This window comes from Haemaphysalis longicornis, unplaced genomic scaffold, assembly GCF_048455015.1.
Source record: "Haemaphysalis longicornis isolate Haplotype H1 unplaced genomic scaffold, Haemaphysalis longicornis Haplotype H1 scaffold_1, whole genome shotgun sequence".
Classification (NCBI taxonomy): Eukaryota; Metazoa; Arthropoda; class Arachnida; order Ixodida; family Ixodidae; genus Haemaphysalis; species Haemaphysalis longicornis.
Window position 1 is genome coordinate 82,004,541 of NW_027526203.1, and position 72,089 is coordinate 82,076,629.

The 72,089-nt window shown below is 48.7% G+C and overlaps 1 protein-coding gene across 1 annotated transcript; it reads left to right on the top strand.

Annotated features, from left to right (window-relative positions):
* Positions 1-31,634: 31,634 nt before the first annotated feature.
* LOC144138352 (tetratricopeptide repeat protein 12-like) lies at positions 31,635-32,453 on the top strand. The gene has a single exon (XM_077670631.1). The coding sequence runs from the start codon at positions 31,635-31,637 to the stop codon at positions 32,451-32,453; it is 819 nt and encodes a 272-aa protein (XP_077526757.1).
* Positions 32,454-72,089: the final 39,636 nt, after the last annotated feature.

Consider the following 72,089-nt stretch of genomic DNA (forward strand, 5'->3'; position numbering starts at 1 on the left):
GGAAGCACAGACGCCGCTCAAATCTTATTCGACGGATACAAGGTTCCGTTTTGTATTCGGTACGGCTACATTACGTACCTCTGCACGCCATTCCGGCACAAGACAGAAGCCTGCAAGCTGTGCTGGCAGCGAGGACACAGACCTGACGTCTGCCCGAACCCAACGACAAGGTGCCCCAAGTGCGGCATCACCAACCCCAGTGAGGGACACCCGTGCAAGCCTAAGTGCATTGTGTGCGGAGGAGCCCACCTCACGGGGTCCGCAGAGTGCCCGCAGCGCTTCAATCCACGTCCAAACACACGGCAACATCTCCATCGGCCGACCGCTCCAAACCCAACTCTAAGAGGTGGGCCAACCATCCGTCGACACCAAAGAAGACGGCCGAAAACGAAAAGTCGGTAAGCTTCGATGGCCGGGCCTCCCACCCCAGCCCCTCTTCCCAGCCCCCTCTAAACTTCCATAAACCGCTAATAGATGAGATAGCCAACATAAGAGCAGAAATGGCAGCTCTTAGGAAAGAAGATAATGACCTGAAACAGGAACTCCTCAAGGACCGCCGCCAAAACGCAGCAATCTCGCAACCAAATTCCACAGATCAAGAAACTGCCTCCCCCGCACCCACAAAACGAGCGATTGCGGCAGCCTCCGTACAAATCCCCAACCCGGTTGAAGAGTCCCCGCAGCAACAGGAACTCGACCGTAAAATAATCGCTCTTGGGAGAAGTAACGCTGAACTGCACGAGCACATTACCACCATGCAGAATAGTATAGAATTATTCCCATCCGAAGTGAACTTGTACAGATCGGAAATACACAGCTTCATGCAAGATATAATGAACAGGCTCGGTATACCTCCCAATCTCATGCCTCAATCCGAAGCACACAATGGATCGCCGTAACAATAAAAACGACAACCCCATTAAAGGAGTACTGACACGAAATTTTCGTGTTACGTTTTTTTCGCTGCTATGCGTCCCTAGCAGCCCACTAATCATAGAATGACAGATTAGACGGTCGAGCGCAGCGTAAACATTCATTTACGGCGTCGTTTATTCGTGCCAGTTTCGGTTTCGACTGAAAAACGCCGAGCGGCCGCCATAACAGGATGTATCACATGACGTCACCATTCTTGCCGCATCGCTGCCTCTCTGGAAGCGCGCGCGAGCGAGCGCACGCGCGAGCGAGCGCACGCGCGCGCCCAGACCGGCCGAGGTCTTCGCCGTCCCCACAGGCCCGGGCAGCATGACGTCAGTCCCAAAACCATGACGTGTACACACGCCCGAGCAGCGCGCGCCAACCACAGCCAGCGCGTCGGCTTTGTCACGGGAGCCCCGACGTCGGATGTTTGGGGCAAGTAGCACATGATGTCATGTCGGCCCGCTCTGGGCTTTCTCGTGCGGGCGAAGATTAAAATGGATTTTAAATATGTTTCGCTGAACTGTTGCTGTTGAAACTTGCTGGGAGATATCTCCTGATAAAAAGGAAGCGTTTTACGTAGTTATCACAGCTTTGAAATTTCGTGTCAGTACTCCTTTAAGGTCTGGCAGTGGAATTGCCGAGGGTACAAGAGCAAAAAGCATAATTTACACATGTTCCTGCAAAGCCTAGACTCCCCCCAGAAATTATAGCCCTACAGGAGACAAACGCCGCTGTCAAATTGCCCGGTTACAGGGCATTTCGAAGTGCGACGGGCCTAAAAACGGCGGTCCTCGTATAGGGGAATATACCAGCCTACAGGAGTCAATTCGACAGCGTTGCCATACCCCACGACTTAATTGCTATCCTCCCAAGCAAAAGAGGAGCGGAAAGACTTTATATTCTAAACGTTTATAGCGCCCATAAATCTAAGACAGACCGCTTCAACCACCTATTCTCGCTCACGAGGAAGGAGGTGGGCCCACACGCACTGCTCATAGTGGGAGATTTTAATGCTCCTCACACAGCCTGGGGATATCCAACCTGTGAGCCAAAGGGACGAGACCTCTGGGAACAAATACAGACACATCATTTTACGTTAAAGAATGGCATTCACACCCTTACACGAATCGGAAACAGCGCACAACATGACACCACCCCGGATCTCACTCTCTCACTGCACACAAACAGGGTAACATGGTGAGTCACCGAAGAAACACTAGGCAGCGACCACCTCATAATCGAGATAGCGATTATAACCAAACATAAAATCACTCAAACGCTCAGACAAAAAACTATGACTGACTGGGATGAGTTCAGAACGATCCGACAATGCAACGGCACCCATGCAGATGAGTGCGCAAGCCCGGAATACATTGGGGACATAAACGAATGGACACAACAGTACTTGCAGACATTAAAGCAGTCACCAAGGACCTCGATCCCCACATCCCTTCCAATATCGTAGACTCCTGTCTCAATCACCTTTGGGAGGCGTACCGAGTAATCCAAAAACGATGGCGCAGAAATAAAAGCAATCGCAAATTGCGGCTAAAACTGTCCCGTCTGCAGACGGAGATTGAAGCGCGCGCGGTCACTCTCTCGCACTCCCAATGGGACCAGATCTGTGACCAGATGCAAGGAAACTTTGGAATGAAGAAGACGTGGCAGATAATTAGACACCTCCTCGACCCTGATCAGAACAATACAGAACAGAGAAACCGCGTAACGAAAATCATCCACACATACTCAGGCTCTGACGACGAACTCATAGCAGAAATCAGGGACATGTACCTCCCGATAGGACCCAAGATCGAACTACCCTCGTACATGGGTCACCCCAACAGCGAGATGGACAGGGACATAACTGAAGCTGAGGTACGATTGGCGATTCGCAAACTTAGGTCCAATTCGGCCCCAGGTCCTGACCACATTTCGAACCGGGCGCTACGAAACTTGGACGATTTCTCAATCACCGCAATCACTGCTTTTCTCAACACATGATAGAGAACGGGGCGATTTCCGGAATCGTGGAAGTATACCAAGGTTATTCTAATCCCCAAGCCAAAAAAACACTGAAAATCGAACACCTCCGCCCCATTTCCCTCAAGTCGTGCTTAGCAAAACTCATGGAACACGTAATCCTAGCCCGGCTCACAACACTCATGAACGACACGGAACAGTTCCCCCACACAATGATTGGCTTCAGACCTGGTCTCTCAACTCAAGATATACTCATACAGCTATCAGAACAAATTATCAAACCATCCACCGGCCTAGACACATCGGTGATACTGGCCCTGGACCTGAAAAAAGCATTTGAGAACGTCTCGCACGATGCCATTAAGTCGGGTTTGGGATCGGTCAATCCGGGTGAGAGAACCTAATATTACATCAGGGACTTTTTGTCAAACCAGACAGCCGCCATACATCTAGACAGCCTTGTCTCAAATGCATTCCCGCTAGGCAGTCATGGCACTCCGCAAGGAGCCGTACTGTCACCATTACTCTTTCACCTTGCAATCATAGTCATACCGAAGAAATTAGCACGGATCCCCCACCTCTACCACAGCCTCTACGCAGACGATATCACCCTCTGGATGAAGCGGGGGAGTGATGGGCACATTGAAGAAACACTGCAAAGAGGCATTGAAGTAGTAGTGGAGGAGGCCAGGAGAGCGGGTTTGGCCTGCTCTCCGGCAAAGTCTGAGCTACTTGTTATTCCCCCGAACCAGACAAACCGGCTTCACTCCAGCATCAAACTCCATATGGAAGGTAGAGAGATCCCGGAGGTCCCGGCCGTCAAAGTCCTAGGGCTGCACATACAATCCACTAGGCTAAATTACAAATTTATCCAAACAATAGAACGGCATATAAACCAGACCATTGGTTTGCTCAAAAGGGTCACCAATAGGAACTCAGGTTTGACCGAGCAGAACAGGGTTCGCCTAATTTTAGCCTTCGTCGTGAGCAGAATACTTCACTCGATTCCATAACTTAAACTAACAGCTGCCGAAACCAACAAAATTGATGTCCTCATTAGACGCGCCTACAAGGCAACACTACGTCTTCCCCCCGGCACGTCCACTGCCAAACTGGAAGGGTTAGGCCTTCACAGCAAGGCCAGCGAACTAGTTGAAGCCCACCTAATGGGACAGTACGAACGCCTCGCTCGCACACCCACAGGGAGACACATACTCAGCAACTAGGAGTAGGATATCACACACTATATCAGGACGCGAAAACAGTTCCCCCTAGTCACTCTCATATTGTAGCCAAACCGCTTCCCCGCAACATGCACCCCACGTACCACTCCGAGCGCAGGAAACAACGAGACCGCGCCCTGCACAAGAAGTAAAAAAATGTCCGCAAGTCGTGTACGTCGATGCAGCAGAGTTCAGACACAAGGAGGCGTTCACCACAATCGCCGCACAAAATTACCCCAACACCAGCATTCTCGATTCTATAACAGTCCGGACGCCCATCCCAGAACCGGCGGAAGAGGCAGCAATAGCACTCGCCCTTTCACTCACCCCCACACCCGCAACAATCATTACAGATTCTAAAACTGCTCTCCAAAATTTTGCCGCTGGTCGCATATCCCCAACAGCGCTTAAAAGTTTGCTCAGGAACCCCCCGCAATCCCCAGTACAAGTGATCTGGACCCCCGCGCATTCTGGGCTCGAGGGAAACGAGGCGGCCCATGACCTAGCCCGAGGATTTACTATCCGGGCAGGGCCGAACCCGTATCCTGACCACGGAGCCCGTTCCGCGCGGGGCCGTCTGATCGGGTTTCACGATATGGCCACCTACTACCTCCTCTCCCGCCGGATCTATCTTCGGGCGGGCAAATCCCTGACATAAGAGCAAAGCCACGTCTGGCGCCAACTCCAGATGGGAGTCTTTCCCAATCCGGCCACCATGACCCATGTCCACCCCAGCCTCTATCCAACCTCGGCGTGCCCCTCATGTGGCGCCCATGCCAACCTGGCCCACATTATGTGGCATGCCCCCAGGACCCTTTCCCCGAAATTCCCTCTGAGGAGAGGTGGGAGGCCTCGCTTTGCAGTCGCGACCCGGACCTACAGGTCCGCCTGGTCAAGAGGGCGGAAGAGGTCACCGGAAGGCACCAGCCAACGGCCACCACGAGACCGCCAACCTAAGCCAAGGAGAAGACGGCCAGGACGGGGCGGGCCTTCAGCCCGTTACCTACCACCACCATTAGGAATTCGATTACCCGCGAGACACTTCCTCGAAATCGATTACCCGCGAGACACTTCCTCAAAATAAAGTTTATCTCTCGAAGAGGAGCGCGTGCTGCCGCTGCAGTTGTCTTAGACACGCGTCCGGCCCTATATCTTGCCTGTGGCGGCGGTATAGTTCCAGGGTGGAGCTTGGGTGCATTGCGGTCCGCCAGTGAGTGTTTTCCTCCCCTTTTCCTCTGGCGCGCTCCTTCTTCTCTCTGATTTTGTGTGGCGGGCCCACCTAAATCGGGAAGCTGAATTTTTGACGGAGGTGTTAGATACCGTTGCTGCGCGTACACCCTTGACTTCCATGTAGCGGAACAGTCGCCGCGCCCAATGTTCGCCGGCCCTATATCTTGCCTGTGGCGGCGGTATAGTTCCAGGGTGGAGCTTGGGTGCATTGCGGTCCGCCAGTGAGTGTTTTCCTCCCCTTTTCCTCTGGCGCGCTCCTTCTTCTCTCTGATTTTGTGTGGCGGGCCCACCTAAATCGGGAAGCTGAATTTTTGACGGAGGTGTTAGATACCGTTGCTGCGCGTACACCCTTGACTTCCATGTAGCGGAACAGTCGCCGCGCCCAATGTTCGCCGGCCCTATATCTTGCCTGTGGCGGCGGTATAGTTCCAGGGTGGAGCTTGGGTGCATTGCGGTCCGCCAGTGAGTGTTTTCCTCCCCTTTTCCTCTGGCGCGCTCCTTCTTCTCTCTGATTTTGTGTGGCGGGCCCACCTAAATCGGGAAGCTGAATTTTTGACTGAGGTGTTAGATACCGTTGCTGCGCGTACACCCTTGACTTCCATGTAGCGGAACAGTCGCCGCGCCCAATGTTCGCCGGCCCTATATCTTGCCTGTGGCGGCGGTATAGTTCCAGGGTGGAGCTTGGGTGCATTGCGGTCCGCCAGTGAGTGTTTTCCTCCCCTTTTCCTCTGGCGCGCTCCTTCTTCTCTCTGATTTTGTGTGGCGGGCCCACCTAAATCGGGAAGCTGAATTTTTGACGGAGGTGTTAGATACCGTTGCTGCGCGTACACCCTTGACTTCCATGTAGCGGAACAGTCGCCGCGCCCAATGTTCGCCGGCCCTATATCTTGCCTGTGGCGGCGGTATAGTTCCAGGGTGGAGCTTGGGTGCATTGCGGTCCGCCAGTGAGTGTTTTCCTCCCCTTTTCCTCTGGCGCGCTCCTTCTTCTCTCTGATTTTGTGTGGCGGGCCCACCTAAATCGGGAAGCTGAATTTTTGACGGAGGTGTTAGATACCGTTGCTGCGCGTACACCCTTGACTTCCATGTAGCGGAACAGTCGCCGCGCCCAATGTTCGCCGGCCCTATATCTTGCCTGTGGCGGCGGTATAGTTCCAGGGTGGAGCTTGGGTGCATTGCGGTCCGCCAGTGAGTGTTTTCCTCCCCTTTTCCTCTGGCGCGCTCCTTCTTCTCTCTGATTTTGTGTGGCGGGCCCACCTAAATCGGGAAGCTGAATTTTTGACTGAGGTGTTAGATACCGTTGCTGGGCGTACACCCTTGAGTTCCATGTAGCGGAACAGTCGCCACGCCCAATGTTCGTCGTTCATGACTCGGAGTCGCTCCTCGAACAGAATCTTGCTGGTGGCCTCGCGAGCCTCAAACATTGACCATCCGAGGTCGCCTTGTATGCCCTCCACAGCCACTCGGCCATGGCAGCCCAAGGCAAGGAGGCCCACCACTCGCTGACCACGCTCGAGCCAGCCCTCTGTTGGCGCCCGCCAACACACGCCGGCGTTCGCAAAAGTGAGACATGGGACGTACCAACGACTTCCACAGGTCACGGACCAACAGGTATCGGTTACACCCCGTTAGAACTCTTTCGTTACCGCGGGAAATTGACCAATTTTGAAGGGTCTAACAAAACATTTTTTTGTGCTATACATATTGGTTAGGCACACATTGCAGTGACATACAATGCAGATTATTCCACGCGCATTCCAACGACACCAGTTTTATTAATGTTTTCCTAAATAATGATTCCGAAAAAAATTATCGAATTCGAAATTTTTGTCCGCGCTTCGAAGAAAAAAGAAAAAAGTAAGTGTGTATAATAAACCACGTGTAGTACAAAAAATTTAGAATATAAATTTTGTAGGTAGACATTTCAAAAATCCGTTCTAGAAAAAAAATGGAGTTGCGCAGTACAATTTGTCAGATATAAAAGAAAATGTTAGCCCACGTGGTGCCCATGCCATGTGGTGAAGCCCAACCTCTATTTCAAGTTTTGCTATTTTGGATAGTTCTCTAGAAGAAATCTGGTGGTTTGACATTATTAAAGGCCCAAATTAGCCTCCACGTGATAAAAACACCTTGTCAATGATTATGACCGGCACAATATTGAAGGCAAGCAAGCGATGTGAAAAAATCCGCTTGGAGTTGAGAACCAAACTCTTTGGTGGATGCTTGTTGACGTTCTGATGATCGCTCATCAGTCAGAACTTTCATTTACGTTTTATTATCATGTTCTGACTCACTATGGTAGCCCTGCTTGCAAGAATAAGGTACGATGCGCTAGAATCATGCCCAGCAACCTTTCACCAAGCCGCCGTCGGGCTGTGAAGCGAGTTCAGCACTACGAGCCTACTACATTGCAGCGCCACCTAACAATTTCGAAAAGAATCAAATACAAGACTGTTGGAGACTTTGTCAGAATAAACAGTACTACTAAGAAGCGACACTAGACTTCCGGAAATACCCTTGTATGAAACCGAAACTGGCCGGTGAACAGCTGGCGGTGTTCAAGGCCAAGTGGAAGCGTTCTCCTCGTCTGAAGTGATACCCGACGACTTGGTGTTATCATTTGACTTTCAGCGGAAGCTCTTTTCGCAGAAGCAAGGCGTAGATAAAGTGGAAGCGTAAGCGGCATCGGGCAACGGAGGCGCCATGGCAAATGAGGTTGTAGTTGGGTAACTGCGTAGTAGCGCCAAATATAAATTTCGCAATGCGAAAACGCAACCGAAACTGCTGGAAACTGGTTGAAAATGTCAGGCGCACTTGCTAGACATGCGGGGGACCATCAGAAATAAGCTTTGGGAAAATAAAGCTGCCCTTTGTCCGAACCAAAGATCATTAGTGAATAGCTGGGGCCATTTTCAAGTAATTATCACTTCTCAACGCTGTCGGATTACAAAGCTGACCCCATTATTTGGTATTTGACTTTCCAGGAGCCTTTTGACAAAAAAATATTATGGTAATGCAGCCTAACCACGACCTGCATCCTTTTTTCTCAAGTGCAGCAGCCACGCCCCCTTCGTCAAAAACACGCGCACCTCAGCTCGCAAAAAACGCCGCCAAAAATCTTAATATCGCCGGAGCGGGAAAATTTAAACTGATTCTAAAAGGGTAATGCCTAGACTAATCACTGGCTACATTACGTGTACGAGAAACGACTACAACATGTCGAAATAGGCAATATAAATCATCGATCACTGGTGATCGATTTCAATAGGCGTGGTAACGAAAGAGTTAATAAGCACCGTCTGCGCAGGATACAGCTGGCGCGTCTCGACTTTTCTTTCAGCAGTGCCTCGTGTGGGGCATATTACTTGTCACAAGTGGCGCTAAAAATGATGCCCAGGTTGCCACTGGTGGCGACTTTTCACCCAATTGGCGACTTTGAGAGACCCGTGGCGGCCAAAAATCATGAATGGCGACATGGCGAATTTCTGACAATTTTTGGCTGAGAACTCTCCCCCTCACCCGCTTCTCTTTCTCCGTCCTTCCCGACGGCAGTGCGAAGCTTTGCTGTCGGAATGGACGGAAAAAGTGGCGTTCGAGGGGCTGTTTGTCTCATTTCGCACGAGGCGTGCGCATGTCTAGGCGGGTGCGCGGGCGTAGGTATCGGGGGGCGAAAAGCGGGACGCAGCTGGCACGACTCATGTGAAAATCGTTCGCCGCCGCGGTAGGGGCTCCGCGCGGCTAGCTTATTTTTCAGCGCGATTTTGGGTTCTTCTCCGTGCAAGTGCAACCACCGCTTTTTTTTGTGTGTGCGTTTGCAAGATAATGAACGAAAATATCCAACGTCGGTGGTAGGGAGAACAGTTTGCTGGTTTGCATCCTAGCAGGCACTCCACTTACCCGTAAGAGCGGTTAGAGCGAGGGCAGAGTGCACACAACTGAAAACGTTCTGCCTAAGGGCAAAAGGTCTGTTGTGTCTCCGTAGTCAATGGCGAGCAGACGAGGAGGAATACCTTAAAAGGCGGTTTATTGCGTTAAAAAAAACGAGCACTGCTTTTGTTGGGGTGCGTTGGCGAGGGAAAGCGTGTGCTCTAGTAGGAAAGACTAATTGGTACGGGCCCTCGCAAGTGGCGTTCCCGCACAGCATAGACACAACATACCCCCCCCCCCCCCCTGCCTTAAAATATGGCCTTACAGGGGTCGTCAGGAGCTGGTCGTCGCTGCCGTGTGGACCTCCGTTGGTCGGGTGCCTTAATGCCAAAGGGGGCGAGACCAGGCTATCTGCGCATGCAGCTGGAGGCGTCGCTGTCCCCGTCCGTGCTGGGATGATCCCTATTGTGAGATATGAGGCTCTGTTGAAAGGTGGTGACAACACTTTCTTAGGGGTGGCCTTTTGCTCAAAGACGGCTGGGACGGTTGAAGTGCAGGCGTTGTTGTCGTCCCGGCTATTTGGACAAGCCATGACCGCAGGCTAATTAGTTTTTTCAATGTCGCTAAGACCCATTCTGGCTTTTGCTGAAACTGGAGGTCGAGAAATGGGTTTCCTTTTTGTACGGTGGCGTCGGACAGCCGTGTATATCGTATTCTGCCTTTGAAGTTTGCTCTGGAAGAACAACTGTCAGCGGTGTTCTCATCTTACGCAGAAACGTTAGCGTACGTCGCAGGGGTTTGGTCCATGGTGTTTTGCAGTGTTGCGTGCTGCTTGAAATTTGAAATGGCAGCGGGACAAGCGTCACTGTACTGATGTGCTCTCGTCCTTGTAGAGTTATCAGCCACATAGCGTCCTGATGGGCCATTTGTTGCTGGGTGGTACAGGGAGAATGTGACAGCTGTGATGCATTTGCCCAAAGATACATTATTGGCATAACGCGAAAAAAAAAACAGCGAGGGACCTCCTGCGTCCCTGTACTGTATTTTTCGCGTAATGTAGCCAATTAGCCCAAACTCAGAATCATTGGCATAGTTGACGCATGACGCATGTAATCGTTATAAAGGCGTACATTGAGTTAATTGGTAGAAGAGATTATTGTAAAGGAAATAGAGAAAATATAAAACAAAAACAGGAAAACGAGCTTACAAAATAAAATATGCCTAAGAACTGCAAAACGGTAGTTTTTAATAGTGTTTTGTAGTTTTTTTTGTGATGGACGAAGCTCGAAGCAAAAACAAGCAAAATACCCATTGTATTTGGCTATTCATAGCGAAACGTCGTTATAAAAACACACAATGTAGACAAATGACGTAAAAAAGCTTACGCAGTAGTAGGCCGTTGTCTGAATTTTTACAGAAAAAAATTTTGGGGGGGGGGGAGAGGGTGGGAAGGTAGCACACAGATCTGTAAAAGGATGGTGTGCTGGGCGGGTGTCGGAAGAATGGTCCCAGACCACAGGTTCCGGAACAAATGGCTCCGTAACATAAGGTCCCGGAACTTATGTTCCTGCAACAGATGGTCTCGGACATGTCTGAGGCTTATATAATACATCTGCAAACGTTGTTTGGTTTATATCACACTACCCTATACCGCTACTCCGCGTGTGCTCTCTCTAAATTCTATGTAGCTTTACTGCAGTGCAGTAGTGCAAGCTATTTTAAAAATCGCCCGTAAATGATCTATAACTTTTAGTGACATTTTACGCATACTTCTATAGGGTACAAGTAAATCAATCAATAAATAAATAAAGGTAAAAATTATGTCCATGACAATATCCCGTTTTTTATTCCGAGGAAAAATTACGCCCACCTCCCCTCGCGGGAACCCTGGTGTGATGCGACGCTGAGGGGGGTTCTAGCGCAGCGGAGAGCAACCGTCGACCCAAAGGCAGCCGGAGAGCGGCACACCGGTTATATGCGCAGAGTGCCCGAAGGAGAGGAGACCGCGGAAAGAGAGAGTGCTGCACATGCGCAGCACCGCGCGCAGCACCGCCCACCGGCGGAGTGAGAGCGCGCTGGGCCGCATACCCGCAGATGTTGAGAGAGAGTGTTCGCTCTCACCTGTGCACGCGCCGGCGCCAGTGCGTCTGCCGCGGCTATGACGCAACACAATCCAACACAATCCACTTTAATCCAATCCAAATCCAATCCAATCCAAGCCAAGCCAAGCCAAGCCAAGCCAAGCCAATCCAATCGAATCCAATCCAATGCCCCTCGTGAGAGAGTGTTCGCTATCGGAGAGGAGAGGGCGTGAGCGGAGGAGAGTGCGGACGCCGACGACGACGACGGACGCACGCAGGAAGGACAGGGCCGCCGACAAGACATGCTCTCAGCGTAGCATCTAAAAAACACCAATTCGCCCCTCTTGGGCGACAGCAGCTTTTCATCCCGTTTGTTAGGGATGGCACAAGAAGGGATGAAAGATCGGAATTCTACTCATGAGTTTGAAGATGCAGACGGCTATGTAGGCGCGGGCCATGAATCCTATAGCTTACATTGTAATGCCTCCAACACTGAAAGATATTTCTGCTTGCAAAGATTTTCTACTCAGCTATCCGCCAATGCTTCTCTTTATCCACCTTGTTTTCTGCCTAAAAGGACGCATTGGCAGGCACCTCGATACTACTAGACGTTACTCATGGGGGCGTGCGTACGTGAGCTGTTCCCGTCCCCGTTTGAGGCACTGCACTGCAACTAAACCCAGGGAAAGTGAAGCAGGTGAATCTGTTGTTCCAGAGCCAGACAGCGGACTTTTTGAAGCTTTTTCGAGAATTGGAAAATTTGCACATGTCCTTAAGTGGATCTTGAAATCGGCCGTGTAACGGCACAGCTGCCGCAATGACCTGCTCTCCGTGGATTTGAAAAATATGGACATCATTGAAGTTTAAAGATTGAAGATTATTCACTTTCCAACAGTGGAAAGTGAAGCAAGAGCTAAAGGCTACAGCCTGACAGAGGCTCTTGCTTCACAGGGCAATCCAGCAGTACAGAATCAGTACAATAATATTCAATTTCACACACACAAAAATATACTCTAAACGTGAGTAGGGTGAGGAGAGTGGGGATCAATACATATATTCACAGGCTCTCTCGTTCAGCTGTAGAATACTTAAATACAAAAACGTTAGTCTGTAGCTTGCAAACACACAAATTATTGTTTAAACTACATCTTGTATACATACAGTAAACATATAATAAATGAAATAATACATTTACAGACACCAAAAAATAGCACTAACAGGCATATTAAGTATACATACAGTATACTACAGTAAACATAAAGTATACTACAGTAAATTATACATACAGTAAACATGTAATAAATGAAATAATACATTTACAGACACCAAAAAATAGTACTAACAGGCATATTAAGGGTATTCAATACAAAGTTCTAGAAGCATTTTTTTAATGAATTTGTTAGACAACAGTCTGCTACAATCATAGTTTTCCTCAATTTTATTTAAGAGCCATGGTATCTGGAAATCAGTATGTTGTTTGCCATAATTCGTACGAATCTGTGGTGTTTTTCTAAGTCTACCACGCAGGCAGTACCGACTCGCTGGCTAAGGTGTATAGTGGTTATAAAGATTATTATTTCTGGTGTACTGTAGCAATTTGTAATAATACACTTGACTAGCTTTAAGCGAACCGTGTTTGGAAAATAAATCATGGGTTCTTAAATCCTGGATTCTTCCATGATAATTTTCAAAAATTCCGAGTACCTTTTTTTGCAATATAATAGGTTTATTATAATTATGAGCGGTCGTGGTGCCCCATACCAAAGAACAGTATGACAGCTTACAGTAAAATAGGGTATAGTGCAGCAATTTTTTCAACCAAAGGGGGATAAGAGATGCGATTTTTAAGAGGCAACCAACAGTTTTACTTAGCTCAGAACACAGTTTTTCTACGTGTGTATTCCAGGATAGGTCATTTCTAAACCAAATACCTAAGAATTTCTGGGTTTCTACTTGGTCTATTTTACAGTTTCGGGACAGCATCGTTAAAGTAGTATTTGTTGGTTTATTAACTGGCGCAAATATTATATATTTAGTTTTACTGACATTTAATTGAAGTTTATTCTTGTGCAGCCAATTTGACAGAATATCCATGTATTTGTTAACTTTTATTTCAGGTCAGGAAGTGATTTTGAGGAGAAGAACATATTAGTATCATCGGCATACATGACTAACCGTGGGGAGTTAGGTATTGCCGACAAATCATTAACGTATAAGTTAAAAAGCAATGGGCCAAGTATTTAACCTTGGGGAACGCCGCTTTCTATATTACGTTTAGTGGGTGCTGCGGTATGTATTGACATATACTGGTATCTATTACTTAGATAGTTTCTTAAAAGTTCAAATGCAATTCCGCGTATTCCGTAGTCGTGTAGTTTTTGTAGCAGGACTTCATGATTTACTGATTCGAATGCTTTTCGCAGGTCTAAAAAGATACCAAGTGTGTATAGTTTTTGCTCTATATTGTTAAGAATTTCGTGTTTTGTCATCAATAGTGCCTGTTCGGTGGATTTGTTTTTTTGGAAACCGTACTGCGTATCACTTAAAACATTGTATTTGTCCACAAACTCAGCCAGTCTAACACTTATAACACGTTCAAACAGTTTAGACACTACTGGCAACACGGAGATTGGTCTGAAATTATTTATAGTCTTGTCCCTTCCACCTTTATGAACCGGGTACACTCTTCCAATTTTGAGGTCGTCTGGAAATACACAAGTTTCCAACATAGTATTGATAATGTGAGCCAAAGGCTGGGAAATTATATCTGCAACGTATTTAATTGGAAACGGCTTTAATAAATCACATCCAGCAGCTGCAGTGTTATTTAAACTGTTTATTATTTGCTCTACCTCTTTCGTACTAGTGAGGAACCATACTAAGGAATTCGCTACATTAGGTTTTGGCAAGATTACTTCTTCAAATTGGTAACCAGTAACCGGGATGTATTTTCCACTAGATAAAAAATGTGTGTTCAAAACTATTGCTGCCTGTTCGTCAGTCAAATTTCCTTCCGTCGAGGATATTTGAACTGTACTAGTCGCAGAATTCCTGTTAGAAAGACTGTTAACTTCCTGCCAGATTTTTTTCGGGTCATTAGAAATTCGGGAAAACAACTTTTCGTAGTGCTGCTCCTTGGCTTTCTTTATTTCTGTAGTAAGCTTGTTTCTAAATTTTTTAAACTCGGCGAATTTGGAAGGGTCACTGGATTTTATAAACGAATGATACAGTTTGTTTCTATGTGCAATCTTATTAAAAAGCTCAGCCGTTATCCACGGCTTCGTTATTTTTTTCTGCCGTTTATTTGCAACAGGCGTCAGAGGGAAAGCTTGTTCATAGCAATGTTTTAACTTATCTAAGAATAGCTTGTACGATTGTTGGGGGTCTTTTATTTCTTGAAAGAAATCCCAATGTGTGGCGATCACGAGCAAGCGAAACACGTCTAGCGATTGCGGGTTAATGTCTCGGTAAAAGGCAGTGCAATGCCCTTTAGAACTTACAGATTTACACATCGGGACTAAACAAAATATAGGCAAATGGTCACTGATGTCTGCCGAAAAAAGACCGTTCGATATATTCGGGGCATGCGCATTGGTAATACACAAATCAAGAAGTGTTGCGCTTCCCTCTGCTATACTCGTCGCAGTCTTGATAAGATTCGAACACCCGTATGACGCGACTATGTTATCTAGTTCGCTAGCATTTCCATCAGTGCCTAGCATATTTATATTCATGTCGCCCATTATGACGAACATTGAGCCTGAATGGGTTAGGAAGTCTAATATTTTATCCAGAAAAATTAAAAATTGCGACTTATTGCCAGATGGGGGTCTATATATTAGCACAACTGTGAGTGATTTAAGGCTAATAGAAAGGCATTCAACGTTTTCACTGATAAAAGAAAATTCATGTAGTAAATCATAAGTCAGATTGTCTTTGATGTACATTGCCACACCACCACCCCGACTAGCGGCTCTAGTAAGGCCACAATAACTGTAATTGTAAAATGTGGGCGGTGTATCAAGCTCTAAAAACCATGTCTCAGAAAAAAAGCAATAAATCAAATTTCAGACTGATGTTCGCAAAAAAGTTGTCTAGTGTGTCTTGTTTATTTCTAATACTGCGCACATTTAGGTGAAAAAGAGATAGGAACTTATTAGAATTTAAACCAGCATATGCGCTATTAAAAGAACTATGGTCGTAATAGTCTGTTAGCATGGTCAAATGACGGCTACAGGGAAGAAGGTTCCATTCATTTGGGAGTGTCCTGAATGCTAGTCATCTTTTCGAGGTCATCAATGCTGAAGATACGCAAGGCAGGCGATCCTTCGTTTCTTCTGGCATATATTTTGCCAGCAGCTGTCCACACGTACCTCCAGCCAGCTTCTTTCTTCTTTTTAATGGCAGCACCCAACAGTTGCTTACCATACCTGGTCAAGTGCTCATTTACGAACACAGGGCTGGAGACCTCGAAACCTAGAATTTTTGTTTCCAATTGTACTTTTTTTGCCTTAGCAAGAAAAGCATTCCTTTTGTTTCGTCGAACGAAACGGACGATGATGTTAAATTCATCATGCCTTGCGGTCGGAACTCTGTGGCAAATGTCAATGTCATCTTCCTCAATATTTTCCTTCACAAGCTGCCCTAACTTCTTGATCACATCCGCAGGCTCACTGTCAAGCGGGACACCCTTAACTTCAACATTGTTAGAACGCTGGTACTGTTCCAGCTCCTCAACTTTCCGCACGAGACCTTCGTTCTTGCTCTTCATCTCACGGTTTTCACGAAGAACCTCTCGAAGCTCCTCTCGTACTGATTTAAAGTCGTTAAAGTCGTCTTTCAGTTTCTTGAGCTCATTCAGAGCATCCTTAATCTCCTGCAGCTCATCCTTCAGCTCATTACGGAAGTCTTCAAGTGCATCTTTGCTGCGCGTAGCCTTTGTCATTGTAACAGGAGTAAATTTGACACGCCAAAGTAAAGACACATGCAATCAAGGCAGGTTCGTCCGGCAACAGCGCACACCACAATACGCAGCAAAATATACACGGTTTACATTTCTCACCTGCGAGAGCAGAAAAATTAGCGTAGTGCTCGTCGTGCGCTGCCGCCGAACTGCAACCGTGAATCTACCTTGAACCCGGACAAGCAGACCTCGGAGCAGCATTTGCCGTACGGCTCGCGGCAAGCGGATTACTTGCAGAAGCCGACCTGCATTATAGGGAGTGGGGCTTTAACTTTTGGCAGAAAATGGCCATAAAGCTGCAAACGCGCTTTCAAACTGCAACATCTACTGTCAGTAGGTGATTAGTCCGAAGCTGTATTGGGGCAATGCTTGCCGGGAAATCTTCAGCTTGCCGTCATACCTCTGTGGCTTACCTAAAAAAACCAGATGGAGGCGGTGGTACGACTGCTTCGCTCGGCATTCGCCACAACAGAAACAATTTCCGCCATAAGCTTCTGGTTTGAAGCGCTGGCATTCAGGGACGCTGCTGTTTGCAGCGCTCGCCGCTGAGGCATCCGAATTATGACACTTCCGGTCTCAAATGCCGAAGCGGAGAATGTTTTCTGTTGCAACATTGACGAAAACTGAACTTTCTAATAAGATGGCGCTGGACCCCTTTGGAATCCATCATTTAAGAATCACGTTTGGTCTTCGCCTGCAAAAAAAGGCATCACCCAACTACGTCGTTCCGGAGGAAGCGCTTCGGAAAATGACGGCGAACTATATATACCCTAGGGTTTGCAGTTGCAGTACGTATGAATAGTGTCCCTTCCATGCAACTGAAAGTCCTTCGTGCACGTGGGAATATTAATGGGCAAGAGGCTGACAGGCAGTGCGTGTGTGTGGGTGTGCACATTAATTGATTAAGGCATTTTCTATTGTTCATGGTGCGTGTGTGCTGTAAAACAATTGCTGAGACATTTCACATTGTTTATCCCTGAGAAAGTCCTTCGTGGTGACGTGGGTACTTACAGCAGAGAGGTTGACATGTGGTGCTTGTTTACAATATCTTTAAGGTGTCTTCCACTGTTTATGGTGCGTGTGTGCAATAAAACGTATTGTTTAAGACATTTTTATTTCCTCACGTGTTTATTTATTACATACCTCCGACGCTGAGACGCGTGCAGATTATTTGTTCACAGTGAGGAGGTATGACTCTCTCGCTCGGCTCCTGTAAGACTGCTGCCGTGCTACCTTCAATGAACTCTCTAATAGCGCCTTAATGACAAGAATAAGAGCGCAAAAGGAATTTCAATAGGGAAGCAACAGGCAAGGCTTTCAGCGGCAGCTTTGAAGGTAACGGCGGTGCCTCAGAGCAGTTGTTATTCTAATGTTTAATATTATTATTTATAAACCCTTTCCTGTCTCTGTTGCTACGTCCACCCCCCCCCCCAACACCGTGGTACTAGCCTCCCCGGTCATAAAGGGGAAAAAAAGCTTGGGAGAGGCCCACGCTAAAAGGCGATGAAGGGACATTAGTTGATGGGGATAATCCGGCTAGCCTTGCGGCGCCATCTAACGGCTAGTCGAAGAACCAGGTGTCGCGAAGAGGAGGTCTCTTGATGTTTTCTAGTTGTTTTGAGTTCTGTTCCCGCCGCCGGGGCGCTTCCTCTCAAGTGTTTTGTGTGGAAACGCTTCGGACGCGGCTGGGCCCTGGCCCCCTGTTTTCTGAGAAACTGCTCCGGCGCGTGTGTTTGCCCGTCGGTCGACCAGGAGTACGCGACTGTTGAAGGGAGCGAGCCGCATCGGCCCGTCTCAGGTTACCGCGCGCAGTGGCGTCTCCGACCCCCCGTTGCGTCTACGCGGGCCGCTGTGTGCTCCGAACCGTCGGTCTGGTTCAAACAACCGCCTGTCTTATCCCCTTTCGAGTTTGTATGCACTACTTTATTCTCACCAGTAATTCTTTTGCCGGAAACGGGCGCCTTCGAGTTTGAACTTGGTGTCTTCTGTGTTTCGATTTGTTTCCTTTTCACTTTGGCGGGAACATGGCTGATTGGAGCTAAGAAGCATCTCCCCGATTGGCTGCAGAAAGCCTTGTTCCATTGCGTCCGCACGCCCCAGGGATGCACTTTTTCCCCCAATACGTCCCCCACCGGACCGCTTGAAGGGAATATAACGCGGCTCCGCTGGCTATTGAGGGCGGCGGGCGACCTGCACCAGGACTCACTTCAGAAACTCTGCCGCCCGTCGTCGTGCCCTCCCGCAGGGAGATCGAGACCTAGTCAGCCATGTCCCGCTAAGTACTCCTAATCTTTTAACTGTCTTTCTCATCTATGTAATAAGTGTAATTGTTTCAAGTTTGTATGTGCTAAATGTAATCAATGTTCCCGTAAATTAAATCAGTTAACTTTAAAACCTCTTCAACGCCTCGACTTTTTCACTGCGAAAGCATGCTACCCTAGCGGCAGGTGCTGGACCAAATTACGCCGTTACACAGGCATTGTGAAGCGGACGATGCAACTGCCGGTGAAAAACGTCAGTATATTGTAAGTGTTTTAAACAGTGCTGATTTTTATGGGATCATACAAAATTAAAAGTTTTTTTTATATGCCACTCCACGAAGACACGAAGACGTAGAAGCCAGTGAATGGATCCGGCAGATCACTTGTATTTGGAAGCGGCAGCATCATATCATCAAGAGAATTGGAGCCGCTTCGGCGGGGCAACAACGCAGGTACTGCGCACACTTACAAAGGCCGTCCTGACTTCCAAGGCGTGCTACGGTGCTCCATGTTTTGCCCTTACGAAGACACAATATGACCGACTGGAGACATTACACCGCGAAAGCCTGAGAGTAATTACTAGTTTACCTCGGCAGACCCGCGCGGAAGAACTCTACCGCTATTCCCAACTGCCCCCACTCCACACTATCATAACGGAGAGGGTCGAAGGCCACAACAGGAGACGCGCAGCCACCCGCGCGGGGCAGTTTGTCCAAAAATTGGCTTCCGGTCAGAGCGACTCGCTTTTCCTTGGGGGATATGTGAGGGGTTCCTCGGGGGCCTTGCCAGCTCTCTGGGGTAGGCCCACACGCTAGCTCCCGGCGTGTCAACCACGCGGGCTCCCATGTCTACGGCAGCCCAGCGAGGATCGCCGATATGAGAACACAGTAGACAGTAGTGCCGAAGCACAGCCGTTTATTTGGGGAATCCCAAAGCATGCGAGCACAAGGCTCGACGGCGTTCACGAATCACGCCGTCCAGGTCGTGACCCCGAAAGGGAGGCAGGCACTCACGGCTCGCGACAAACAAAGCTCGCTGCGGAGCACATCGAGGAAACTTACGGCGCCGGTGAGAACCACCAGTTTACAATATTTACGGACAGCCACCAAGCTCTCGATCGACTTGGCCAAACCCCATACGTCGGGACCACCTGCGACTTTATCAAGACCATTTGTCAGACTGCGGGACACACGCAATTTAGTCTTTCGAGTGGACTGGGTCCCGGGACACGCATCCGGAATCGGCAGCGAGACCGCTTAGGGGTGCGCGAGCGAGCACTTTGAACTCCGCTCCGACACGGCGTTGCCTGTCCCGTTCGCACTATACGACCCCGACCCCTCAGAAGCAAAGGCGGCAGCAAGGCACGTGTCCAAGCAGTCATTGCGGAATTTGGTTCCACCAGAACCCGCCCCCTGCCCATTAAATTGCCCCGTGGCGCACCAGTGCACAAGGCACGGGCTGGTGCCGCGATAACCGATGTGCTGGCCAAGTGGCGTGCGTATGTGCCAAAACGCCACCAGCATGCTGTCCAGGATGCGCAATCTGTGGCTGCAGTTTCCTGCATTTTCTGCTCCACAGGAGCCACGGCCACTGTACACCGCTAGTTGTGGGAGTGTCGTGGCCTTCAAACGCTCCGTTCAGTGTCTTCCACCCGGCGTCCAGCGGCTTGTGGAGTGGACAACCCAGCTGCAACAGGCCACTGCTCGACAGACGCTGCTTTCTCTCAAGCAGTTCGCGCGCTCCTCAGGCGTCGACCGCCGAATGTAACCTTTAAAATCTCCCCCCCCCAACCTTCCTTTCTTCCCATGCTGACCGACGCGTCCAATTTCTGTAATAAAGTTTTGTTATTTTATGTTATGTTATTTTTAGGTGTTACCATAGATTTCTAGTGTGGCGACATTTTTGGCGAAATCTTAAGAAATAATGGCTACGTTTGGTGACCTCTTTCTCGACGTCTGGTGAATTTGACTCCAAGCTCAGTGGCAACCCTGCAGGTAACAGAAGCTGGCCATCGATGGGACCTCTTCAACGCCAGGCAGCAGCACAGCGCGAGCTTTGTCCTCTGGGTCGGGGAAGCACAGGACTGCGGGCTTGCGGGGGTTGAAGGCCAGTCCCAATGATGATAGATGCGCAGCAGAGGCAATTACAAATCCACAGAGGAAAGGACAAGTCACTGTACCTCCCTCACCCGATGATGATGATGAAGATGATCAATTCCAGCACCGCGGCCTCCTTAAAAGGCTGGTGAAGAGCTTTTCAACAAAAATTTGTTGGAGCATTACATTATGGTTTTCCTGACGCTAAATGCAAAAAATATGTTTATTTTATGTGTAAATACACCCAAACCATCTTTTTTCGTCAAAACAAACGACCCCTGCCCGCGGGAGCAGGAAGTGGTGAGAGCCCTGGCTGCCTTTCGCGGTTGGCTGGCGGCAGATGACGTCATATTCGGAAGTGGCGGCGCTGCGGGGACCGCTCGGCCTGACGATCTCATTCTGTTCCCGTTCAGATACGGGCTAGAAGGTCCTCTGGTGAATGGAGGGCTCACACAATCATTCCTAAGGATAGGAGATTTTGAGGGAAGTATAAACGCAACAGATTCGCTAGCGGCGAGCTTTAGCAAGGGGTTCTCCCCCGACGACTCATGGCCGACTTGTTTCTCGGGTGCAGGGGAGTTGTGCAGATATTGGTTCGCTGCTTTCAATACCAGCGCTAGTCACAATTCTTAGCACAATTTTTCAACCCACCATCATCCCCATCCTCGAATGTGGAACTTTGTTTTTACATTTGGACAGGCGGCAACAAGCTCTCTGCAGCTGCCTGCGATGCGCACAGGCAGCGCGGCCGCCGCCAGTCACCGCGTCGCGCAGAGGTGCTGGTGCCGGGTCACTGCTCGGCCGGTCAGCGGAACGTGGCATTGCTGCACATACGCATGTTTTAGAATAGGGGAGCCGAACGTTGGTCGCCCCCAAAAGGTAGAGGAGCCCAAGCGCAGCACGCTGGTCCCCGACGAGCTTTAGAACGCCTTCCCCAACAGCTCCAGCCGACTCAGCTTGCACGGATCGCCGCTGATGTTGGGAAGTTTAGGCTCAGCACCAAGGGAAATATTTGGTCACCGCTATCTCTACAATTGCGAATGAGCAAGGCTTGGGAGTGGGCTAGTTGGTATTTTCACATCTTCAAGTGCAGAAGTGCGCTGCCTGACACGAAACGTAGAACAGGGTGAATAACACAAGAACACACAAGGTGAGGCGCAATTATCCTTACCATAGACTATCCTTGCCACAGTTTTAAAGCAAAGCTTTTTACCTCTACCCCCCAAGGATTCGTTCGCGACCGTTGGTGCAACGCCGCCTGTATAAACAGTGCCTAACGCGTGAGCGAAAAATGGCCAAACAGCCACTCTCCTGTTGCTCTCTCCTACCCTTCCCCGCTCCATAGCCTTCCAGCGTGCTTTCGTGTCCGCCAGCCAGCGCCGCTTCTCGGAAACTACGCAAAATAGTGGAAAGTTTGTTTAGCGTTCCCGAGGCGGCGCTCCTACGCCTTGTTGTTTTTCACCATGCCTGTCTGTCTTGGTCTGTCACTGATAAAACTTCCTTTGTCACGAAGCAAAATCCCTTGCGCTGCCGCAGGCTGATGCCGGCTTTGCGCGCTTATCTACTCGGATCACAGGCCCTGATATTTTCTGAGTGGGGCATCCCCCCTCTATTCCCTCCGCATTTAGGTATTGTTTTGACCCCCCTGTTCGCACTCGGCATCGGTACGCACTTCTAAAATTGAGGACTATACTGTAGAAGCGCCCGGACAGCGTGGCGGGATCGCAGCTGCTTATCCTTTTGTTTCCTATAATTTTCTGAAGTTTACAAGCACGTGATATTATTGGAAAGTAATCGTAGAAGTAAGCACCTGAACAAAAAACGTGCACGCAATTTTTTCTTCTCTAAATACTCCAGAAAGAAAACTATCAGTAAAATAATGGCTGTCCCATCCGAAAATATCGTTTTTCTGTTAGCTATATGTCTACCCGACAATCAGTATGTTCTTACACTATTTCAGTCCGCCTCAGTCTTTATCTTTGGAAAAATGCAGCAAGTATGAAGCGAGCGACACGTTTAACGAGATCCCCAGTGCGCCACAGAACTAGCGCCCCGTCACGGCTAAGATGTAAGCGAAACGGCCCTTGAAGCCCAACAGGCAAGCTGACAGACACACGTCGTAGAAGTGGGTGCAGCGTTCGCGACTCGCGAGCAGTGACGTAAGGCGAAATGTCCGCTGGCACGCGCCACATAGCGGATCAGTGCCTGAACTAAGCGTACCTACCCTTCCCATTGAAAAGCGCGCGACGCGTCAGGCAATGTTAATACAGGCGGCGTTGGTTGGTGTCACAAGGAAACTCCAGCGAACAAATAAAAGAATTTACTGGCACCACCGGGAATCGAACCTGGAACTAATAGACTAACGAAGCGAGAGCCCGTTGCCTTACCGATTTAGCTACGAGCCCACGCGAACACGGGGAAAATAGGTGGTGTACTCACCAAGCACATCTACGGGTTTACCCCCTGCGTTCTCGCTGAATGCCACGTGAAAGCGTCACGGGACCACTCACCCCCGTATAGCGGCCCTGTGCGCACCTTGCTCATGTGCTAAGAGTTACAAAAATTAAAGGAAGCTAATACCAATGCATGGCATCTCACTTCTAGTACGCCAATGTGCTAAAGCCTGTGGCCTCCAGTGTTCACGTAAAAAATCACAGCTACTTGTCGTCCGCCCTCACGACAAATCATGGAATACATTCAAATACTCCTTGATGGCAGGCTATCACTCCAAGCACCAGCATCAAGATCCTGGGCGTACATCTCGAGGCTAACACCAAGAGTGACGTCTCCTTGCACCGCCTCAAAAATAGCATTAATCAAATCATACACATGATCAGGCGAGTTGCCCCCAAGAAGCGAGGCCTAAAGGAATCCGGTACCTTTCAATTAATTGAAGCTTTTGTCCTCTCGAGACTCAATTACGTCAACCCCTATCTTCTTCTCAACAAGGAAATCATAGAGATGCTTTATATAATGATTATAAGGGCGGTCGAGCAGGCCATTGGTCTTTTCATGAGTGCGTCCACACATAGGCTGCTTAGCACGGGGCTCCACAACACGGTGGAAGAGCTGATAGAAGGCCATCTTTCTTACCAGAAGGTCCGACTCAGAACTGCGGTGGGTAACCGCATGCTTCACCAGATTGGCTGGGCAGCCCAGAATGTCACTCCGCTTGACGTACTCCCAGAATCTTGGCGGCTAAAACTAAAGATGCTCCCTTTGCTTAGAAATATGAACCCCTCACATGACTAGGATCACCGAAAAGCACGGGCTCAAGCGCTAAACACCACCCTCGGTGGCGATCATGGAGTTATCTACACAGACGCCTCCAAACATCGAGGGCAGCAATACGCCATCATCGTGGCTACCTCCAGAACCAACCTCCTTGCGTGCACCTCGCTTAGAACCCAAGAAATGACGGCAGCAGAAGAGACATCCATCACCCTGGCTCTCACTCAACCAGGGGTTTAGAGGGTAGTCAGCGATTCCCAGCAAGCCTACTGGAATTACCAGTCGGGTTGGGTGTCCTGACCTTCACGGCGCGTGCGAATAAACCACTCCCCAAACGGTTCCATTCAGCTCATCTGGACACCCCCTCACGCTTAAATGAAGAGCAACGAGTACGCCCACGCAACAAGCCTGCGCTTTTACCTCCCGTGCTATGGAGCTGCACGCGGACAGTCACACTCTTGTCACGTTCAGGCAGATAACCCAACATTATGGCCTTCTGAGACCGACCGTACCTTCACCTTACCCTGATTTTTCTAGAGAACAAAAAACTACCCTACGACTCATACAATCCGCGCTCCTTCCCACAGGCTACGCGTCTTCACTTAATGCATCCGAATCGCTACGACGCTGAGTGTAAGTTTTGCTCAGAAGTACCGTATTTACCTGATTCTAACGCGCACTTTTTTTCCGAAAAAATAGGCCGAAAAATCGCATGCGCGTTAGAATCGGATACAAAACCGAATCTGCCGAAACAGCGGAAATTTCATCCCACCCATCGCCATCGCCATCTCAAGATGGCGCCAAAGCTTTTAGCAACGATTTTTCGGACGCAGCAAGCCTAGGCGCCTAGGCTTTTCTATCGGCGTTCACACAAATCGTCAAATCGTTTCACTTGCACACTTGATAACAGCAATGGCAGCAGCGGCTCCCACGCGTTCAAAACGAGCGGTCGGCCGAAGCGTGCACCTCTGGAGAAGCTCTCGGGATGGGCGTGCGAGGCGTGGGCCACGATCCAATAGACCATGGCTGAACGTTCGTTCAGAAGTGTGGCATCGCGAACGCGCTTGAAGGCACCGAGGCCGAGATGTTGTGGTCAGCGGAGAGCGACGAGGAGTGAGATGAGTGGGATTACTTCGGGAAATAAATCGCCCGTTTCTCTCGCATTCGTTTGTCTGGGTCACAGTCCCGTGCGCGTTACAATCGGAGGTGCAATTTTTTTCGTTTTTTTTTTTTTTTGCCAGGAAAATCGGGTGCGCGTTAGAATCGGGGGCGCGTTAGAATCGGGTAAATACGGTAGGAACACTCCGCCCCGTAATCTGGGTGTGCGACTTTAGCCCTGAGCACCCTCCTCTCTTTCCGTCAACTACCCGACAAGAGCAATGGCAGATGCTGCTGTCCAGGCCCTCTCTACCTACCCAGCTTTAGAGGGTGGAGAGAACACAGGCCGCGCGGACTGCATATGGGCCCCACAGCAGAAGGAATCACTCGCCTGGGCTGCACTCTGGGCCGTTCAGAAATCTGAACAGAAGTATTTCTTCTTCCTCCTTCTCCTCCTTCTCCGCCTCTTCCGCCTCTGCCGCAAATCTCGTCGCCTCCGTCCGCGGCGCAGAGACAGAGAAGTCAGATCGTCTAACACCGGGCTGGAGCTTACTTTAATTTTATAAAAAAAAAAGTTTCCACTCTTTTGTTACACTAATACAACTCAACCAAACACTTTCATGCATCATGCATTGATTTAACCTTACCTAGTATATCTTTTCGAAGTAATAAATGGTGTGGTTAAGTGCACTTCACTTTTCTCTGGTTTTACTGTTTGTAGAGCGATGTGAGTGAATTTAAGTGACGGCGCATGGGTAATCATTATGGGTACTGTTACAGCTTTGCTTTCCAACCACATTCACGGGGTGGATTGGCGCGATTTTTTCACCACACTATCATCCCCTTTCTCGCATGTGGAAGCTTATTCTTACGTTGATAGTCATTCTACCGACCTCCATCCCGAGCGCAGGACCGCCCGCAGCCAAGCCCACGAACGCTTATATGGCAATCGCTCTGACGTGTCCTACACCGATGCGGCGAGCTACGCTGACAACCAAACCATGGTTGCAGTGACAACAACCAGAAGCCATTTAACTTCATGCGCATCCATCCGTACGACATCCCCACGAGACGCCGAAGAACTCGCCATTGCCTTAGCCCTCATCCAATGCTCCAGCAGAGTCATCATCACTGACTCTCAAGCAGCCTGCCGCAGTTTCCTTTCAGGGAGGGTTGCACCAACGACCCTGCGGTTACTTCAGCGATACCGTCCATCTCACCGAGTGGCGATCGTTTGGACACCTGCCCATGCCTCTGTAACGGGCAACAACTTCGCCCAATAACAGGCTCGCGAACTGGCCCACCGAGCCCCAGAGGTCACCGCAGCTCCGACGCCACTTCTCACCTATCAGGAAATTACTCAATTTTACCGGACCACCAGACAAAAATTCCCGTGCCATCACCCATCCCTCAGCAAAACTCAGGAAATAACACTCCGACAATTACAAGCAGGCACGTACGTTCACCCGGTTCGAATGAATTTATTGTTTCCCACACAGTACACCGCGCTATGCAAGTTTTGTCCACAGCTAGGTACCCTCCAGCATATAATTGTGGAATGCGCTCACAACCCAGCCCTACCACCCCTCTCCACCTGTTCCTTTCCCGAGCTGTGGGAGACACTGTTGACCAGCTGTCAACCGGAGGACCAGACTCTCCTGGTGACACGGGCCAAGACGGCGAGGGCAACGCATGGATTCCCGGACTAGGGTTCCACTCTCACATTTGAGCTCAATAAATGTTTTCTCTCTCTCTCTCTAGCGATCGGTGCTGTGCTCATTCTTGCGCGCAGGTAACGCCATCCATCGGCCTCTCGCCGCATCTCGTGCTTGGGCAGGTTCGTTTGCTGCCCTCGACGAGCCTCCGCGACCGGTCAGCGCTCCGCATCGCGATACAAATTCGATCCCTTCTTTCGAAATCACCTTGAATGACAATCCCTAGCACAATTTTTCACCACACTATCATCCTCTCTTGCACGTTTAACTTTCTTTTCGAGACGGCCTTGATTCTGGACGGCAGCGAAGAGCAGTCGCTGCCGCGGCATGTGTGGTGCGAGCCGTTTCGTGCGCCGTACGGGCATGCACGACCGGCGAGTGTGCGGAGCGCTTCCGCGCGCAGAAAACGCTTCATGCTTTCAGCTTGCTTGATTTCTTCTTAAAATCTAGCTATTCAGCTAAGCTGTCATCACAGCCAACAACGTTGATCGGGGAAACGAGTAAGAAGTTCGGGAAGCCTAGAGCTCTGAGGTCCCACAAATGTTCTAACCGCTTATAAGAACGGATGATGAACTTGGGGTACTTCCGTATTTACTTGAGCCCGTCGCTTCGCGTATGATGCACAGCGCACCCGACGACACGGCCGGTCCCGCGACTATTCGTGAAGGCAATGTAGTAGGCACGGGCGCTCGGGTAGGAAATCTCTGGTATCCAGGAGTCGCTTTAGGGAATCACGCTATAGCATTACGGTTAAAAATCGACGCAGAAGCAACTCTAGACAATGATGATTAATAAAGTTCAGATTACACGCCTGCTTAATTTGGAACTTCGACCCGCCGCGGTGGCTCAGTGGCTAAGGCGTTGTGCTGCTGAGCACGAGGTCGCGGGTTCGATTCCCGGCCGCGGCGGCCGCTTTTCTGATGGAGGCGAAAAGCAAAAACGCCCGTGTGTACGAGATTTCGGCGCACGTTAAAGATCCCCAGGTGGGCTAAATTAATCCGGAGCCCTCCACTACGGCGCGCCTCATCGCCTGCGTTGCGTCGGCGCGTTAAACCGTACAATCAATCAAATCAAAATCAATTTGGAACTTCGCCCAGAAAACTGGGACACAGCGAAGCGGTGGCGCACGTCGCTGGCCGTCTTCCGAATATGACGCTACTTCCAGTCGCTGCCGCTGAGTTTCCCGCTCTTCCGGCGATGCGGCAGGGAGCAGTGGGCCGGGCGTGGGTCAACTTTAACGACGAATACCGCTGTCCCCAAGCTAAAAATGACCGAAAAAAACTTTACAGGCATAAACTCACCAATGTAATAATTGTAAAAAGTGGAGTTTTGTCCGGTTTTAAAAGCGCTTTAGTACCCCTTTAAAGGCCAACTGCACTCAAATTTCACCTCGACCAAATTTATTTTTAATGTGTAGTAAGTACTACCAAATCAGCTGGGGCATGAGTGGTTGCCACGTGAAATGCCTCGTTAATCCCTCAGAAGAGATTAAAAACGTCCGCCATAGGTTTCTTCGATGTCAGCGCCGACGTACATGGTGGAGACGCCCTTTGAAAGGTTCCGTGCCTCCGCTGTTGGGTTAAGTCATAAAGTTACTTACAATGTACACTAGACAGGAATCTGGCGCTAGCGTCTATGCGGCTCATACAAGGTAAATGTAACTGGTACCGAAGCTTCCAAAGAAGCCCATGCGTTCAGAAAATGGTGTCTGTTAAGCGGCTCATGGTGCTTAGCGCTATCTGTGTGGAGAAGGAACACTCGAAGAGGAACAAAAAATTAACCGGATTTGACGCAAGATCTGGTGAAAAAGTGACGTCATCTTGGTGGCACTAGCGCGAAAATTTGACTTCAAAATAGCTTTAGCAGGCCACTGATCGCTGAGGACTCATGTAATTGTCATCCCATGCAAGTTGGCGAGCCCTGGGCGAGTGTGCTTCAAGTCAACGCCAGATTAACTACTACAGAGTTGTGACTAGAGAAGCGTACTTAAAGGAGCACTGACACCAATTTTCGGCGTTAATATTTTTGCACAGTTCGCTTCCTTCACTCAACAGAATACCCTGGCTGAAATATGAGCGGCCTGCGACGCGAAGAACATAGTTCAATTGGATCTCATTTATCGCGCCGACGGAGCAGCGCGCGGAGCGGCACTCAGCAAATGGACATCAGCGTGACATCACTCCAAGAGAGGAAAAAGCAGTGACGTGACAGCGCTCGTCAAAAACTCGTGACGTCACTTTACGCGCGCAGCCCCACGAGCGGCGAGCGGGCGCAACACCTTCTCAAGCGGGCGCCGGTGACGTCCGCAGAAAGCGGTGAGGTCAGGCAGGGTGTCTGTCATATGCGACGTTCGGGATGAAAGCGCGGGAATTTGAAACAAACGATTTTCAGGCCGTTCAATGTAATTAACTATCGCGCGCTGAAGTATTTGAAGTGTTGTTTCAGGTTGGCCAGACCATTAAGCATCGATAAAAGCAATAAAAGTGTAACATAAAATTTTCGTGTCAGTGCTCCTTTAAGCATACTGTGGTATGGTTCGCCTCGGTGTTGCTGAGAGCATCTCACATTTTCTCTGAGGCTTTATTCTGTCTTCATGTCTTCCACTGCTGTATAAAAGCAAGCAGTGGCTCACCTTGATTGCAGCTGGTGGCAAACCGGGAACCGGGCACCTCCCCTCGCCCCCCCCCCCCCCCCCCCGAAATCTTTTTCTGCCATGGAATACAGAGCACAAAATTACACTCGACCACACTTGCCGGCTTCCCGCCCCCCCCCCCCTTCCCCGATACAAATTTGTGCATATGCCACACCTTGGTTGTTTAATTGCGTCGCGCATACGCAGGCTGCGGGCGTGCCCTAATTATAGATCAAGGTTATATAATACTTGCGCAGTTTGTGTGCTTCAATTCTAAGAGAAGAAAGAGAAGCATAATTATGCCATAATCATGACATCTCAATTTTATTCCAGGATAGAGATACGACTTCATTACGCTATATAAAATCAGCACCTATGGAAATAAGTACAAAATGTTCCTGGGCACAACTTCCATTATGATATCTTTACGCTCCGGAAAAACTGATAACAGGAGATATGATAGGCACTGCATGAAGAAAACGGGGCCTCAGGAATACCGACTAATGAAAGAGCACCGAGCACAACACTGTGAACAGAAGCTGTCCCGGCGTCTTATCAAGTCGACATGGGTTTCTACAGAACTTCACCCAGGATTCACGCCTGCAATTTCGCGGTTGCATTCTTATACGCAAGTGTCGCAACAGGTAAGTAAAAAGAGACAAAAATGGACCAATGCAAAAAAAGCGACCGGAGCAAGGAGAACCACATAGCATGAAAGATGTGGCAGCCGCACAGCAAAGAGCAGCACAACACAGTACTGCGATGGACAGATTGCTTGCGCATACAAGCGCGGGAAGCAACAATCACTACAAGCATTGTAATGCAAAAGAGAAGGCACTGAGACCGACAATGTGAATCGTTTGAATTCGAGCGGCGCACGATACTTGAGCTATTAGAATACGCTGAGACGTCCTACAGTATTTGACACCACTTTCTCAGAGCCAAACGTGCCGTGAAATCAAGCGACATCTGTGACACATAAGAAAGGTTCAGACCCATTTTATTTTCAAAGCACCACGATGTCCCCTTACACAACCCCCGTGCACGCATTAACAGTACTATAGTTTTGCCTTACCTTGTGGAAATGAGAGGAAAATGGTGAAGTGACACGCCAGGCGTACGGGAGCTGCTGTCGCAACCTTGTACAGCACATCGTCTGCTTGGGTACCAAGGAGAGCACTCCGCGCCAACCGCTGGAGCATCGCCCCGTAGGACACCGTGCCCGTCGAGCAGGGTACCAAACGTGTTCACCCGCTATACAAGGCAACTCGCAATTACACGCACAGCAAAAATTAAGTTCATACCAAATTAATAAGGAGAAAACGAATGCAAATTCGCAACACCAAAACACGTGGGGGGCATTTCGTAGCAGACGAACTTCATGCGCGCCTTTCCGAATACTATAAGGACTGCATCACAGAGCAATGGCATATGCCAGTCTTGAAAGGGCGCTACAAAACATTTTTGAGAATGAATAACCATCCTTTGCACACTGTGCCTAAATAAACGTGATTCAGAAATAAATCTCGTTTGTTAAATATAAACTTTCTTGTTGAATAAAACATGTTTTTTGTTATTACTGTTTGTCTCATCCACACCTAGTCGCGCTTCAATCGCCACTCCCATCACTCCCCGTGTTGATGTCGCTGGCAATAGTTTCTGAATCGCTTTTCGTCCGAAGCTTCGCTACCAGTTACATTTACCTTGTTCCATCTCCGTTAGAGAGAGAATGCATTTATGGTAAAAGCGAGGTAGGCCGAGCCATAGCGCTTAGCATGCTACGTCATATCAATGATCGAAAACATGAGGGTCTGTTAACTAAAATAAATAAATAAATAAATAAATAGATAAATAAATAAATAAATAAATTTAGACGCGTGGCAGAGCTAACGCTGCAGTGCCAGCCCCGCTGATGATGATTGTGAAAGGCTGTAGATGACGATGACAGTGGCACCACTAAAGCTTCACACCCAGACAGAGGATTGCAAGTGGTTGAGAATGGGCATTTAGTTAAGAGTGCTTCTGCTTCCTAAGAACTCCAAGAACATTACACATTTTTATAAGTTGCGTTTTTAAAGTTTTCTGAAGTGAAAAGCAGCCCCGCTTGTCGACAGCTGCTGAATTTCTTTGCTCTGAACAAGGAGCCGCCGCAGTGCTATGGTCATTATCATCATCACCCCGCGCCAAAAAAAAGAAGCTCAGTACGAGACCTTCCCTACCGCTCATCCCAGTAGGGAAGGGGAGGTCTCGTATCCCAGTCAAAATATTTGAGGACATCATCATCATCATCATCATCATCATCCCAGTCCGCCTTTCGAGGTCGTTGCGCAGCTGATCGAAGCATGGCCGAAGGGAATGGAAAGCCGTCTACCAGCCAGGGTGCCATCCAGAAGACTACGTCCTTTACGCCAGAGTGCCTCAACGCTGCCCAGATGAGCGAAAGCATTGCCCGTCGTGGTTATGAGATGTGCACCGCCGGCCGCCACCGGGACGCCATCGCGTTCTTCTCAGGAGCCATCTTCGTGAACCCGCACGACCACCGGTACTTCGCGAACCGCTCCTACGCCTACAGCGTTCTGGGCGAGTACGAAAACGCCCTAGGAGACGCCAACATCGCCATTCACTTGGAACCGCGGCACCCCAAGTGCCACTATTGCCGTGGCATAGCGCTTCTGGGCCTACAACGCTACGTCGACGCCCAGCAAGCGTTGGAAAAAGTGATCGAGCTGGACCCGGACGACGAGAAGGCGCGACGGCACCTGAGGGAAGTTCGCGTACGCCAAATCTCGGACATGGGATTCGCCCGGGACCAAGCCACATGGGCATTGGACAATAGAGGCGGCGACGTTGAACTCGCTGTGGAGGCTCTCTGCGAGGAATTGCCCAGCAAGCTGGACATCAAGACGGACCCTCGCAACCCTAGTGGTTTCCGCTCTATTTGGTTGGGGGGAATTCAGCCCGAAGTAACTAATAGGCAGCTGATGCGTTTATTCGGACAGTTCGGAGACATCCACAGCATCCGAATCCTCCACGACCGGTACTGCGCATTCATTAACTTCAGAGATGAATCTTCGGCTGCCAGGGCTATGCAGGAGATGCAGGGACACTATCTGTGTGGGGCCTACCTTGTGATCCGCTTCCAGAACAGAAAGATGTTTTGAGCCCCTGAGCGTGTAGCACGGAGACGATTGTCTTTCGACAATAAATGTCTACTGCGGAATGAACCGTTCTGTGTCGTCGTTTTCATCGCCAGAATAACTGCATGGCCATACACTCGAGTCTGAGACACCATAGTTTCAAGTTTAACTTCTGTAGTAGCGAGCTCTACCGTTAGTGGGGCTGACCACTTCAGATTTCATTAAATGTTCTCTCTCTCCCTCTCCCTCTCTCTCTAAAGTTTAACTGATGTTCTTTCATTGCACAACTGAAGTTAGGTTGCTGAATCTGCCAGGACACGTTTTTATTAAGGGAAGCCGCGTCTTTTGGGTAGAAACCGGAAACTCGATTTTTTTGTGTGTATGTGTTTCTGAGTAGGCCACTCTAGTAGTCCACACTAGACCACTTTACATTCCAGCCTGAAGGTACTGTGCGTTTTCGCGAAGGACGAGACTTCGTGGGTACCATAACAATATCAACACCTTTATTTTTCTATTTTTCTCCCTTTTTATTTAACTTTTACCTTTAGCTACAAGAGAAGTTTCATTCACACACACACACACACACCGCAGCGGATCACGCAGCGTCACGTTGCATCTACCAAACTTTTACTCCTGCGGCTCAAGGTCATTGCGACGCAATGAAGGACCTTGCGAAGGACCTTGCGCGAAGGACCTTGCGCTCTAATAATTTGCGGGAACCCACGCTGCCTATGTATGCTGGGACACGTGCTTTTGTTTACGTGCCAATAGAAAAAGAGTGTAATCGTCGTACCTTCATGATCGAGTACGCCACGAATGTGTTGCGTGATTACCCGTACGCAGAACTGTGCGCTGTGGCCCGGATAATGGTTTATATCGGGTGCGTTCGTCTGCCCGGGGGGCTTGTTTTCCCTGAGACTGCTGTTGGCGACTGCACCGGACCACACTCCCGCGGAGCAAGAGATACAGACAGGACTATGCCATGCTTGGGCCCTCTGCAAGGACCCAGGGTCTTGGAGGTCGCCTGTCGCCCGGTCTACCGCCACACATGTTGAGCCGTGGCAGCCGCTGTGAACGGTACCTGTATTCACACATGGTTTCTGACGAGAGCACCAACGACCACAGGTGAGGGCAGCCAGCGCCGGCCGTGAACGCGCCACCGCCGATACTTCCGGAAGGACCACCGCGTTTCGAAGGTCGTCCCTTGCGCCGCTCTTCAACCGTCAGGCCTGAATTGTCATGAGCACTGCTCACGAGACCTGTTGTTGGACAGTAAGCACCTTGCCGGTACCAGCAAGACTTAACTGCTTCAAAAGACGTTTAAAGATGTTGCTTTTATTTAAAGTGCACCGCGCCGGTAGCGCGAGAAGATGCAGCTTCCTATTGCTCAGTATGCACTCTTAGGGTTGCCGCGCCTCAATGAACTCGCTGTCCTTAACAGTTGCGGGACGCAACGCAACCCGCCATCTGTAGGCCGCTTCATTATTTGATGTAAGGTGGTTGGCGTTAAATTAACGTCTGAACTCTTCCTTTACTGCACCATAGGCTATCGGACATGGAGTTCGATGATTTCAAACGTCCACGAAATATAAAAATGGCCAGAAGATGGTGCTTAGCGGCTTCCCCTTTGTAAGACTCCCGCTAGGGCACGAAGCGATGCACGCACGGCTGCAAACGGCTCCGTGTTTGTTCTTTCGGTTTACCGGCTGAACCCATTTACGCTGACGAGAGAAGCTCCGCGGCATCCTCGAGGCCCCAAGGAACCTCGCGATACCACGTTCTTTGTTTTTGGTGCAGCACAACGTCAGCTACGACCCGTTGAACATTTTGCCACGCCGCACACCTGCCTAAGCTTACATACACAGTAAAAACAATCCGTAATTTTACGAACAAATTACGGACGAGTTGGCCATAATAAAACAGAGCCGTGTTCTGTTTGATGCAGAACAAAGCAAACACCCGTAATTTAACGGAAGTGTGCTCCGTCCCTCAGTATACGGATGCTCTTTCCGTTACACGTCAAACGGAATCTTTTTCTGCTTTGCAAAATACGGGCGTTTTCTCTGTATGATGCGGAACAGAAACAGGTCAGTTTATTAATAACTGCAAGAAATATATTGTCGTGTCGATCGTCGGGAATCCATCGACAAACGAAAACTGCGCCCGACAACATTCGTGGCATAATGAATGCGGCTCTGTTTCGTTAGTGTCTAAAGTGTAGTACACTTAGTGAGGACCATGAGGCCCATACCGCTCAACACGAGCGCTGTATCTTGTCTTTACGACGCTCCGGCGACGTCGCTGCCCCGGACCTGCAAACTGCACATGCGTGCAGTTGTAGATAATATAACTATAAAACTGCACTTGTAGAAAATATAAGGTCATTTGCGTGCAGACGCAGAGTTGCGGAAGCTAATTTAGTTCTTAAGGAATCAATATCGGCCGATGTATTTAGCCTAAAGCTTAAAACCAAAGCACAGAAAGCACTATTCATGCAGTGCGAAATCGCAGTCGCAGCCAGTCACACACATTTTTTGCGAGCGCTTTCTCGAAACAGCGGAGTTGATGGCCATCAACTATTGTGGGGGCTTCGCGGAACCTTACTGCGCAAGCGGTATTTAAGAAATCGCACTTTATCAGCAAGGCAATCTGTAAGCCAGCTAGTAAACACTGATGTATGGCCCACGCAGGATGGGCATCCATGTAGTATACAGGTTGTCCGGCACAAGTAATCTCGAGCGTCGTGTCCATTCGATCAACGTCGCGGGTTCGATTCCTCGTCGAAGTATTTTTTTTTTTTTCTGAAGGTTCTATCAATTACGGAAAGACGTGCTTTTTGAAACGTATTGTTTGTTTTGTTACGGCCTTTCCGCACTGCGGAATGTGCATTATTAAAATTCTTTCGTTGTCTAAATTACGAAAATGTGTCCGGCAACATTTTACCAGCGGCTTTCTCCGTAAAATTGGCCGTTTTTTTTACAGTGTAGCCTTGCCACGCCGGCTTCCCTCGCCGGGGCCAGTAACCCACGAGCCCCGTGCGACGCTGGCGGGGCTGAACGCGACCGCGCCAGCTTTAGATCACGGCGCCGGCTAATACCTTGTCACGGAGTCCGTCGTGCTCCGAGAAGATATCTCTCCCGAAGAAATGAAAGAACCCGGATGGGCCACCATTCGGCGACGACAAGCCTCTCTTAAAGCCACCCCGGTAGTCCCGCCCAACACGACGCCAACTGCACATGACACCTCCAAGCAACGTATGATAGGTGAGCGCTCTTTGCACCGGCAACCGCCTGAGCCTCTACCGCCCGGTGGCATAAAAATTGTTCTCCGACCACGCGGCGGTATCGCGCTTGCCTCGCAGCCTCTGGTTCTACTCGCCGACCACACTCAACACTAAGCGGGTGTTCCATCGAACAGCGAGGACCAAGTGCGCGTTCAAGCCAAGACAAACTTTGTTTCGTAAGCAACCCGTTCGAAGCACGAGCAAGAAAGCACGCAAACATCTCGACACTCATAATCATCAGCAAAGGATATAACGTGGCGGCGCATGTATCGGCACCAGCGAACACGTTAACAGGAATCATCTTCAACGTCGTCCCGGAATCAGACACAGCAGAGCAGATCTCGCAAAGCATCTTCAACTTCAACCCCCAACTGAAACTTCTCGACGTTCGCAGACTAAATACATCCAGGATGGTGCAGATACTTTTCGATGAACCCCATCGCTATTATACAAATCACCGATATCACTTCCACCACCCTGACTCTCCCTCCAAAAGGCACGCCACAAGACGCCGTCCTTTCCCTTTTACTGTTTAATCTCGCCATCTAAACCGTCCCCCAACACATGCAACAAATCCCTAATCCTAATTTTGGTTTGTACCCCGACGACATTACACTTTAGATAACCAGAGGCAGCGACGCTGAAATTGAGAGCAATCTACAAGGAGGAGTAGAAATAGTGATAGAAGACGCTGCTAGAGCGGGTCTCACCTGTTCGCCAACCAAATCCCAGCTGCTCATACTCCCACCAAAAACTCAAAATTCATCCCCCCCCCCCCCCCCCGAATATCCACATACACATGGGAGGCGACCCCATCCCGAAGATTGAAATACTCAAAATCTTGGGCTTAATCATCCAACTTAACAGATCAAATACTCACTTCTTACGCCAGCTCGACCAACACACCACACAGACGACAGGTTTAACTCGACGAGTTACCGATAGACACACAGGGCTCAGGGAAGCTTAACGCCTCCGTCTCCTTCAAGCCTTTGTCCTTCGCAGGCTGACCTACTCCCTTCTATATCCAAACCCATCTAAAACAGAGCCTAATAGAGTCAACCTCATACGCAGAAAAGCCTATAAAGAAGCGCTACAACTGCTGTTCAGCACATCCACTGTCAAATTCTAAGCTCTAGGTGTGCATAACACCGCGGAAGAACTCATTGAGGCTCATCTCGTCAATCAAATCACTGAACTCTCAAAAACCACCACTGGCGCTCATATTCTCCAGAAGTTACGAATCTCCCCTCTAGACCCCGCAGAAGAGAAAACCACACTCCCTCACGACATTCATTCTAACTAATTATCAAGCCTATACCCAACCATGCACCCACAATTCAACACCAAAAGGCATTCGCAGCGTGCACAAGCAGTACACAAAAAATACCGCGACAAACATGACGTCCATTACGTCGCCGCAGCCGAATATCGGCGGCGTGGTGCCTTCTCAGTCGTCTCCCATTGCCCTTCCAATCAGGTACAGCGCAACTTCCTGACCATTCCAACCACCAACCCATCCACAGCGGAAGAGGCGGTTGTAGCATTAGCGCTAACGCAAAATCCGACGCCCTCCACCGAGGGGGTCGGCAGCGATGGCTCACCGCAACGATGGCTCAGAGATACAGCACTCGCCTCGCATGCGGAAGGCACTGCGTTCGAATCCTGGTACCGCCGGGCACCCACCGGTTTTTTTTTTTAAGGGGTACAGGCGTCCCAAGTCGAGTGCGGACCCTTGAAAGGGGATTTCACGCCTGGAAAGCTGCCTTTACCCTTGCGAGGGGCCCCTGACCCTTGTCCATCAGGCGGGGCCCCCGGCCATCCTGCCGCGCTGCGCCATTGCCGGGGGTGAAAGAGTCTGGCGGCATGTCCTGCCACAGGCGGTGGCGAGTTGAGCGTCCACCGTGGCTGTGGAAGGCACCATGTGCATTCGTGTACCTTGGTTGCGCCGGGCACCTACCGGTAAAATAGGTACAGTCGCGTGCGATTTGAACGTAATCGAGCGAGCATTGCCCGACCGCGACGATAACTCCCCCGCGCGGCTTGTTTCACGGCGCCTGGTTCCTAGTTTACGCATTCTTCTCTGCCTCGGTCGCTGTTTATTCAAGCAGCCATTACTCCCTCGGAAAAACCAGTAACCCCTTATTTTTTTATCGCGCACGCAGGGTCAACGTCCCACTTGTCGTATCTTACAGCAGTTCTGGAAAAGGTGCGCACAAACACATTGTCAGGAAATACCGGGCATTGATAACTATGAGTGCCATCACTGCTCACGATAACCAAGAAGAAAGCGCACACATGATTACAACCACACAAAATCACCACAAAGCGGAAAAGGTGGTTAACTAGCCGCGGGTGTGATGACTACGGGAAGGAACAGTGACTGAGAGAGAAGAGAATGCATAAACTATGTCCCAGGCGCACCGAAAAATGCCGTGCGGGGGCGTCATCGTCTTTATCGGCCGAAGCTCGCGCGATTACCTCGAAATCGCACGCGACTGTACAAGCGACTCCCCGTCCCGGCGCTCGGCCCTTGTGTGGGAATACAACGCTTGGGAAGTTCACCCGGCTTGCACGGGAAATCGCCCCTAGGGAATAAGGTGGCTGCAAAAATGCAGGAATGTTTTTTTTAGAATTTTTAAAATCATCACCGATTCTAAAACGGCAGTTCAAAATTGAGCCCCCGGCTTTATTTCGCCTCTGGCACTCAAACGTCCCCAACAAGCACCCCCAACGTCCCCCGTAGAAATCATCTGGGCTCAGGGGCATGCTGGCCTGGAGGGGAATGAAGTTGCCCACACTATGGCTCGAGAACTCACCATTCGAGCCGGGCCCAGCACGTTCCCCTACCATGGCGCCAGATGTGCTAGAGACCGGATTATCATGTACAACAAAATTATCACCCATTACCGCCTCTCTCACCGTGTATACCCCCCGGAACACACACAACTCACCACCCAGCAAGAACACACATGGCGCTTTTACAGACGAACACATTTCCCAATCCCTCTAAATTACACCTAATTCAGCGAGCCCTATACCTTTCACATGACTGTACTCCCTGCCAGTCCCTCGGCACCCTTCAGCACCTTATGTGGGAATGCCCGAGAGATCCCTACCCGAAAAAAACCATATGTGAGCAGTGGGAGGAGGCGTTGCGCTGCCTAGACCAGGAGACTCAAGCTCCACTGGTCACCCGGGCGGCCACTATCGTCAACTAACTCTGCGCCAAAATAAATGTGTTTCTTCTTCTTCTTTTTCCTCCCCTTTGTAACGGAATGGTTTTGTACAGCGACCTTAGTTTTTTTTCTTTTGCGAGAGTTTGCCTTATAGCATAACAGTTATATGTACAACATCACAATTGTTTCACGCAAAACTTCAGCAGAGACCGGTACGAGGGCCCCATATCCGCTGCTGTAGATCAGGGGGTCTCCCAGGATAGAGCCCTGTGCCCCGGAAGTGTTTCAGGTTTGAAGGGCAGAGCAGGTCCATAGAAAGTGGCTCGTGCCGGCTTCGTACGCAGGAACCGTACAAAAGGGACAGGTGTCCGCAAACGGTGCGTGATAACGGGCAGGCCAAGCATGGGTCACTTCTGGGAATAACGCCACTCCAACTCAAAGCCTCCTTCGCAGGACCTCCTCCCAGCAAGCGAGCCCACTGGGGAGGTCAGTTCCACGCGGTGGAAGTAAAGCACGCGTGGCGCGGCGGAGGTTCTCCTTTTCCACCAGCAGTTCTTCTACACTCTTAGGCAAAAAGGACTAAAAGTTCGTCCTTTCGGGGACTAACGGCATCTGCCACAATCACTAGTCCCTTTGGGGACTAACTTCGAGGGGACGCACGGTTAGTCCCCCACCCGGATGGTCCGTTCCGATACTCCCCAAGGACGAACTGCGTAGAGTGCAGAAAAAAGAAAAAAACGCCAGCACCGGCAGGGATCGAACCCCTGACGCCCGGAATTACATACAAGGAACCCGACGCGCTAACCGCTAGACCACGCCTCCGGATGGTTGCTGCGGCAGATAATGTTCAAGTGTACAGGGTGTAGTTCTGTGCATAACGCAACAGATCCATTGCAACTGGTGCCCGAATTTCTATCTATGCAAGCGAACGTGACCGCGTTTTGCGCCTTGCGCTTAGCGCTTTGCTAGGTTTAGGGACTATGCTCAGTTCGATTCGAAGTAGAGCCTCACAACCATAGTTTTTTCGTAAATAACAATCAACTCGTCGTCGCCTAGTTCAGATAGGTAGCTGGGCGATCGGACGACTCATTTGTTTCCGCACAAATTAGCGCAAGCTAAGCGCTTTCTTAGTGTTCGATACATATGTTAAGTGCTCTATGTAACGTATGTGAAAGGTGTCGTCTGTGTGAGTGTCAGAATAAGGAAACATGCCATATTTTCCTGCATCGGCGAAAGCGAATTTGGTGTTGCTTAGCCTGAATTCTTCAAAATCGCGTCGCTAGACTATTGCGACTGCGAAATGCAAGCGGGTTTTACAGCAGTTGCAGCATTGTCATAGCTTTGGTGCCCAAGGCAATTATGTACCGAGTGTAAAAGATAACTTCGGGACGCTTACCTGTAGTGAGCATTTTTGTTTTGCAGTTGTCATCAGCAACATGCGTTTTTTCTAGTCTGTTAAACATATACACATTCATTACGCTCAGGAATCCACTTTTGCTACTGTCACTAATTTTTGAGTTACTGTTAAGGCGCTTGAAAGCTTTCCTTGGCCGTTATTATCTCGCACCAATCGAATGCAACACAGCGTATCAACATAACCTCGCCGAGAAGCGTATGAAACTCGCGCTTCGCCGCTCCTTGCCATTACCCGCCGCTCTACTAACCCTAGGCGATTTTCTTATAACTAACATCAATATTTTCGCCCGTGGCACCATCTAAAGCACCCAGTGACTGCAATGCCTTGTGCTTTGGAAATATAAAACAGTTCGCAGACATATGCGCGAAAGGGCAACGACGACGCCATTAGGGGATTAACGACGCAGCAAAGGGACTAACTGCATGCGTTTCGTCTTCCCGTTACTCCCTATAGATCGGCGGGGACGAACAGTTAGTCCGAATTTATGCACACGGCACGTACTCTGCCGCAGATACTCCCTTTGAAGATGAACGGTCGCCCGCGAGGACTAACGGCTGTATTTTATTCCCTATTTTAGTCCTTTTTGCCTAAGAGTGTAGGGTGGACACCGGAAAAAGTGGTAGCGGCCGTGGAAGGTCTATACGCCTCGAGCTTCGCGATCGCTGCGCCACCTGCCCCCGCTTCTCCGCGGCGCTTACGGGATGGCCGCTGCGCAGCTGGTAGTGGCTCATGCACTAGTTTGGTTCTCTTTCGCTTCCTTTTGCCTTTCGGCGCCCTAAACAACTTGTTATGGTGATGTCTGTAAGCAAATAGTACGTTTACGGCACTTCAAAAAACAGATGCGTCCTGATAGAGCGCTTGAGCGCCAACAAGAGCTCTCGGGGGACGCGGAGTGCGCGCTTCTTCGCCGCTCTTGCGGGCGTTGGCAACGGCAACAGCATATCACCACTGTCACCTCCGAATACGTAAGGTGGAAGTTAATTCACTTATCGCCTCGTTTAGACGTGGCACTGGCACAGTGACAGGTTGGTTTTGTTTTTCATCGTAGACAACGAATGCGGCTTTGTTTCAAATATATACGACGTAGAAAAATATTATTCAGGGATGTGATTACCTAATACCTGACAATAATGTGCTTTTATGGTACTAGAGTCCATGCGAAAATGTCAAGTATATTAGAAGGCTCTGCGTCCTGAAATATGAACCTATTAACGCCATATAACAAGAACCAATGTGGGTTAATAGCACCACGAAAAAATAAATGGTCTGCAACCTAGGAGCAGCGAAATAGCTCGTACGGAGATTTAAAAAAAAAAAAAAACAGTGTCGCTTCCGAAATGCTAAAGAAGTTCGTCGAAACTTAAGCCAAGTAGAACTTACCAGACCACTAGATGCGAAAATGCACTGCTTTTTCGCAAGACATAGGGGGGGGGGGGGGGGGGGGGGGAGTAACAGCAGGGTGACGCTTAATGTTCGTTGTGTTCAAATGCGGAGCGAAATCAAGGAATGGGCGTGTTAGTAATCACACACACACAAGCTGCGTGTTCACTTTTATTTTGTTTTTCGACTTTACCGAACAGCTGATCACTCGGCGGACGCATTTGTCTAAGTATACAGTAAGTATATACGTAGTCACAAGCGATAAAAGGTGTCGTTGGAAGATAAGGTCCTCTGATTTCACTTTTTTTGCAATATTCTGCAGGCTGCCTATGACATATGAAGATGTTTCGAGGAAGCGTTCAGTCGCAGACGCGGATATATAAGCGGAAGATTTATGTAGCAGATGATGAATGCCTGCGAGTGCTCACCTCGCGGCAAGACGACCCAACAGTAAATTCTTTGTCGTGTGCTGATTCCAGCATATAATTGTGCGTTATCCATCATACTTATTTCGTAGAATGTCCGTGAAATTTATTCAACGGGGTAGTGATCAATATCTGACATATGAAGCGTAACTGGCGAGCTGTGCTCCGCTACATTATGTACGCACACGAAACCGATTTGCTTAGCATGATTATCTGAAAAAATGCTGCTTACGGAGGTACTGTTAGCAGATTTAAGGGCCGTGAAATTACAATCAGCTCCAGTCATATGCGGGTTTGGCGAGGCCGGCCTGTGATACACAGCTGCTTAAGCGGACCGAGTGCACCACACGAACATCGCGTAAGAAGCATTTACACTAATAAATACACAAAATTTGCGAAAAAAGTGACTGCTCCATATAAATATGTATTTTCAACGCATACAGACGGAAAATATCATTTGCGAACACGTGGTCGCGAATGTGCCGCAAAAGCAACAGCGACAGTGGTGAGCGGGCCAGAAACTCCCGCGACTGCTTTCGAAACGGGCCGCTAGGGCGATTTCAGTGACGCCCCTACAGGCAGCGCTCGAGGCGTATACCACAGAGCAAGATAAACAGGAGCGCCGACTTCGCTCTCTCCGAGGGTTCCTTAATCACGGCCGGGCACCCGCCGCGGTGGCTCAGTGGCTAAGGCGTTGCGCTGCTGAGCACGAGGTCGCGGGTTCAATTCCCGGCCGCGGCGGTCACTTTTCTGATGGAGGCGAAAAGCAAAAACGCCCGTGTGTACGAGATTTCGGCGCACAATAAAGATCCCCAGGTGGTCAAAATTATTCCGGAGCCCTCCACTACGGCGCGCCTCATCGCCTGCGTTGCGTCGGCGCGTTAAACCCTACAATCAAATCATCAATCACGGCCGGGCTGGAGAAGCAGCAGGCGGGCACTTTCATACGGCCTGCACTTCGGGTCGTGGCCTCCGCGATCGGCTACCGGCGGCCGGCAGCCGATCTCTTAGGCCATGTTCGGGTATAGTTCCCACCTTTCATCGCCGCTAGTTCGTGGCGCTGCGGCCCAACCCTCGCCAGTTGACCTACAGCACGGGCGGGGTAGAGGAACGGCGCGCACGCACTTGCCGCTGCCCTTAGCCCTCCCGTGGCTAGAGGTGATACCTGTCCGTGTTAATTTACACGGGCGTCCTTAAAATGGCCGCTTCGTTCACCCCTTCTGAATTTTCGGTCTAATATGGTCAAACAGCCTAACATTATCATCCGGAAGCGCCGAATAAAAAATTTGAAAGGAGCACTTGAACGCGGGGACGTGACAAATAATATGGGAGGTCTTCATATCGTATCAGCAACTGTATTATATGAAAGTGGTGAGAAAGGTCATAAACACGGCACTTAGCGTGACTGAAATATCATTTATTTTTCCTCTTGGATGATGTCTTGGTTTGCACACGCACAGGGCCCGACCAGTGACGCGAATGATTTCCCGTCGAGACAGATGCGGTTATCGCTTAGCTAAAGTGATTCTACTATTCACGCTCCGATAGGGCTGAGTAAACCGCCGGCAGCGAAGCGCACTGGCAAAAATATAAAGCTAAAATTCTTAATCATGCAACTGAAGCGCACAACCAGACTTCTTTTTGGTGAGATATAGCAGCGAAGGTATCCATTGATACCGGTGATATTCCGCGGCAGATCCATTATACGCGCGGCAAGCGTCGTCGGCTCACTCGGCCAGAGGCATGCGTCGACTAACAGAAAGGCGGGTTGGAAGGGTAGAGGGTTAGTTCGGAGCGCCCTCACTCTGTCAAGAATCTGCTGTATCGTTTCCTTCTTAGGTGCGCAGGCCGTATGAAAGTGCGCGCTCGCAGCTCCTCCAGTCCGGCCGTGCCTTAATGCCCCTCAGTCGTGGCGCACAATATGTAGATGGCGCTACGAATGGCTTAGCGATCCCCGCGCTCCGGAGCTGCTCAGTTCGTGGGGCACGACGGCGAGGCCAGACGCATTTCGGCCGAATTTGTCGTCTGCTTCGGAGGCTGTTCGTTTGGCGCAGCTTCGCGTTCGTTGCGGGCCTGATTAACTGGTTCGACAGCACTTCCTGGGTAACCGGTACCCGATGGAATTAAGTTGTCGTACGGCGAAGATTTGTTTCCAGAACGGGAATACCAAAATGCAGAGACGACATTCAGACATATGGCCGCTAGAGAAATGCTTCCTTTACCGCACTTCGGGCCACGAATGGCACAACGTTCCGTAAATTAGCGTATAGGAATTATGTTGTGTTCTACGTGTAATACATAAACCAACTAGTCCTAACAAATGGCGATTTAAAAGTGCCCTCCACCTTCTCGCAACTTGTAAACTAAACTGCTCAAAATCGGAATGAATGCTAAACAGTGGGCTCACATGCCGAATGTTTTCAGTATGTCTGCTCGTATCACGCGGGGGTGTAGCCCCGAGCTTTTTTTCTTCTCCTTTCGGACTGAATACGACCACACGCATTGCATTATGCGTACTGCTACTACTGCATACCACGCTACTGTATAGCGCACGGCGCTCCAGAGACCTACATACACACAGTCGAAAACAGCTTGCTCCTTGGTGCAGAGAGTACGTAAAACGCGGAGTGTGGCATGAAAAATGATGATTGGGGCTAGGTTCTTTTGAAGGCAACACTGAGTATCCAATCAACTTAACGATTTGAAGTGCATGAACAGCTGCTTCTTTCATCAATTCAAGCTAGTTGTGAGCAGTGCCAAAACAACCACCCTAGGGGCACGCGGGGGACGTCTCGAGAAATGTTCCCGTATCACAACTCCACTTAGTTCCACGCTTTTTCGACACACCACTTGCCTTCTCCCCTCCATCTCTAATTTCGGAGTACTTGCAACCCCTCAACTGGTTGTGCAGCTGTTAATTACGATACGTAGATACGACATGCAGGGGGCAGCTAGACTTCCGCCGATGGCGCAATTAATAAGATAAGCTAATAAGACATGTGTATATTAGGCGCATGTTACAAATTTAATTTAATTTTATTTATTTTAAATTCTATGTAATTTTAGAAAACACGCAAGAACTTCTTATGACGCTATATAGGTGATTATCCAGCTTCGCTCTTTATTCTAGAACATATTTATTTTCACAAACCAGATCATCAGAACACGTTGCCCAGCAATGCATTTGGCGGTATGCCCTGTCGGCATCGACAAGCTTTTACGGCCGCACAGTGGCAGGGAACATGCGGGCCGTAAGTTACGACGCGGGTTGAAGCAAACATAGCGTACGAAATTCTCTTCTAGCGTAATGACGCTGACGGCGCCTTTCCATATTCATGGCCAGGCGGGAGCCGTCAATTTCTTGTGTGGACCTATATGCATCTTTGCCGCACGCCTATGTCTACTGCGGACGTAAACGTTGCATGTGTGCAGAAGAAGCATAAATCGTTAAGCGCACAGCAGGGTAGCGGGCGGCCAAGAAAGAGCGATTTTTGCGCTGTACCGTTTTAGCGTAAGCCGAATCAGGCTAGACGTCATGTTGCAGTGTGCGGTATACACTGGCTCATTTCTTGTGTGCTTGTTCTGAAATCGTCGTCGTACAATTTCATCTTAGATCTCCTGGGTTATATCGATATTCTTCAGTCTGCCTTTGTTATTCCAAACAAAACGTTCCCTGTTAGAGAATAATCAATCGTAACATATGTGGCGGTGTGCGATTACCCCCGCGCTCATTGCGGCCGCGCACCGTGATTGAGATTCCGAGCGCGTCTGAGATGCGCGCACAGTTCGACATGTTAGAAGACAGATGTCACGGCGAAGGGAAACAAGCCCGTGCCAGCCACGCTGTTCCATGCCACATGGTCCTGTCCAATCATATGGGGAACAGGCACCAGGAACTCCTCAACGCAGCCTACTACACTGGATACATGGGAGGCGGGCCTGGCAAGCACTCAACCTGCTGGAGAGAGCGAAGACAGGTGCACTAGCCACTGGGGCCCTAGACCTAGGGTTTCACCCATGAAATCCACTCCACTCTATCCCCTACCCCATTCCCTCCTTTTCCTATTCCTCAATAAAGTTTGTTCAGTCAGTCAGTCAGCCGCTGCGGAGAGCGAGCAAGGGGAGAGCAATGTACAAATGTACAACGACGAGAGGGGCACGAAACAGGAATATCTCAAAGTGAAAGCTGGGCGCCAGGTGGCGCGGAGGCATTATCATCCCTCGCAAATTATTTTTTTCTGGGCCACAGTCGGCGTTCCTTTTTATCTTACTCCGTGGTCTATACGGCAACAGGCGCGATCCGCCGCTATGTGGGCAGGAAGCATGTCACGGCGAATCCACAAAACACCCACAGGGCATGGGTACAGAGGTCGGCGAACTCACTCATGAGTCCACTCACTCAGACTCATTTGGACTCAAACTCACGCGTGAGTTGGAGTATGAGTGAGCGCGAGGCTAGTGTGACATGGTGAGTTTGAGCTTGAGTGAGTTTGAGCCGAGTGATCTTGACTGAGTTTGAGTCGAATTGAGTTTCAGTACACCTGAGACCTAGTGAATTCTGAGTCCATTTTGAGCTCTGAGTACATTTTGAGTTTGAGTCCATTTTGAGTTCTGAGTACACTTTGAGTTTGAGTCCATTTTGAGTTTGAGTCCATTTTGAGTTCTGAGTACATTTTGAGTTTGAGTCCATTTTGAGTTCTGAATACATTTTCAGTTTGAGTCCATTTTGAGTTCTGAGAACATTTTGAGTTTGAGTCCATTTTGAGTTCTGAGTACATTTTGAGTTTGAGTACATTTTGAGTTTGAGTACATTTTGAGTTTGAGTACATATTGAGTTTTGAGTACATATTGAGTTCTGAGTAGATATGAGTTTTGAGTCCATTTTGAGTTTGAGTACATATGAGTAGCCTAGCAGGCAGCTGTGGTTGGCTGTTAAGTTTCATGCGTCACTGTGGGCTCGGAATTCAGGTTTCCTGCGGGTGCGGCACCAATCGCGATCTGCATGATCGGTTGGGAGGGAGGGGGTGTCTGACTTTTTTTAGTTTCTTGTTGAATTTTCATGGCCATAAGCACTTGCTGTATACCTAATTTTCGCGGCTGGGCGCGTGAGTGATAATTGACTGGTGAGGTCATAAAAAAGGGTTTCTTAACTTTTCCTCCTGACGGATCCACTAAGAGCGTGGGAAAGGGTGGTGGGGAAGCACATGGCGGCGCTGGCGTGCTGGTTGTTCGCCTGCTACTGTTAACGGCTTGATATTGTAGGGGTCACAAAAGAAGAAGTGAGAGCCGGGGGGAAATGTGGGCGGGGGTTGTCCTTTCTACTGTTTCAAATGAATTAGCTGAATTGACTGGGCAGCGCCCCTTAAGACAGAAATGACCACATTAGATTGGGTGAAAAGTGAAACTGATGAGGCTAAAGCGTGTAAGGTATCAAATGAAAGGTCCAGATTAACGAAATCACGTGGGGTAAATAAAAAAATCTTCCTGATTGTAGTCATCAGGCAGTCATAAGGAGTCATAGATTGGGTTAAAATTCAAAATGACGCTGCGAGGGCATGTGGGGAATCAAATTCAAGGTCTCGATGTGGGGAATCATTCGGGACGAAAATGCGTTATGGATATATCATGACGTAGTCATGGTAAGTAATAGATTCGGTTAAAATTCAAGTTCATGACGCTAGGGCATGTAGCGTATCAAATTAAAGGTCTCGATGAGGGTAATCACGTGCTTCCTGATTATTATCATGACATAGTCAAAATTGGTCATAAATTAGGTTAAAATTCACAATCATGCCATTGGGTGTCCGGGGCATCAAATTGAAGGTTCCGATAAGGGAAATCACGTGGGACAAAAATGTGGTAGGGCTATATCATGAGATAGTCATGGTTAGTCATTGATTGGTTTAACATTCAAATTGATTCCGCTAGGATGTGATGGGTATCAAATTAATGGTTTTGATGAGTGGAATCACGTGGGAGAAATACAAAAATGCTTCCTGGTTATAACCATGAGATTGCCATGGCGAGTCTTATATTGGGGTAAAATTCGAAGTGATCCCGCTAAGGCGTGTAGGGTATCAAATGTACGGTCTTGACGAGGGGAATCACGTGGTACAAATAAAGGGAGGTTCCCGTTTGAACCCATTCCCATTTCACCCTTTCCGCTTGTTCCCTCCCGTTTCAACCCGGCGCAAAACGACCTTCCCGTTTCGCCCTTTCCCACTTGGCCCGTTCCCGTTTGAACCCGTTCCCATTTCAACCTTCCCGTTTGTTCCTTCCCATTTCAACCCGGGGCGAAAGAACCTTGCAGTTTCGTATTTCCCTATTTAATTAGCCCTTTCCCGGAATAGTTTATGAAACGTTATAAAAACATTTTCATATTATTTTTCATTTATTGCCGTTTGTCGCTGCGATAGCATGCTCAGTACATCCAGAGTCCTTGACTGCTTTTCAAACCTGGGCTTCACTTTTTTAATCTACAGACGACGAAATTTGGTTACAATTCAAGTCATACCAATTAACAATTTTTTAAAATTAACAAAGCCTAACAAACAAATTAACAATTAACAAATTAATAACCAAATCTTTTAAATTAACAAACAAGTCTTTTAAATTCACAAACCAAAAAAATGATAAAACCAAAAAGCCCAGAAAAGCGCCCCGGAAGCACATATAAAAAATCGCAAAAACACCCTCACTTTAAAGAAATCGTATTTGGCGGACTAACACATTTAATCGTTATAATAGCGCAAGTGTACATCAATGTTGAAAAGAAACAGATAAAACCATAAAAGATAAAAAGACGTATAAAAATAAAGTAACCCTATGTATTTGGATACATATGCCACATCTGGCTATAAAAAATCGCAGGCATGAGAAGCGGCGAAAATTATAAACTTAGCTTTGCGTTTTATTGATTCTGTTTATTGCCGTCACTCTAGCGTACTCAATTTGCAGAATAGGGCAAACCTTCAAAAACTTAAGCAGTGCAGGGTCGTCTCTAGCCTAAATTTTCTGTACTATGGAAACTTAAAATTGTCGCGGGAATACTACCTCCAAGGGCCTTTCAGACGTTCAGCGAGAAGACATCATAGTAAGACTATTAGGCAGCCGATCAGCTGAATTACTATTCGAAAGTTCTCTTTGTTTCCTCGTGCAATTTCTTGCTGGAATAAGTTAACTGAACGAACAGTGAACTCGGTATCGTTAGAAGAATTTTCCCCGCGTATTGTAAATATGTGTTCTGGTTGAATCGTCGTATTTTAAAATTGGAATACATTACAAATGAATATCCTTGCTCGGACCCCTTTGCGTCTATTACATATTTATGTCTTTTACTTATTTGTGTGGGGCGTTTTTCAACTACGCCAACCAATACTGATGTGTTTTTATGTTCACTCCTGCATGAGCCCGACCAGGCCGTAAAGTATCAATAAATAAGTAAAAATATCTGCCCATTACGCACGTAGGAAAGGCATTTGTAGCCAATTCTCAGATTTATGCACATGTTTTTGCCTTTTTAAAGTCTCTCCTACGGATATCTTTGATCTATAGTTCTCTAGAACCCGAAGACAAAGCTACGCTCCAAACAATGAGCATAAGAGCGGCTGATAAATAAATTTCAGCTGCACCTACGAACACCAACTGCAGAAAAACCCAATGCGTGCATTCCTCAAGATATTGGGCATCTTTATAGTACACTTTCGCCGCTACAAATTTTGTGTCAAGCGGGCAGGATCCGCCTGAGGCATTCGGAAACTTTTACCGGCCGGAAATATCGGTCGATTCCGGAAAATTTGGTGCATACAAGTTTTTAGTGCATAAGTTTCGTAGACGGTAACGCATATTTTCAGAAATTCAAATGGGTTGCAACGATGCGGGTTCAAATGAGAAGGGCGCTTTGGGAGCGGGTTGTAACGGGAAGGGCGTTTTGGGAACGGGCTGAAACAGGAAGAGCCCAAACGGGAAGGTCGTTTCGGGAACGGGCGCACACGGGACGGGTCAAGCGGGAAGGGCGTTTCGGATATGGGTTCAAACGGGAAGGGGTCAAACGGGAATGGGTTCTTTCGGGCTACACCCCAAATAAAAAAGGCTTCGTAGTTCGAATCCTGAGATAGTCATTATGAGTCATAGATTGGGTTAAATTTAAGGTGAGGCCGCTGAAGCATGTGGGGCGCCCTGGTTACAGTCATGAGAGTCATGGTTAGTTTGACTGGTATGAATTCCATATGACCCTGCGGGGTGTGTGGGGTATCAAATTAAAGGTGTCGTCGAGGGGGATCACGTGGGACAAAAATAAACATGCTTTCTGCTTACAATTATGAGGATATACAAAAGGTATATACCAAAAGGTACACACTCACACTCACACTCACACGCGCACTCACTCACTCACACTCACACTCACACTCTCACTCTCACTCTCACTCACACTCACACTCACACTCTCACTCTCACACTCACACTCACATCACACAATCACACTCACAATCACACTCTCACTCTCACTCACAGTCACAGTCACACTCTCACTCTCACTCACACTCTCACTCTCACTCACACTCTCACTCACTCACACTCACACTCTCACTCTCACTCACACTCACACTCACTCTCACTCTCACTAACACTGTCACTCTCACTCACACTTTCACTCACACTCACACTCTCACTCTCACTCTCACTCACACTCTCACTCACACTCTCACTCTCTCACTCTCACTCTCACACTCACACTCACACTCAACTCACACTCAACTCACTCAACTCACACCTTCACACACTCAACTCACTCAACTCACACCTTCACACACTCAACTCACACTCACACTCACACACTCACACTCTGACACTCACACTCACACTCACACTCTCACTCTCTCACTCACTCTCACTCTCTCACTCACACTCTCTCACTCTCACTCTCTCACTCACTCTCACTCTCTCACTCACTCTCTCACTCTCGCTCTCTCTCATACACTCTCTCTCACTCCCTCTCTCACTCACACTCTCTCGCTCTCACACTCTCTCACTCTCACACTCTCACTCTCACACTCACACTCTCACACTCTCTCTCACTCTCACGCTCTCTCACATACTCTCCCTCTCACTCTCACACACTCTCACACTCTCTCACTCTCACACTCTCACACTCTCACACTCTCTCACTCTCTCAATCTCACTCTCACTTACTCTCTCACTCTCTTACTATCACTCTCTCACTCTCACTCTCTCTCACTCACTCACTCTCAGTCTCTCACTCACTCTCTCACTCTCACTCTCTCTCACACACTCTCTCTCTCACTCCCTCTCTCACTCACACTCTCTCACTCTCACACTCTCTCACTATCACACTCTCAGACTGTCACACTCTCTCTCACTCTCACTCTCTCTCACACACTCTCTCTCACTCTCACACACTCTCACACTCTCACACTCACACTCTCTCACTCTCACACTCTCACTCTCACTTACTCTCTCACCTTCTTACTATCACTCACTCTCTCACTCTCACTCTCTCTCACTCACTCTCCCTCTCTCTCACTCTCTCTCGCTCACTCTCTCTCTCACACACTCTCTCACTCTCTCACTCACACACTCTCTCAAACACACACACACGTGTGCATGCTGGAAGTCAACAGCTGGGTACGGTGGCGGTCATTGCTTAGAACGACAGCATGGTGTTTTTCCGAGCTACGAGAGCTCATCCCACCTAGCAAATGCTAATACAAACTAATACAAGTGCCTCAGCAAACAACGAGGCACTTTTTTGTTTGTCCCACGTGATTTCCCTCCTCGAGACCCTCAATTTGATACCCCACATTCTTTAGCGCCACACCTCTCTGCATTTTCACCCAATCTGAGACGATCTATGACTCCCGTGTTAATGGGTTCGCCATTTTCGATATTTTTCTTATTTCTTTTTTAGTTTTTAACATTTAGTTTTATCAATTCTCTACATTTACGCTTTTATAATGATTACAAGTTGAACTTCCGTGATATCTGCACTTTTGTGTATATGCAGGGCGTTACAAGATCATGGCGGGGATAGGGGGAGGGGTGTACTCGGCAAAGAATCGCACTTCAGAGATTCGCGGGGACAGTCCGATTTGACACAAGGCGTTTTTTCGGGATGCAGAGCAAGAATGCACGGAACCGTAACTCTAAACAGCTTCGACATGAATGAACGGAGCAGTGAGCGCACGTCTCCTCACCCAATCTTGCTTGTTTCGACCTGGGGACCCAGCACACCATCGAGCCTGGACCGCCTCTGTCATGAACACGAACACGGAGCCTACATCAAGAGTTTGGTATTCAATATATACGTACAATTACTTTCAACCAGCGCTACTCTTCATGGGCAGCAGGTATAGCTGTATTAAATCTGCAACGAAAATGGTTTCCGTCCTCACAGGAGCTACGGTGTCATGTCGGGGCGAATGCAAGAGTTTGAGCTCCCGAATTTGCACCCGTAATATTTTTACCCCGCGTGAATTTGAAAACACTGACTGCTAATGAAATCAGAGTCCATCTCACCCCGAGTAAATTCCTAGCATGAGAGAGTTGTCAGGCTATTTGAGTTCTGAATTCATTTTGAGTTCACAGCCCATTTTGAGTTCTGAGTTCATTTTGAGTTTTGAGTACATTTTGAGTTTCGAGTCCATTTTGAGTTTGAGTAAATTTGAGTTTTGAGTACATTTTGAGTTTTGAGTACATTTTGAGTTTGAGTACATTTTGAGTTTTGAGTACATTTTGAGTTTTGAGTTCACTTTGAGTTTGAGTACACTTTGAGTTTGAGTACATTTTGAGTTTTGAGTCCATTTTGAGTTTGAGTCCATATTGAGTTTGAGTACATTTTGAGTTTGAGTACATTTTGAGTTTTGAGTACATTTTGAGTCTGAGTACATTTTGAGTTCTGAGTACATTTTGAGTTTTGAGTCCGAGTGAGTTCTGAGTTTGGCGCTCAATGTGAGTTTGAGTTTGAGTGAGCCCAGATGTGCTGGTCAGCATTGAGTCTGAGTTTGAGTGAGTGATGATTCGAAAAAAAAATTGGCAGTGAGTTTGAGTGAGCCGCGCCAACTTTGCCGAGGTATGCATGGGTATGTGTCCAGGATCGCGTGAATACGTGCCGACATGCTGGTGCTACGCGCAACGCGACGTAAATCACGTAACGCTGTCGTTGAGTCCGTGTATATTTCCAGTTTCACGCTGGTAGTTACTGTCAATGCAAGCGCTTGGAGATCATCCCGAATAGCAGTAGGTTCTGCCAACAGTCTTGGTAGAGGGAGGAGGGTCTCGTTGGCGCAGCACTAGTTTAAGGTTTAATGAGAGGAAAAAGCCAAGGCTGTGGTTATGAGGCAGTCATGATGATGGTTGGGTTTTTATGGCGCAAGGCCGACTAAGGGCAAAGAGCGCCAGAGAAAAGGTTATTTAATGAAGTGAAGTGGTTACCACAAAAAGGTAGGTAAAAAAACGTGTCAACCGAACATAGTAAAATCAGTTAAAGATAATGCTGTTGTCTGGTGTATGGGGCCAGTTTGGATTATGCGTGATAGGAAATGAGGTTTAAAAACTAAACGTCTGGAAAATGCTCAAACACACGTTTCACGGAAACCATGGAATCGTCACCCAGAAACAGGGATGGATGTAGGGGAATACGTTGTCTGTAGAGTTCTCTGAAGTGTTTGTGTCGGGCTGTGTGAAGTGCCTCGCATGTGATTAGTATGTGCACTACGGATAGGGCCTCTCCGCACCTGCTGCACTGGGGTCTAGAAGATCCCGTCAGAAGATACGAGTGCGTTGCATGGGTGTGCCCTATCCTCAGCCTACCAAAGGCGACTTCCGTGTGTCTGTTGTGTGAGTCAGCTGTGTACCGTCCCAAGTGCGGCTTTATTACATGTAGTTTGTCGTCTGTCTGTTCGTTCCAGTGGGTTTGTCATGTTCTGCGCAGGTGTTGTCTTATGTGTGGCTTGAGGTCTGTGTGGGGTATCGTTGTAATGTCTACAGTGTTTCTGAGTGCACCAGCAGTGGCCCTCTCGTCTGCCAACTCGTTCCCAGCAATCCCAGCGTGTCCTGGGACCCAGCAGAGGAGCAGCTGATGCTTTTGCGCATACACAGACATGATGGTGTTGAATACAAGATTAACTATGTGGTTTTTGGGGGGCTTATGCGATGACAGTGCGCGAACAACACTCAAGGAATCTGTGTAGATGATAGACTGCGGAATTTGATTTTCAAGTATGTGTCGTACAATCAATTCCATACGCTTCTGGTAAAAAAATTGTTGTGCGCACGCTCATGGTTCTGGCTGCATTAAAATTCGGAACATGAGCAGCGCAGGAGACTATAGTGGAGGTTTTAGAAGCGTCACTGTAAAATTCTGCAAGTGGGTATTTAAACTGCAGAGACAGAAAAGTGCAGCAGTATTGCAGCTCGCGGTACCCGATTTTTATCAAGTTTTATAAAAGAAAGGTCACAGGACACAGCGTGAACTTGCCAAGGCGGTAAAATGTTTGAAAAGGGTGACCTGTACACATCTAAAAACGAAGCGCTGAGATCCGACTCGCTCTCTCACTCTAAGTGAAAAGGGCAGAGGAACGGATGGGCGATTTACAAAGAGCACAGATGTGGATGTGTTGTTAAAGACAGGATAAAAAGGATGGTTATTCAGCGATGAAATTTTAAAAGCATAAAGTAAGTCTATGTACGTCCGTTGGTTCGCAAGGCTCCACTTATTACACTCGACATGCAGAATCTCGACAGGGGTAGTGCGAAAAGCACCCGACGCAAGCCGTAGCTCCAAGTGCAGCACTGGGTCAAGCATTCGCAACGCTGTTTTCGTCGCCGACCCATATACCACACTGCCATAGTCTAAACGAGTACCAACCAAAGCAGTATAGAGCCGTAGTAGGAGTGCTTTGTCAGCCCCATAGGATTGGTAGCAGGGAACCTTAAGGATATTCATTGTTTTCAGACATTTATGCTTAAGTTTCTTGATATGTGGGATGTATGTGAGTTTGTGGTCAAACACCACACCTAAAAACTTGTGCTCCTTGTTCACAGGAAGCGACATGCCATTAAGAGTAATGTCTGGGTCCATATGGACCCTGCGCTTCCTGGAGAACACAACGCAGAAGCTTTTTACAGGATTCAAGTTAAAACCAGTCTTGTCTGCACAGCCGGCAAGTTTCTTGACGCCGAGCTGGACTTGACGTTCGCATATCGACATATTACACGATTTAAAAGATATCTGCATGTCATCTACATACATGGAATAAGAGATTGTTGGTGGCAGTGTTTTTCCAAGAGAGTTCATCTTTACTATGAAGAGAGTGCAACTCAATACGCCACCTTGCGGCACGCCATTTTCTTAGACGTGAACCTTTGAGAGTGCACAGCCAACTCTTACTCAAAACGTTCTCTCTGACATGTAACTAACAAGGGTGTTCAACATGTTACCGGAAACACCGAATTACTTGAGGTCACTAAGGATCCCATAACGCCAAGCGGTGTCGTAGGCTTTCTCGGGGTCGAAAAAGACAGTTAAACAGTACTGCTTATGCACGAAAGCATTCTTGATGTATGAGTCAAGTGCTACCAGTTGATTGTTCGTCGATCGCCCCACCCTGAAGCCTGCCTGGCAGCTCTCGAGAAGACCGTGGTACTCAAGGAAGTACACGAGCCTGCGATTGATCATTTTCTCGAAGAGCTTGCACAGGCAGCTCGTCAAGGCTATAGGACGGTAGCTTGAGGGGGACGACGGGTCCTTTACTTCCTTCAAGAAAGCCACTACTATGGCCTCCCTCCAAGAGTGTGGGATGTGCCCCGAAAGCCATATTTTATTATATAGATTTAGAAGTGCTTCAAGTGTGTCTGCGTGTAGGTGTTGTATCATTGTATATGTGATGTTGTCTGGGCCTGGAGCTGAGGGCTTACACGTTCTCAAAGCAGCCCTCAGCTCATGCAGTGAAAACTCTGAGTTATAAGAAGATGTTGACCTATTGTTATCTCGTATAGGCTTCTTTTCGGCCGTTTGTTTATGTTTCGGGGTCCGCGGTGTCGCTGCTCACCGTCACCATGAATACTCAAGGTGCCCCGTGCGGGGATGAGGCAGTCATGTGCCCCGCGGTCCACGAAAGCCTGCATGGCTCGTGGCCGCGTCGCAGGCGCCCGGTGACGGACATGAAGAAGGGCTGCATCCGGAGGTTGATTAAGGCCAGAGATTCGGACATGTAGCCTCGCCAGGGGCTTGTTGTCCGTCATCTGATGGTAGAGCAAGGGCGGTCTAGCCGCAGAAAAGGCTGGCATCGTATCAGGAACCTGGCCCATATATGCAGTGAGAGCTGCTGCGTCCGGTACATATCCACGCTTTAGCAGGCGAGCGGAACGACGCTGATGAATGATCTAATCTAGCGTGTTTAGCTCGGCTTCGGCTTTTAGCGGGGGATTCGGTGTTATGCGAGAGTGGCCAGTAATCGTGCGCATGGCGGCCCTGTTGAGGGCCTCAAGCAGAGCCCAGTCCACCTACGTCCTGTGCTGGAACTGTGCCTGATGCACAAGCCGTGGCTGCAGTACGGAGCGCACTAGGAGACGGGCAATCGTCCAGCAGGCCCCGCCACACTTCTGAAAGATGCGGCGACTGAGGTGGAGCATCTGTCCGGCTTTCTGTCGAGCAGGTCGGAGCCACTGGGCTGCTGACCCTGATGCCGATATTTGAAGTCGTAGTACTCGAAGACGGTCAGCAGTGGGTATGTCGTTCCCATTCAGTTGCAGTGAAATGGGAGACAGTGCAAGGAGGCGGCAGCCCCAGGCGTTGGCCACGGGAACTAAAGCAGTCTTCTCTTTCGAGAGAGTGAGGCCCGAATACTCGCACCTTCTCTCGCAGTCTGTTAGTGCTTGCTGGACGCACTCAGCTTGTCGGGACAGGTCTGGATGCGCTGACCCCACCGTAATGTCATCCGCGTACATGACGAAATGTAGATCTCGAATTGAAGCAAGGTGCCAAGCTAGCGGCAACAAGATGATGTGGAAAAGAAGGGCAGACAGAAAAGACCCTTGTGGTACGCCTCGGACAGGTATAAAGTGACTGAAACTTGCTCCGTTGATGCGGACGGAAAAAAAAAGAACGTTGTTCCCCGCACGGGGCACCTTGAGCAATCCTGGTGACGGTACTGGCGATACCGCGGACCCCGAGCCCCCGAACATAAGCTGGATCCAACCGTGGCGATGTGTTTATAGGTGGAGGGTTAGAAACCACGAACGGTGGCCGTCGGAGCCCAGGTCAAGCTCCGGCGGATGGGCTCCCTGTCTGTTCACCAGGCAGGAAGCTCCGGGACCTCTTTGACTACCAGGGTAAGGTCAAAGAAGAAAGTACCCCCGTCTCCCTGCTTTTTCCTATGCCATATGGATAAATCAAACCCGCCCCCCCAGACGTGATCTGCCCCCGAAAAGGGGTCGCACCGAAGTTTCCTTTCCATCCCTTCCAACAATCCACAGTCCGAAACCCGACAACTATCCTCGATTCTTAGTTATCGAGGCAGTTGACAAAACAAACCCTGTTTCTTCAATGTCCGTATTCCTGATCACTAAGTTCCTGGAAGGCATCCTCGGAAAATCGTTCGATGCTAAGAAACTCCGTACCGGTGAAGTCCTAGTCAATGTCAAGACGCAGCAACAAGCCACTAACCTCCTGTCGCAAACCTGCATGGCACATCTGGCCATCAGAGTCACTCCCCATCGTAGCCTCAACAGCTCTAAGGGTGTGATCTCGGAGACCGATTTGTTGAATGAGGCCGAAGCTGATCTGTTGGAAGGCCTGAAAGATCAGGGTGTAACTGCAGTTAGGCGTATCACCATCAGACGAGACAATAAGGAAATCCCCACAAAGCATATAATCCTGACATTCAACAAATCAAATCTTCCTGAGCACATCAATGCTGGCTTCATCAGGTGTGGTGTACGTCCGTACATACCTAACCCGCGCCGCTGCTACAAGTGCCAGCGATTCGGGCACGCTACAACTTCTTGTCGCGGCAAAACGACCTGCGCGAAATGCGCCGCACATGACCACCCTACTGAAAACTGACTCTACTACCTTCACCTGTGCAAACTGTCAGGGGCCGCACGCAGCATGGTCCCGCAGCTGTGAAAAGTTTCAATTAGAAAAGAAAATCATTAACATCAAGGTCACTGAAAACATCACCTTCCCAGAGGCGCGGAAGAGGTTCGCCTCTTTCCCTCTGGGGAGGTACGCCGACGCAGCTCGCCGGGGGGCGGAGCGGCGTCTGGTTTCTGCGGGGACCCAGTACCGCGAGTCGGACTTGGTCCCGCCCCCGCCCCCCCCCCCCCCCCCTGGGTTGCCTAAGGCAGCCCAACCCGCCTCCGCACCGCTCGCTGAGCCAGCAGCGGCTGTGGTGGCATCCACGTCCGGTGGGGATGCTGCTGCACCCACCGTTTCCCCCTCTCCACCGGCCCGAAGCACACGCGAGGGCCCGAACGAGATGGAGGCGGAGGCAGTCGCAGCGACCCCCTCCCACGCCTCACTGCCTGTGCCATCTGGGGTGCTCCCCACGCCTTTGGCACTGGCAGCGCAGGCAAAGAACACCCGAAAGGGTACCATGTCAAGGGGGCCCAGTCCGCTGGGCACCCCCTTGCCTTCAGATGACGACATGGACGTCGAGTCCTTCCGGCTTTCATCGCAGCGGAAGGAACGGGCTGCGACGTCCAGGTCAGTAGAGAAGGTCAGAAAACCCCTTCCAAGAGGGCAAGCCCCGAAAGACCCTAAATAGTCACACTCCAGTAGCTCTGAACACATAATAATGGGAAGAGAAAATATTGTTCAATGGAACTGCAGAGGCCTTCTGAATAATCTTGACGACGTTTATGAGATTCTGCATGCCAATCAGCCAAGTATAATGTGTGTCCAGGAAACACATCTGAATTCCAAACACACAAATTTCTTGAATAGTTACATGGTATACAGGAAAGACAGGGATGGCTGCACACACTCTTCTGGCGGTGTTGCCATAATCACCCGCAAATCCTTAGCATGCCACCCTGTCACCTTGAACACCGTCCTTGAGGCTGTAGCCGTCCGCACAATAATATTTAATAGATTAATAACGGTATGCTCCATATACATTCCTCCTGATGTTGCACTTACGAGCTCCGACTTCGAGGCGCTGGTTGACCAGCTGCCCGAACCATACATCCTTACAGGCGACCTTAATGCTCACAACTCTCTTTGGGGCTCTTCCAGAACGGATGCCCGAGGTCGCCTGATAGAAAAATTCCTCACATCTTCTGGAGCATGCCTTTTCAACAATAAACAGCCTACATACCATAACATAGGTCACAACACATACTCATGTCTTGACTTGGCTATTGGCTCCGCAGTTCTCTTTCCTCTTGTCGAGTGGGGAGTGGGAACTGACCCCTATGGCAGTGACCACTTCCCCACCTCACTCACATACATAGGTAAAGGCCCAAGCAGTCCATCTTCCCATAATAGGTTCAATGAAGCACGAGCTAACTGGAATACATTTACAGAGACATCCAAACTACACCACACATCCATAGGACACGTACACGTTGAAGAAGCTACCCAACTCCTCACGGCGCACATCCTCGATGCCGCCGAAAGGTCCATTCCCCACGCCTCTGGAGCCCCGCGCAACCAGCGGAGGCCGTGGTGGAATGAGGACTGTAGGCAGGCGCGAGAGGCCCAGAACAAGGCGTGGGGTATCCTTCGTCGGTACCCCACGTCGGGTAACCTTTTATTGTTCAAAAGGGCTAAGGCGATGGGAAAACGTGTGCGCCGTGAGGCAAAACGAGAGAGTTGGCGCTTATTCGTAACATCCATAAACTCTTACACTGACTCCCGCAAAGTCTGGACACGAATACGCAAACTAAAAGGACAACAGACACGCAGCCTGCCCCTGGTTAGTACAACAGGGGACAAACTGGAAGACCAGGCTAACACACTCGCACAACACTTCCAACACGTGTCCAGTTCAGCACACTACACTAGCACTTTCATTAAACACAAACAGTTGCCCGAAAAGAAGTCTTTACTTGATGATGATAAGGCAACCTCCTCTTATAACTCGGAGTTTTCACTTCATGAGCTGAGGACCGCTTTGAGCACTTGTAAACCCTCAGCTCCAGGCCCAGACGACATCACATATACAATGATACAGCACCTACACTCAGACACTCTTCTAACACTCCTCCACCTATATAACAAGATTTGGTTTTCGGGGCACATTCCTCGCTCTTGGAGGGAGGCCATAGTAGTGGCTTTCCTAAAAGAAGGGAAGGCCTCTTCCTCTCCTTCTAGTTACCGGCCCATTGCTTTGACAAGCTGCCTGTGCAAGCTCCTCGAGAAGATGATAAACCGTAGGCTCGTGTACTTCCTTGAGTACAATGGTCTTCTAGAGAGCTGCCAGGCAGGCTTCCGGGCAGGGCGATCCACAAATGATCAATTAGTTGCACTGGAATCTTACATTAAGGATGCCTTTATACACAGACAGTACTGCGTGACCGTATTTTTTGATATCGAGAAAGCTTATGATACGGCATGGCGTTATGGCATTCTTGCAGACCTAAAATCCTATGGTGTGACAGGTAACATGCTTAATACTCTTTCAAGTTACCTGTCCGAACGAACATTTCGTGTCAGGGTCGGTTCGGCACTTTCAAATGTTCACGTGCAGGAGAATGGCGTGCCTCAAGGTGGCGTATTGAGCTGCACCTTGTTTATAGTTAAGATGAACTCTCTCCAAAAGGCACTGCCGCCAACCATATCCTGCTTGATGTATGTAGATGACGTTCAAATATCTTTCAAATCATGTAACATATCCATTTGTGAACGTCAGGTCCAGCTTGGGGTAAATAAACTTTCTCGCTGGGCAGATGAAAATGGATTTAAACTTAATCCTTCTAAGAGTACCTGTGTTGTATTCTCAAAAAGGCGGGGCATCCTGCCCGATCCCGACGTAAAACTCTTTGGTGACTCGATTCCAGTAAAAAGAGATCACAAGTTTTTAGGTGTGGTGTTTGACGAGAAACTCTCATTCATACCCCACATAAAACGACTTAAACAAAAATGCCTAAAAACAATGAATATTCTAAAAGTCCTGTCTCACCAATCGTACGGTGCAGACAAGCAACTCCTGCTTCGACTTTATGCCGCGTTGGTAGGGTCACGGTTGGACTACGGAAGCGTTGTGTATGGGTCAGCCACAAAAACAGCACTTAAAATGCTCGACCCAGTGCTTCACTTAGGGCTTCGACTGTCTTGTGGGGCGTTCCGTACAAGTCCTGTCCACAGTCTTTATGCAGAGTGCGACAGATGGTGCTTAGCGTACCAGCGAACTTATGTTCACCTCCTATATGCCTCCAAAATCTCATCAATGAATACCCATCCCTTTAAACTGGTTTTTAATGATACGTCCACAACTAAACTCTTTTTAAACCGCCCATCCATTGCTGTTCCTTTCTCGCAGAGAGTGAGTGATGAGGTGACTATTCATGACGTCTCCCTCTTAGACACATTCAAATCATCTCACACTGATCTTGTAGCACCATGGCATCTTCGTCCTGTGGCATGTGACTTGTCTTTCGTACACTACAATAAGAACAGGACACCAAGAAGTGGGATTTTGCAGCATTTCATGCATCTGCAGAATAAATACAGGGCTGCAGAGTTTTTCAGCGATGCATCTAAAACGTCCACTGCGGTGTCTTGTGCTGCGCATGGGCCCAATTTTGAAGCATGTAGAACAATGAATGTTAATACAAGTATTTTTACGGCAGAGGCATATGGCATATTTCTAGTTGTAAGTCACATAGTTGAACTTCATATTCCTACATCCATCATTTATACAGATTCGTTGAGCGTCGTCCGTGCATGACTTTGATGACTTTCCATCCGGAAAGTCATCAAAAAACCATGTCATTAATCTTGTCTTCAAAACGATTATGGTAGCTTATTCTTCAAACCTTGGGGTGACTGTGTGTTGGGTGCCAGGCCACTCTGGCATTGGCGGTAATGAAGTGGCGGATGAAATGGCCGCCAATGCTGCACTCCGAAACACAGTCGACATGTCAACATTACCTTACACAGACCTCAAGCCACACATTAGACAACAACTCCGTAAAACTTTGCAAGCAGACTGGAGCGAACAGACAGACAACAAACTACATGTAATAAAACCACACCTGGGACAATACACTACTGACTCACACAACAGGCACATTGAAGTTACCTTAGCCAGGTTACGGATAGGCCATACGCATGTAACGCACTCGTACCTGCTCACGGGATCTCCAAGATCCCTGTGTAGCAGGTGTGGGGAGGGCCTATCTGTAGTCCACATACTCATACAATGCAAGACACTTGACACAACACGACACAAACACTTCAGAGAACTCTACAGACAACATATTCCCCTACACCCATCTCTGTTTCTAGGTGACGATGCCATGGTTTCTGTGAAACGCGTTTTTAAATATTTGTCAGATGTTAAGTTTTTAAACCTCATTTCCTATCATGCGTAATCACATCTGGCCCTATACACCAGCCATCACCATTATCTTTATTGATCTTACTTTGTCCAGTTTACACATTTTATACCTACCTTTTGTGGTAATCACTTCTTTTCATTAAATAACTTCTCTGGCGCTCTTTGCCCTCGTCGGCCTTGCGCCATTAAACACCAACCATCATCATCATCATCATAAAAAGAACGTTGTTGGAAGAAGTATCGGACGAAAGCGCCGATTTCGTCTGGAAGGTGGAGGCCATTTAGAACTTGTAGGATGGCAGCGTGACTAACGTTGTCATACGCCTTGCATAAGTCCATGGCGAGCACAGATCTCACACGGCGGGATCGGCCTCCAACTGAAACCATAGATGAGAGGTCTTCCAACCCATCTTCAGTACTGAGAAAAGAACTGAATCCAATTTGCGCCGGGTGATACCATTGGAAGGTATCAAGCCACCACTGAAGCCATGTTGCAAGCATTCGATCTACCTTTCAAAGAATCGATGTCAGGGCGATTGCGCGCAAGTTCTGAAGTACATATGGTGATTTTCCTGGCTTTTGAATGGGACCAATATTCGTAACGCATTGTACAATCACCCCGCCATTTAAAAAACATCCTTTATGGAATTTTCGTGCTCTCTGAATTCTTTTTTCGCCTGTCTTCCCAGATTCTTCTCTGCTCTTTTCCCTCCAGTTAACATTCTAACCTTCTTTTACTAACACCATCGGTTCCACTAAGTTCTCGATTTAAAATAAATTCATCATCCTTCCTCTCTGTGAAGACGGATGACCTGCGAAGCTGTGATGCCGAGCCTCAACGTGAGCGACAATATGCTTCTACCGGGGCGCCGTCCAAGAAATGCACAAAACAACAAACGTTTGTTTACAATTTGCGATTGAGCATACTTCCTAGTTGATTACCTGAATTACACTTGGACTGACGAGAGTTTCATTGCAGCGAAGAAACATGCGGCTCTTCGTATCCCACCATAGAAGCCATTGTATCGGTAGCAGACGGCAATTCCCGTATATTTACAACGTCACTGCGAAGTATGTAATTTTAAAACGCAAATGAAGTTTCGAGTAATGTTAGATTCCTCTTACCGGCTAATTTTCATATAATTAAGTTTTCATATAATAGTTTAAATGAAACAGGAGTTATAGCCGTTTTCTCTAATTATGCTCCCTCTGTAGACGGCCATGCTTCACTATGCACTAGACAATATGGAAAGCCCAGCTTACAGTTAAAGGGGCCCTTAAAGGCGTTTTGAGCACACTAAATGAACTAGCGCAATAGTTAGATTGGGTCGTCAATGTCATCTGTGCCAAGTATTACTCTTTTACGCGCAGCGGAAAGCTCACACTTTTGTTGCAAAGCTTGTCGCTTTTTTCTCACCCTTCCCTTCGTGTTTTTGGACGCCGCCATCTTCACATGTCTACGTCATCGATTGCCAGATGTTCGTCATGAGCTAGACATCCTGCTATTGGGCGGCTTTTTCGCGCACTTGCGGCAAAGAGTTGAGTCGTCTGCTCAGCGTCGGCTCGCCGGCTGATCTGCCAGCGGAGTGCCGGAGTGCTTGGACATTTTACGACAAATGAAACAAGTGTAAACAAACGCTTTACTGTTTCTATTAAGTGCAACACGGCCATAGCACGACATGGATAGTCTCTTACCTGAGTACGTTCCATAAAGAAAGCGTTGAAGCCTCGTGGCACTTTTTTCGTGCCATCGCAGAGAATGCCCTGAGCCGAAGGCCCGGGTTTGACGCATACATTTTATTCAACTTCAAAACAATCCAGAGACGCGTTTCGAACGAACACAACGTCACAACATGCGTTGCAAGTCTGAACCGCGATTGACAGACGATGGGTTGCCTCCTCCTGCCCGTCGTAAATTCGGCACTCACCTCGCGCGCGGTATGCGGGGACGAACCGCAAGTCACCTAACTCTGGCGCACAAGCCGAGATAGCTTTTAGCCACGCACACTGCACATACCCCATGCGAGGTTGAGTCGTACGTCGCTCGAGAAGGATAATCCAGACCATGGGAAGCACTATCTATCCACCCGCAGAAGCACAACGCCGCATTTAATCGCGAAACAAAGGCGTCCACAACACACACACCATCGCCTCCTGTAATGCCAAACGCATCTCGCACTTCCCAATGGGAGTGAGTGGTACGCCTGCAGTGGCCCTGCGCAGTGGCCCTGCACAGGTCGACTGCGCAGTGCGCAGTCGACCTGTTCGGACGTGCTTTTCTGGTGCTCCGACAACAGCGTGTTTCTACAGTGAAGGACAGCGAAACGGCAGAGACAGCGGAGGACAGCCGAAGCTGAGTATTTACCTGCACGGTTTCTTTCTCGTTGTGTCGGGGTTTCAGCCCAGATGACGCGTAGTAAGCTGGTACAGTGTGGTAGCTGTCCGCGGCACGTAGACGCAGAGGAGTTTCAGCGGGATGGCGGCGAGGAAGACGAAGGGGCAGGTACGTGTCGGTTATGCGTAGTGGTGTCGCGGCTAGAACGCGTAGAAGCGGATAACTCGGGGTTAGCTAAGCGGGTTGCAGAAGTGGAGGCAGCGCTAAGTAACGAACGCGATGTACGGAGGGCCGTTGAGGAAAAGTTAGAAGCAGCTGAGAGGAAACTAGAAAGGAGCGTCATTTCGCCAACAAATGACGACCACCTCGGCCCATGCAGCGAAGCGGAGGCATGCGCCGAGGGGACACCGGGGGTGGAAGCAGAAATAGGCAACAGCTACTCCCACGTGCTGCGAAATAGGACAGCAAAACCAGTCGATAACCCGGGTACCAGTAAAGAGCGGCACGTGGCAGATGATAGCGTGGTAATCATTGCGGGTGACTCTAACATGAAGAGGAGCAGCGCTGCCATAGTGGAAAGGGTACAGGGGGATAAGCGTGTGAAGGTGGGGTGTTTCCCAGGTCAAACGATGCAGACGGTGATGACTGCAGCGAAGGGGCAGCTGGCCTTGTCTAGTAAAGCTAGAAACCTTGTGGTGATTGCCGCGGGGCTTAACGATGTTCTCAAGGGAGAGGAGGGAAAACTTGGCCAGGAGATAGCGAAGGGGGTAAAGGACCTGCGGGCGACGGCCCCAAATGTGCGCATTGCAGTCTGCACCGTGCCGGAGGTGATGAAGCAGGGCGTGCACACCGAACGGGTAGTACTCGCTGCTAACAGCGAGATCGTGAGGTGCGGCAGGGAACTTGGGCTTGAAGTGATAGACGTGAACAGGGTAGTGGGCAGCATCGGACATAGGCAAGCTTTTCAGTGGGACGGGATTCACTTCAGCCCCAGGCTAGGAAACAAGGTGGGGTGGCGCTTAGGTGGGAGAGCGGTAGCTTTTTTAGGGGGCCCCGCACAGCTAAGGAAGGCTAACTAGGAGATAAAGGGGAAGCAAGAGACACATGCACACTCAACGCTGGGAGGCAGCCAGGCCTAGAGCTAAACGGAGAACCTACGGACGTAACTGAGAGCGTTGACAGAAGCCATTTGGATGGAAACAATGGAGCAAACAATTCTGTAAAAGACAAACACAGACCCCGTAAGCGGAAAGGGAAAAACAAATGCAATAAATATTTCATCAGCTACATAAATATGCAGGGAGGCAGAAAGCCAGATAAGTGGGTGGAAATTCAAAAGCAACTTGAACGGGAAGGAATAGACGTGTACGCTTTAGCCGAGACTCACCTCCGGGACCTAGAAGCCCCACCTATCATAGACAATTATGTCTGGGAAGGTTGCAACAGGACCACAGGAATGAAGAAAGGGGGAGGTGTTGGCATGCTCATTAAACAAGGGACCGACTGGCAGAGAGTGCATGAAAGGTGTAAAGAGCATCTATGGGTTAGAGGCACCATAGAGGGGAAAATACATGGTTAGGAGTGGTGTATCTGTGGACCGGAAGTAGTGCTAGGGAGGAAAATGAGGAAATGGTAAACTGTTTGAGAAGAGATATAAACGAGTTCAAAGATTCGCACGAAATAATCATAGTTGGAGATATGAATGCCCATATAGAAGGTTTGGATGGATACACAGACCACAACGGTTCTCTAGTGATAGATCTATGCCAGGAAAACCGGCTTGTAATAGTAAACACGGAAAGCAAGTGTGACGGACAAATAACGTGGGAAAGCGGTAACAGACAGTCCAGCATAGACTACAGTTTAGTATCCGAGACAGTATACGGAAGGCTGCGGGAAATGAGGATAGATGAAAATGGAACAGACAGCTTAGGAAGCGACCACAAGCGGTTTAGCTTGCACTTTGGAGGCGCAACCCGGACAAATGCAGAAATAGGTACAATAGGAGGAAATAATTTGAATAATGAGCAGTTAAAGATCATCGCTGATAGATTGGAAGATGAAATCAATAAATACCCAGGCAAAAATTGGGATTACGACGAAATGATTGCGTTGATAAAGGGTAAGATGAATGAAGCAAAGGAACGAAACCGATGGAAAGGGAAGAGAAAGCCGAGAAGCTGGTGGAATAAGGAAATAAAAGAGGCTATTGACCAGCGAAGAAAGGCGTCGAGAGAACATAGAGAAGCGAAAAGAACTGGTATGAAACCGGAGGTAGTGAAGGAAAAGTGGGAGGTCTACCGTGGGAAAAAACTAGAAGTGCAGAAAATGGTGCAAGCAAAGATCAAGCAGAAAAGCGAACAATGGATGGCAGAAATACGGAAGAAGGACAAAAGCGCATCCAAGAAGTTTTGGAACCATGTAAAATCACTAAGCTCAAAAAACGACAACCATCAAAAATTCCTGATTGATGAGGAGGGGGAACATTTAGAAGGAGAGCACGCGTTGGCGCATATTCATCGAGTGATTAGTGAGAAGTTTAGGACAATAGTGGTAGGGAAACCTGCACCGATAACATCAGCGCCACAAAAGACCGCGGAAAGGAAAATAAGTTTGAGCAACCTTGATTGGAAAAAAGCAGAGCAAAAGGTTTCCCCCCAGACAGCAGTGGGCCCGGACGGAATACAAATGCAACTGATAAACCTACTTGGACCTAAAAGTAAGGAATCGTTTATGAGGGCAATAGATAAGGTGATAGAAACCAAACAAATACATGAGGACTGGTTGGAAAGTAGGATGAATTTAATATATAAAGGCAGAAGAGACAAAGCCAGTATTGATTCATACAGACCACTCACAGTAACGTCAGTGGTGTATAGATTCGTAATGCAGGCGATAAAATCAGAAATTCAAGCATGGATGGAAGAAAATGAAATACTTGGGGAACTGCAGAATGGATTTAGACAAGACAGGCGACTGGATGACAATCTGTTCGTGATAACGCAATGCATTGAAATTGCGAAAGCACAGAAGAGACCACTATGGATTACGTTCTTGGACATTAAAGGGGCATATGACAACGTAAACAGAGAACGGCTGTGGAGAATGCTGAAACTCCAGTGATTAGATGACGAGTTAGTACAGTTCCTTATAGCAGTCTATAAAGACAATAGAGTGCACCTTACTTGGGAAGGACAGAAATGCGCCCAGCAGGTCAACATCCATCGGGGACTGAAACAGGGATGCCCTTTGAGCCCAATACTGTTCATGCTTTACATGGCAGGGTTAGAAAAGAAACTGGAAGAAAGTCAAGTAGGGTTTAGCCTAACCCATATGCTGCAAGGTGAAGTGGTACAACAGCATATTCCGGGAATGTTATACGCAGACGACATTGTTCTTTTAGCTGATAACCAAACCGATATGCAGCGGCTAATAAATATTTGCGGCCAGGAAGCCACTGACCTCGGATTCAATTTCAGTGCAGAAAAATCAGGAATAATGGTTTTCAATGACGCTACCACCGACGTAGTGTCTATCCAGCAAGGAGAATTACCTAGAGTGAAGGAATATAAATATTTGGGAGTGTGGATAAACGAAGGGGATAACTACTTAAGTACTCACGAGGAGCAACTTAAGGTTAAGGGAAAGCGAAACGCAGCTATAATGAAGCATAGAGCTCTGTGGGGGCATAACAAATATGAAGTAGTAAGAGGAATGTGGAAAGGAGTAATGGTTCCGGGTCTCACGTTTGCGAATGCTGTACTCTGCTTAAAATCAGACGTTCTATCAGGCCTTGAAGTAAACCAGAGAACGGTAGGACGTTTGGCCTTATGCGCGCATGGAAAAACAACTAACGAAGCAGTTCAGGGGGATATGGGCTGGGCGTCGTTTGAAGTTAGAGAAGCTCAGAGTAAAATATGCTTTGAGATGAGGTTGAGGGCAATGGATCAACGAAGGTGGGCAGCTAAGGTATTTAGGTACCTATGCTGGAAAAGCGTGGACACGCAGTGGTTAAGAAAGACTAGAAGGCTAACGATGAAATACGGAAAGAACAGTGGGGAATCCAAAACAGCCAAGGTAACCAAAAAAGAGGCAAGGCAGATTGAAACGAATAAATGGAGGGAAAAAATGGAAGCTAAAACGTCGTTAGAGATGTACAGGGCTGAGAAGATGAGCATCAGAAAGGAAAATTTCTACGATAATTCCCAGGGCAGTGCTTTGCTTTTTGAGGCTAGAGCAGGTTGCCTGCGAACTAAGAGTTTTGTGGGGAAGTATTCACAAAATGATGGGGTATGCGTGGTCTGCGGAAAAGAAACAGAAACTATGCGGCACATCGTGTTAGAATGTGAGGGTATCCATCCAAATCTACATGAAGGGAATATTGGGCTTTCAGAAGCCCTAGGATTTAAGGGTATCACAGAGGAAGTTAACTTCAAGGCTGTCGAGGGGACGAAAAGAAGATTAGAATGCTGGTGGACGAAAAGCAGAGAGGGGAATATTGCCTAAGACAGTTACCACCTGTAACAGGAAAAAAAAGTATTTTGTGCCTAATAAGCTTTTTGTGCCTGCCCTAAGCAGCGCTAGTATTGAACCAAAAGTGTAGAACATAGGTATATTAGTCCTTTTTGGTCAGATGACATGTCATCACCCCGATACAAAGGGGAAACCAATAGAAATCATCATCATCATCAGTGCCCACATGTCGCGAGGTGGGGCCCCGAGCTGAACCGGGATCACGCAACCGTAACTGACTTCTAAGCGGTTTGTGCCTTGTTGCCAAGACAACCGATGTTTGAGATTGTCAAAAAAATGGCGCTCGCTCCAGCTGAACTGGTCACATGATAGAAGCGTTTTGTGCACGGGTTCTGTATCGGTTTAAAATGTCTTTTTCACATGCCGCCGGCAGGAATTACCACCGCCTCAAAATAAGACCCTGCACCAGCGGGGCCACATCTGATACGGCGCTTTTTGGATAAACAGTTCGCGGTGCATCATAGCGAACCAGCGCACGATCCTCCCCGTGCGGCTGCGAGTTCGCCGCCGATAAAAAGTCACGTGCCGCCGATAGCAACTGCAGCAACGTACACCGCGAAAGGGCAAGGCCAGGCCACCGCACACATGCGGCCAGATTGTTCGTTCGCTTTTCCAGCCTTGAGCGGAGTTCAGGATTCATTGTGTCAAGGAAGCTTGCCCGTAGCAGACGGCAGTCTAAGGAGCGTAACAGCGGAAGTACGTCACCGCTGAGGAGCGAAGCATCATGGGAGGGAGTGCTCTCGCGCCGTCAACAGCGAAGAATAAGTTGAAAGAAGGAGGAAACGCGGCGCGACGATAATGCGCGGTTTTTCATGTAAGATTTCTCAGCTAATATGCATCACTTTAACAAAATTCCTGCCGGAGGATATTGCTAATACATTGCTTTATTTGGTTACATGTACATCCATGTATCTGCGGAAGGTATTTCAGGACCCCTTTAAAGACCAATTAAAGTCATCGCCACCACTGAGCACAAATTAATTGCTTGGGAAACTTTATTTCAAAGGGCAATATAAGCGCATTATAATGAAATACGAAGGCCACAGGACGTTTTTATTAGTAACATTTATTATTTTTTCTTTCTCTCAGGATGTGGCGCAGTTTTACGATTACACGAGGTTGAGTGGGCGCAGCAATATGGCGCAACGCTCCCGCGGAATCCTGGTCTACATCGCTCAGTAGTCGGAGATGATATTCTGTAAAAATGAGTTTGACAGGCGGGGAGGAGGAGGAGGTGGCTTTGCAGGAGTTCACACAGGGCGCTGAATGAGGTAAGGCTGACTATGGCTTGGGCCATAACCTGTATATGTTAGTGAGGAAGGGAAATGGTGAAAAAATATGGCTATGTGCCCACGCCCCACTCGAGAGGTGGATAGAGAACTGCAGAGTCAATCGCTATACGAGGTGTAAATAAGTGCTGTGTCCTATATTATAGCACATAGGCTCTTTCTTATAGAAAAGGCATGCTCCCGAGGGTGTCATGAATTTTTCAATTGGGCGACCTCGTACATCCGTGCGGGTAGAGCGCCAATGAGAGTTATCTGCATTCAGGTGGCCTATAAAGATGAAGGGTTCGAGCACCTGATCTACAAGTGCCTATAAATCCGAGCTCGCCAGCTGAAAGGCAGGAGGGATGTAAAGGGAGCGTTAATAACCGGTTGAATGCTATTGTACGAACGGCAAGAGCCTCAAAAACATTGTTTAAGGTTAGGATTTGACAGGCTAGAGATTTTTGGGAGATGACGATCGCCACTCCACCAGAGAAATGAGTGCACCCACCCCTGTTCTTACTGAATATCATGTCACTATTGAGGAAGTTTTTCTGTCTGCTATTGAGATGATTTTCTAGTAGACACATGACACTTGGCTGATTAGAGTGCAGTATCTCCTACTCATCATGAAGCTTTTTAAGGTATTTGCAGTTCCATTGCATGATCTTTTCTCTTCCCGTTATTTACGTTTTGAGCAACTTGAGTATGTGTATGTCTATGTATCGTCTTCCGGGGCTTGACCTTTTGGAGGCGTTTTTTTACCTTACCCATTGACCCGGAGACCGCAGCCTGTTCTCTTCGCTGAGAATCAGGCAGGAGTGGTTCGACGTTCATACCATCGTCCGAGGTCTTGGGATTGCCCGGCAGTCCGGGACCCCTGGACTTGGCACCATTTCGGGTGTTCTTTGCCTGCGCTGCGAGGGCCGAAGGCGTTGGAAGCACCACAGGTGGCACAAGAAGTGCGGTGGGGGTGGGAACCACGGGGGTTCATTACTTCCTTCCTCTCAGCGCCCTCAAAAGTACTGAGCGCCGGGGTAGGAGAGACGAGAGAAGCCGCATCTGCCACCGGCAACCGAGCGGAAGCCTGGGGCGGGACCGAGTCAGTCTCGCTGACCTGGGTCGCCATTGAATCCAGGCGCCGCTCCGCCCCTCAGCGAAATGCGTCGGCGTACCTCCCAGAAGAGGCGAACCTTTTCTGCTCTTCTGGGAAGGTGATGTTTTCCGTTATATTGATATTTATGTTTTTTGGGGTAAAGCACCTTAGGGGCTTGGGCTTTCGGCGTGTCTTGTTGTCTCATGTCGTCACGGTAAA

What these genes read in the sequence shown, in the direction of transcription:
- LOC144138352 (XM_077670631.1), top strand. Translation starts at nt 31,635, where the DNA reads ATGGCCGAAGGGAATGGAAAGCCGTCTACCAGCCAGGGTGCCATCCAG.